At 38.7% G+C, this 55,000-nt stretch overlaps 1 protein-coding gene across 2 annotated transcripts; it reads right to left on the bottom strand.

Annotated features, from left to right (window-relative positions):
- Nucleotides 1-26,205: 26,205 nt before the first annotated feature.
- sp3a (sp3a transcription factor) lies at nucleotides 26,206-45,105 on the bottom strand. Of its 2 annotated transcripts, none has more exons than XM_084421821.1 (8): nucleotides 44,949-45,105; nucleotides 44,637-44,710; nucleotides 44,405-44,500; nucleotides 41,524-42,498; nucleotides 32,387-32,603; nucleotides 30,745-30,934; nucleotides 30,362-30,558; nucleotides 26,206-27,969 (listed from the first exon to the last, which is right to left on the bottom strand). In XM_084421821.1, exons 1-8 carry the CDS (start codon nucleotides 44,953-44,955, stop codon nucleotides 27,653-27,655), a joined length of 2,073 nt encoding a protein of 690 aa, XP_084277947.1. In that variant the 5' UTR covers nucleotides 44,956-45,105; the 3' UTR covers nucleotides 26,206-27,652. The 2 variants fall into 2 exon arrangements, with proteins under 2 accessions (XP_084277947.1, XP_084277948.1); XM_084421822.1 differs by having other exon boundaries at nucleotides 30,745-30,835.
- Nucleotides 45,106-55,000: the final 9,895 nt, after the last annotated feature.

Here is a 55,000-nt window from a genome sequence, read left to right as displayed (position 1 = left end):
ATCTATCTATCTATCTATCTATCTATCTATCTATCTATCATCTGTCTGTCTATCTATCTATCTGTCTGTCTGTATGTCTGTCTGTCTATCTATCTATCATCTGTCTGTCAGTCTGTCTGTCTGTGTCTATTTATCTATCTATCTATCATCTGTCTGTCTGTCTATCTATCTATCTATCTATCTGTCTGTCTGTCTATCATCTGTCTGTCTGTCTATCTATCTATCTATCTGTCTGTATGTCTATCTATCTATCTATCTATCTATCATCTGTCTGTCTATCTATCTATCTGTCTGTGTCTATTTATCTATCATCTGTCTGTCTGTCTATCTATCGTCTGTCTGTATGTATGTCTGTCTGTCTGTCTGTCTGTCTGTCTATCTATCTATCATCTGTCTGTCTATCTATCTATCTGTCTGTCTGTCTGTCTATCTATCTATCTATCATCTGTCTGTCTGTCTATCTATCTGTCTGTCTGTCTATCTACCTATCATCTACTTATCTACCTATCTACCTATCTATCTATCTATCTATCTATCTATCTATCTATCATCTGTCTGTCTGTCTGTCTATCATCTGTCTGTCTATCTATCTATCTGTCTGTCTGTGTCTATTTATCTATCATCTGTCTGTCTGTCTATCTATCGTCTGTCTGTATGTATGTCTGTCTGTCTGTCTATCTATCTATCATCTGTCTGTCTATCTATCTATCTGTCTGTCTGTCTATCTATCTATCTATCATCTGTCTGTCTGTCTATCTATCTGTCTGTCTGTCTATCTACCTATCATCTACTTATCTACCTATCTATCTATCTATCTATCTATCTACACAAATGAGATCAGTGGCGCCAAACCCAAACCTCCATGTTAATGTAGTCCATTGAGAACAGATGCTTCTGCATGTGGGTTAATTGATCGAGGCGCAGAGTCGCTGGCTGCGTCTCAAATCACGTACTCTCTTGAGTAGGTACTTATTTTGAATTAGTAATTACTTCACGACCACCAAAAAGTATGTTCTACTGTATAGTATGAGTGAGTGTAGTATGAATGTAATCCAGACGCACAACATCCTCCATGTTGTCATTATCATGTGACCAGCGTCAGTTGTGTCGCCTCACTGTCATTCACAAACCCTCTCCTGTCCATCATAAGCACACTTCAGGATCTCACTGGAAGTAGCAGCTCATCCGGGGACTTTTTGCCTCTTTTATGAGTACTGTGAATTCAGACATACTTCTTTTGTCACACACTGTTTTTCGCCTGCTATATAGTAGGGAAGTGTGCGATTTGGGATGCAGCCAATGTCTTCACTGAAGTGCTTTTAGAGCAACTAATAAAGATCAAGCACACTCTCATTGTAAAGGTCCATCAAATGTCATGCATGTTATGCTAGAAAAATTGCATTTCAGTCTGTTCAGAGACAGACGAGGTCTATTTTAACATAAAATGCAAAGCAATCATATGATAGTGGCACTGTAAATGAATACCTGTGTATGGAGTTCATATTAACTTGTCAGCTGCTCCACGAAGTCCGACAGAAGAGCACGAGAACTGCAGGCGATGTTATTACTGCCGGGAAAGTGTCTCAAGAAATGGCGACTTAAAACATGACTGAAAGTGGAAGAAAGAGTGCCAAGACTGGGTAATTGTGCATCAAAGACTTTAAAAGAAAAGTATTTTTCCTGCATATGATCACCTTTCTCATTCATACACATTTCCAAATCTGATTATTTGTGTTAAAGGATTAGTTCACTTCAGAATAAAAAATTCCTGATAATTTTCTCAGCTCCACGTCATCCAAGATGTTCATGTCTTTCTTTCTTCAGTTGAAAAGAAATTATGTTTTTTGAGGAAAATATTCCAGGATTTTTCTCCATATAGTGGACTTCAATGGGGTCCAACGGTTTGAAGGTCCAAATGTGAGTTTCAGTGCAGCTTCAAAGTCTCGACACGATCCCAGCTGGTTAAAAAGTATATACTGTATATTTGAGTTTTTTGGGAACATGACTGATTGTTTCACTAGATAAGACTCTTATTGCTCGGCTGGGATCGTGTCGAGACTGAAACTCACATTTGGACCTTCAACCCGTTGGACCCCATTGAAGTCACTATATGGAGAAAAATCCTGGAATGTTTTCCTCAAAAAACATAATTTCTTTTCGACTGAAGTAAGAAAGACATGAACATCTTGGATGACGTGGGTTGAGTAAATTATCAGGAATTTTTTATTCTGAAGTGAAGTAATCCTTTAATTGTTTGAATATTGCTGGCAACACTTGATCTTGAGCCGCACAGTGACACAGTGGATACAGTCGCTAAAATCAGCCACACTCCACACACACCAACACATACGTATATGATGGGGAGAAACACTGCGCTGCGCGTGTCGTCGTGTGTGTTTGTGGACATATGGACACTATGCAGTGTTTTCCCAGTGAGGGATGGTGGAATTTGCATGGTAAATTGTAAGTGGCAAAACAAATAATAACGAAAGGCATAAAATCTCACAAACACTGAATTGATCAAACAATTACAAACCATCTGGCTTGTTAAACTCAATCTGCCGGCCAAGTTCTCACACCAGCTCAATCTGCAGTTACTGACGCAAGACATCTCTGCATCTGGGGAACAACTACACACAGGTGAGTGAGGATGAGAATGGGTTGTGCCAAAACACACACACACGTGCACACACACACAGACACACACACAACACAGACATACACACACACACACAACACAGACGTACACACAGACACACACACACAACACACGCACACGCACACAGACACAGACACAGACACACACACACACACACACACACACAGACACACACACACACACACAACACAGACACACACACACACACACACACACACATACAAGTAAGAAAAAGGTACACACTCTCCACTGTAAGAAGAAGAGACAAATACTGCATTGTAAATGTGTGGGCAAGTGGTCACTTCAGTTATTTGTTATGAAATACAGTAGATTTAGACTCATTAATGATGTTTAAGGCTATGCAAATAATAACATGTAATGCATCAGACCACAACATACTGTGAAGACTCAAATCTGAAGTACACACTGATTGTCCAGTTCTGAGTCAATCAGGCTAATCATGAAAACATTAATTATACATGTTTACCACACGTGAAGTTCATTTACAAAAGCTATGAGAAAGTACCTTGAAGGTTCAGTAAAACTGCCCTCAGTTCCAACCACTACAGAGTCCAATGCAAATACCATATATATATATATACTTAAGTAATAATTATTAACTCCATGTACTTACTGTAAGGTTAAGGTTACGGTTAACCTTACCCACTTTTATCTATGCTTCTTAACACACTTAAGTACACACTTTGTAATAATGTCAAAGTTTTACTTCAAAATACATTTTAAATTATGTTTTAATAATCTTTTGTTGTTATTAAAAGGCCTGTGCACATTGGTACGGATAATCCGACACAATTGGCCGACAATGATGTCAATTATTTTCTCACTGTTTGTAATATAAGAACTTCGAGAGGGGGGGGATTTGTTTTTATTTTGTTTATACATTGTTTATATATTTTATTATTATTTATTTATTTTTCTCTGCTCAGTGGGTGGGCTGTGGGAAAGGGGGAAAATTGTAAAAACAAGGAGTATTGTTAACTCTTTCTGTATGTGATACGTCACTTTGTTCTTCCTTCAATAATATATATATCTACAGTGGGTACGGAAAGTATTCAGACCCCCATAAATGTTTCACTCTTTGTTATATTGCAGCCATTTGCTAAAATCATTTAAGTTCTTTTTTTTTTCTTTTCATTATTGTACACACAGCACCCCATATTGACAGAAAAACACAGAATTGTTGACATTTTTGCACATTTATTAAAAAAGAAACACTGAAATATCACCTGGTCCTAAGTATTCAGACCCTTTGCTCAGTATTTAGTAGAAGCACCCTTTTGATCTAATACAGCCATGAGTCTTTTGGGGAAAGATGCAACACGTTTTTCACACCTGGATTTGGGTATCCTCTGCCATTCCTCCTTGCAGATCCTCTCCAGTTCTGTCAGGTTGGATGGTAAACGTTGGTGGACAGCCATTTTCAGGTCTCTCCAGAGATGCTCAATTGGGTTTAAGTCAGGGCTCTGGCTGGGCCATTCAAGAACAGTCACGGAGTTGTTGTGAAGCCACTCCTTCGTTATTTTAGCTGTGTGCTTAGGGTCATTGTCTTGTTGGAAGGTGAACCTTCGGCCCAGTCTGAGGTCCAGAGCACTCTGGAGAAGGTTTTCGTCCAGGATATCCCTGTACTTGGCCGCATTCATCTTTCCCTCGATTGCAACCAGTCGTCCTGTCCCTGCAGCTGAAAAACACCCCCACAGCATGATGCTGCCACCACCATGCTTCACTGTTGAGACTGTATTGGACAGGTGATGAGCAGTGCCTGGTTTTCTCCACACATACCGCTTAGAATTAAGGCCAAAGAGTTCTGTCTTGGTCTCATCAGACCAGAGAATCTTATTTATCACCATCTTGGAGTCCTTCAGGTGTGCTTTCATGTGTCTTGCACTGAGGAGAGGCTTCCGTCGGGCCACTCTGCCATAAAGTCCTGACTGGTGGATGGCTGCAGTGATGGTTGACTTACTACAACTAACCGACTGCATCTCTGGAGCTCAGCCACAGTGATCTGTGGGTTCTTCTTTACCTCTCTCACCAAGGCTCTTCTCCCCCGATAGCTCAGTTTGGCCGGACGGCCAGCTCTAGGAAGGGTTCTGGTCGTCCCAAACGTCTTCCATTTAAGGATTATGGAGGCCACTGTGCTCTTAGGAACCTTAATTTTTTTGTAACCTTGGCCAGATCTGTGCCTTGCCACAATTCTGTCTCTGAGCTCTTCAGGCAGTTCCTTTGACCTCATGATTCTCATTTGCTCTGACATGCACTGTGAGCTGTAAGGTCTTATATAGACAGGTGTGTGGCTTTCCTAATCAAGTCCAATCAGTATAATCAAACACAGCTGGACTCAAATGAAGGTGTAGAACCATCTCAAGGATGATCAGAAGAAATGGACAGCACCTGAGTTAAATATATGAGTGTCACAGCAAAGGGTCTGAATACTTAGGACCATGTGATATTTCAGTTTTTCTTTTTTTAATAAATGTGCAAAAATGTCAACAATTCTGTGTTTTTCTGTCAATATGGGGTGCTGTGTGTACAATAATGAGGAAAAAAATTAACTTAAATGATTTTAGCAAATGGCTGCAATATAACAAAGAGTGAAAAATGTAAGGGGGTCTGAATACTTTCCGTACCCACTGTATATAAATATAATCTTTTGTTGTTTACACTTATTTTGATGTGCTGATTAACATACTACAGCACATGTAAAGTACTTGATAATAATTTTAATTGTAGTGTTATTTGATATTACATTTACAGTAAATATACTATTAAATTGCAACTTCGACATTACATTACATTAAGCTTCAATGTAAAAGACATTGGTCTATTTTAGCTTGACTGGCAGTACACTTTAACCATATTTCAATGACATTAAAAGTTATTAAATGACATATGCAAATGTACTTAAGTCCTATTTAAGTGGGTCAAAAACACTCTAAAGGTCAGTTAATTGCATTTAATATAAATGTAACCTTTAATACTATTTCATTTAAATTGCAATTAACATCAACTGTCTATTTACAAAATATTATTTCTGTTTTAAAAGAATGCTAAAATATACTTTTTCTCAAGGGTAATGCAAACTATGCACACACACACACACATCCTCAGTGTACGTACCGTTTCAATAAATGATAAACAGTAGATTGAAAACCATTCCACACAGACCCAGTGTCTTGAACTCTTCTGCAATTTGTCAAGGGCAAAATGCTGAAAACAACAAAGACAAAAATTAGACGGGTTATGATTGACACCTTCAGACAGATGATGGCAAAATGACATATGAAGATCGTTCAGATATGTTTCTATTCATAAGAGGGGAGAAACACAGAAGGTTATGAGAGCAAAATTGCAGCAGACACATTTAAGTGTTAAACGAACAGTGATCTGAATAGCAAGTGTGTGTGTGTGTGTGTGTGTGTGAGGTGCAGCTGTGGTGTTGTAATAGGTGGTGTAATTGTATGATGACAGTGTGTCTGTGTGTTCTGTGCTCTCCTGGGTATTGTGATCATCTTTGACAGGTGATGCTGCTCCTCCGGGAAACAGCTTCATCTTAGAGATGCGCTTTCTTCCCTCCACACACACACACACACACACACACACACACACACACACACACACACACACACACACACACACACGCTCTGTCACCAACTGAGCAATGCATTTGCACACAATGAAGATTTCAAGCAGAGAGTGATCTTCTAACATCAGCATTACTGCAAAAGAGGAGTCTAATGCAAACATGCTGTCACGGGGGAACGCCACAGGCACAAAATGCAGCTTTTTAGAGAGTCTTCATCTCAATGTACATCATTTTTCCAAAGTACTATTCATGTCTTTCTGTGAAAAACCTTTAACGAGGAGGAAATTACCGAGTACACCTACACAAGGCTGTAATTAGCCATTTTTCTGCTGACCTTCAACTTCATAAATTCAACCCAAAACATTTAACATAACATAACAGGGTTGAATGGCAGTTGCCGAGAGAGAGAGGGAGAGAGAGAGAGAGAGAGAGAGAGAGAGAGAGAGAGAGAGAGGGAGGGACAGAGAGAGAGGGAGAGAGAGAGAGGGAGAGAGAGAGACAGAGAGAGGGAGAGAGAGAGACAGAGAGAGGGAGAGAGAGGGGGGAGAGAGGGGGGGGGGGGAGAAGGAGAGAGAGAGAGAGAGGGAGAGAGAGAGAGAGAGAGAGAGAGGGAGAGAGAGAGAGAGAGAGGGAGAGAGAGAGAGGGAGAGAGAGGGAGAGAGAGAGAGAGAGGGAGAGAGAGGGGGGAGAGAGGGAGGGAGAGAGAAGGAGTGAGAGAGAGAGAGAGACTGAGAGACAGAGAGAGAGAGAGATTTGTTTGTTTTGAGAGAGAAATGTCATTATTTTTTCAATGATATTTGTTACTAGGCACAGTGAAACGGAGATACTGATTAAATGGCATGATGCACATTTGTTGTCCGCACCTATTCATTTATTACAAAAATAAAAACATTAAAAATGCACTTCATACACAAAACAATGACTTTTTTTGTGAGAAAAAAAAATGCTTCACTTTTGTCAAAGTCATGTGGAGGAAACAAAACAAACCATCTGATCATTTTACTCTTTAATGACAGGGTTAGTTCAAGATAAAATATCACACCCAAAAACATTATGACTTTTATTTATTGATTTTCGTATTTTATTTTTTGCAAGAAATGAATACATTTATTCAGCAACATTAACTTGATAATGTGAAAAGTGACAGTAAAGACGTCATGTTACAAAAGATTTCTGTTTCAAATAAATGCTGTTTTCTTTACTTTCTATTTATCAAAGAATATGACTGTTTCCAGCATTGATAATCAGAAATCAGTTTCTTGAGCAGCAAATCAGCATATCAGAATGATTTCTGGAGGATCATGTGACACTGAAGACTGGAGTAATGATGCTGAAAATTCAGCTTTGATCACAGGAATACATTTTAACAGTATATTCACATAAAAATGTCACAATATTATTGTTTTACTGTATTTTTTAATCAAATAATTGTAGCATTAGAAGAGGCTTCTTTCAGAAACAGAGAAAATCTTGTTTTTCATAAGGGTGTAGGGAAAATATATGATATAGTTAGACCGGTAACACTTTACAATAATGTGGTTCATTAGTTAACATTAGTTAACTGCCTTAGTTAACGTGAACTAAGAATGAACAATACTCCTACAACATTTATTAATCTTAGTTAATATTCATTTCAACATTACGTCATTAAAATCAAAGGTTGTATTGTTAACATTAGTCAATGAACTAACATGAACAAACAATGAACAGCTGGATTTTTATTAACTAACATTAACAAAGAATAATAAACACTGTAACAAATGTATTGATCATTGTTAGTTCATGTTAGTTAATACATTAACTAATGTTAGCAAATGAACCTTATTGTAAAGTGTTACCGGTTTTTATTGTCAACAAAGTGAAACTTTTCCTGAAAATGTAAGTTTTTCAAAACCAAATGAAACCAAAATATGACCAAATAACCACATGAAACCTGACATACGGTCACATCCTCAAACAGTCAAAGCAACTTAATAAAATGTATCCGCTACATACAAAAAGCGAACAGCAGCGCGAATAATAACCAAACTACGGCTCGTTCTGCTGGAGGATGAAAGTGCATTGTGCAGTTTTTCTCAGACTATATGTCATAAAACATGCGGTGTGCGGCTCGACATCCACTCCCATATCTGTGTATTACCACAGAAAGACTTTAAATGCTTTCTGCGCTCACGCGACGGGACACAATGCTACAAAACGAGAGAGGGGCCCAAATCTGATCGGATCTATTGAGAGCGGTTATTGAGAAGTGTCTGAGGAGGTGCTCATGCATATGTATGGGGGACGGGAGGATTTGCAAGTGAATGCGAAGGTGTGTGGATTAGCGGAGGAGGCCTGTACGCCAGTGTCCTGCTGTGGGTGTGCACTTTATCTGATCTCTCTCTGGGAGAGACACACACTACAGCCTTATCTTTACCCACACTCTCAGAGTTTACAATTTCTCGCTTCACTGGAGCTTGAGCAGGGCTTGTTAGAGCAACAAAGAGAGAGAGAGAGAGAAAGAGGTGTATGGCGAGCACAAAGCGGCACTCATCTCTCTCTGGACAGAGCGTTTCCGTTCCTGATAACGGCGAGGAATAACGCCGCAATAGTGACAGATCTCACGGAGCTACACCGACCCCGCTGGCTAATGATAGCAACCGGGCAGCCACATAATATCTGGGAAAATCTGTTAGCATTCCTTCGCTTGGATTGCACAGGAAGTGTGTGATTTAAAACACACCATCTTTTGCTCATGGACGCTCAAGTCGTCGGAAACGACTCTTTTGAACCAATCGCCTGAGCTGTAAATGTCATGTGACTAATCACTCTTGAGCCGGCATCATGGCATCACCGATTGGCCGATGAGTCTCAAAACCCTTTGGATCCACGTCACTCCAGCTTTTTAGAAATGTCTAAGTTTGTCACACTCACTTTTTGGGCATTAAACCCAACAACAGTAATCATTTTATATTATTATAAATCTTTTTTATTTAAAGGAATATATATATATATATGGAAATATTGTATTTAAAAATAATATGCTCATACTTCTCGTCACAAATGATACAGGCTATTTTCAATTAAAAATGGTCAAATTTTACAAAGAAAGTATAGTTTGCATCACTATATTACTCAGTCGTTAACTTTTTTTATTTTTTTATCACAAAACAGTTGTAAAATATGAAAAGCTAGCTTTTTACATCTAACCTTGCACTCTTTCACAGTTAAAACTAAAGCATGTGATTCAGTCTCAGCTTCTGTGAACAGTAAAGCCCATCTTCTTTGATTTGATTGGCCAACTCAATCTTTTTGACAAAGGGCTGCAGTGATGATGTATTTTTGAAGTTCGTATCACCCTTGCTTTTGGATTTTTTGCAGAAAATAATCTCTGTAACCAACAAAAGTTTATGATTCTTACACGTTTTTTCATCAAAATATTCTGAACACAACTTTTATGAATGTAAACACAATCGCTAGAAGTAAAAATCTAAACGTAGGCTATAAACGAACTACACCAAGATCACATGACTTCAACATCACCACCATTAAGATTCCGACAACTCTTTTAGCCTTTATTAAAAAACGTTTTCCCTGAAAGGTTTAGTTAGAATAGTTTGGAATGAACACAATGAGGTCGCAAAAATGGACTAGATGAGTTTATCTATATTCAATGACGTTTAGTGCATCCAATTTAGCTGCTGGTTAGCATCCGCCTTTTCCAAGACAAGCAAAAGTTTTAAAATCGCAAGATGTGTTTATGTCGTAGGATAAACGTGAAAACATCTTGAGCTTGTGTTAACCACAGACTGAATTTCAGACATTGAACCAAAATGTCTATGGATTCAGGACGATGAAACCAGAAGTGCTAAAATGCTGACTTGTTAACTAAATGCTAGCTAAAATGCTAATGTTTCTGGGTTTTTGTCTGCAAAAATTATGTCATCCATGCGCTGTTAGACTGTGAGGCAAACCACCCTAAAATTATTTTTAGCTCCCGGTTGCTTCTGGAGCCAAATGATCTTTTCAGCAAATCATCACAGCGCAAGTGCACTAAGGGCGTGTCTGAATCCACTTTTGCTAGTTTAACGACGGGCAAAATGGTCGGCGCTCCCGGCGCATGATCTAAAAGGGTTGTCTCTATTCTCTAAATGTGTAATGGGTGTGTTTTGGGCGTAATGTGAAATAAACCAACCAGAGTGTAATTTCCTATTCCCTTTAAAAGCCAGTTGTGCTCGCGCCATGGCGGATTCGCTATTTACATGACGGAATTTGCAGGCGGAAAGACTGAACGCTTCTCTAGCGAGGACACGGATCAGCTCGTGCGCGAGGTTAAAGCGCAGACCATCTACGGGACAAAGTGTACGCGTGTTGTGGACCCGCCCATAGGCTCATATTACCAACACGCTTTTTAAATAACAAAAAATATATACTGCGCCATTGACTTTAGACCAGGTTTCAGTTGGTCAATGGCTCAGTCTATTTCAGTTCCTCAAAATATAAACGCACCAACAATGCGCCAGAACACACCTGGTTTTCAGACCAGCCGCCCATGGGCGCACAAATGGGCGCAAATGCATTTGCTATTTAAACAACATGGCGCAGGACATGAAAATGATAACTGCGTTGGGCTGAAACTAGCAAAAAACACTTGTGTCGCGCCGGGCTCTGCATTGCACCAGTGTATGATAGGGCCCTTTATATGTTGATTGCAAACAAAATACAGAACAGCTTCTGAATGACCGTCAATAGATCAATTTTCTTTCTGCCCTCATAATGTTTAGCTGGGGCTCAATGGACTACGCTAACATGGAGACATGAGATTTCAGTCAGACATGAAAACACTTTTCCGGTGCTCTGAGGTCAGAAAGGTCAGAAAGGTGACCCTCTCGCCAGATCTAAAAGCCTGCTTGAAAAGATCAGGTCAAAGGTCATATTGCCACTGAATCAGTAGAAGATTGACAGAAAGGAGACGCGAAAAAACAGCAACATCATCTGGGCGCCGATTGAAAAATCATGACGTCAAGTGGATGAGCAATTCCCAATAATTCCCTGACCATCTGACGACAAGAAGCATCCATGGTGCAAACGCAGCAGCAGAAGGTTCGAGTTTTGAGCTGGTGAGGTAGGCAGAAATGTAGGAGGCTGTCTAAGATTGAGACATTCTCCCACTGTGAGTAAATAGTGACTGGGCCAATTTCATCAGACACAGAAATGCTCCCGGTGACAGCGCCTGCATTGTTTTCCTCCCAACTGCATGCTGCGAAATTCTATTTTCAGTTTTTCTTGCCGCAGTAATTATCTGCATTGTTGGCGAGCATAAAGAGAATAAAGGGCATGAATGTGTCCCGGTCAATCGGATTCTGTCAGTTCAGGCTGAATTGGGTACACACATGCGCGGCGCTTGCCAGATCGTAATAACGAAGCTGTTTGCATGGAGCGATTTCCCCTACGCAGCTCATCAGCGACAGAGAGAGTCTGTCAGAGCGTTCTCAGACTGACACGGCTTCCGCATCTGTGTCTGTTATTAGCCCGTCTCTTAAGACAAGCTCAATTATCTGACACTGCCCGTAATTTTCACCCCCTCTCCGGCACAATGTAAAGTTCCTCTGCTTTATTTCTCAAGCTGTTCATTTGGAGGAGAAAAACAAGGAGAGAGACGAGAGTGGGCGGAGGAGAAGACTTGACGAGATAAACTGAGGGAGGGGTGGGGGGAAAACAAGATGAGTCAAAAACTAATTTGATGCTTACTTTACAAGAATAAAGAGTTTCGGAAGACGCTTTATCAAATATATGTGGAGGATATCTGAACGATAACATGATTGATGTGTATCAGATAAAACAATGACTTTGCCGCTCTGATTTCTATGGGCCAATGTGCGGTTAAAATGTATTTTTGTTTTTGTTTTGTGTTGATTGTAGGTGCGTCATTCTTCTTTTTACTTGATGCTTTTATTTGAAGTACCTCAGAATAATTATTTAGTACAATGGTATATTTCAAAGTACTATTAGAAAGGATCCACTGTGTAATTACTTGTATATATATATATTTATTAATATTCGATTTTTGGACATAAAAATCCATCCATCATTCTGTAGGACCATTTAAATAAACTAGTGAAGACAAAAATGTACTAAATATGGTGGGATAACTTAGAAGAAATGCTGACAAGTTACAGGACCTAATCTATACAATTTAACTTTAAAGGTAGGGTAGGCAATTTCGGAGAGGCTAGCAATAGCGAGCTAGCATTGAAAGCATGAGATCCCACCCTCCCTGTCTCTAAAGACACTCCTTCTTCAAAACACATGAACACACACAGCAGAGTCTGCAAAGCACGATACGAGAGTTAAAACTACCTCATGTCCCAAAGCAGTTAACATTACAATAATAATGAACATAAACCACTTAAAGAGCTCTGTCCTGTACCACCTGACTGCTGCAGATTCATTTCACCGTTGATAGTGCTGATATAGAAACGCATAAATCCTAGTCTGAGGACGTGAATGGGTTTCCATCTCGTAATTACGGTTATGAAATGGCGTGAACGCTCCTTGGGGGGGGGGGGGGGGGGGGGGGGGTTCAGGAGGAATAGATATAGGAATATATATAGAATATATTCCACAGAAGATATATGTACATGTTTCAATATGTAGACCATTGCTATTATTCAACCAGAATAACAATAAGTGTTTATTAAACAAATTGCCTACCCTACCTTTAAAATCTTGATGTTGATCCATGAAAAAATTATGCGTCAACCACCAAAAAAACTTCTTGTTCACTCCTTTTTTGCTATGGTTTTTCATTTATCACGCTGCAGGTCCATTTCAATGAACTAATGAAGAACAAAAAACATTCATACCAGTAACAGAACCTAAAATATACTGATACATGGACAAATTATGCATCAATATTGTAGTATTTTTATAAATAAGGATCCACTGAGTTATTACCTCTCTTTATTACATTGCCCTGATTGGACAGTGCCATGATGGTATGAGTACTTGCCATGGTAGAAGAAAAATCATACAGCATCATGGTTAAAAAAGCATTAGAGCATTAAAAAAATGCCACGATTTTATCATCGGACACCATCCCTGTACAATAGAGCAGCAACACTTTTTGTAAGGGCTACTCATTTTAAACCTGTTAGACAACAGTATCTGCTATTTATACCCTTTTCTCTTAAAAAACTGCTAAGAAAAACAAGCATTCGCAAAACTTTAAATCAAAAACGTTAACCTCCACTCTTGACTTGCAATCGAATCTGTGCTTGAAAGGTCCTAACAGAAGGCAAGGCCCGAGAATATCCTGACAGCTTCACCTCACACCAAAGCGACACCTGCTAATGCGGCTCTGCTCGGCTGCTAGTTGCTGTGGGAACCGGCGGAAAGCAGCGGTAATGATGGCAGGCCTAACGCGGTTTAAGAGCAGTAACGCGTGTAAGAGAGGGCAATCATCTTGATCCCACTTCTCCCACGGGAACACGCTAATGTGCTAAGGAACGCGTGCTAATGCGCTATAGTCTGTCTGCTGAGCGGCAAGCGACTGTCAACAGTGAAATCTCGCCCATTTAGCGCCTGGCCTAATGTGAGAGATAAGCCGACAACAGCAGGAGGGAGTAGACGCAACATCTCGGAGAAAATAGATTCAGTCGATCTCGGGGGTTGCGTGTGCTTGAGACTAGGGAATTGTGTGCGAGACGGGGCTTTCAGAAGAAAAGTGTTCCTTCATGTAAAACACCTATTCTACCATCCACTTACTCGCTGGCATTTTCAGCGGCGCGCGAGCGCTAGCGGACCTTCGTTTGGGGTCAGTCCCTTAAAGAGGTCTGTTCATGTAATCACAGGTACTCTCCAGACGCACGTCTCAAAAGAAAGATGTTTTTTGAAGTTTCCTTGTTCTTTGTGCGTCCTGACGGATGAAAGGCAACGACCTTGGGAGCCGAACGAATCTGTGCGTGTCTGTCGTAGCGCCACCCATGTGTTGAGTCTCCTGTACAAATGGTATGGAGATTGTTCTGGCCCGTTGTAGCGGCTGATGGTGTTTCGGGAGCGCCGAGGAGGCCGTGCACTTTTTTCACCGTGTTTTCCTTTCGGTGGATGGACGACTGTAATCAAAGAGAGAAAGACTTCTGTCCAGATTACAGTCTTCAATCAGTCAGCCTGGTGGGAAATGATATGTACATCATTCTCCGTATGGACAGCGCTGCCTCTCACGCGTTACCTGTGTCAACCTTGCCAAAGACATGATGGGAGATATGAAGAGCCATCGGCCTCCTGCCAATCCAAAGGGAAGGGGTTAGTTTTCACTTCTCTCAATGAGTTTTCCCGACAACTGTCAGCACTGGGACCCCGTCCTGACCTCCTTCGATTCAGACGCTGACACCATTTGATGTACATTTCCACAAAACATTTCGGTGAAAGGCTAGCTACTACGCGTGGCAATTTCTCCGTGAGAGGGCACAGCAAAACTTCCGCTTTCAGAGTGACTAAATGGAAATATGGAAAATAACTTCATACATGAGCAGCACGTGTTAGGAAACATACTGATGTTGCGTCTTGAAGAAAACAGAAAGCTTTCTTGACTGTTTTAGACATTAAGAACCACAGGATATTCATGCACCTGATCTGACTGTTAATAGTCATACAAACTCAATTTCTCCCTAGAGAAATTGATTTTTAACGATAACTTATAAACCTTCAAAGACAGGCCTACTGTGAACGACGAGGATATTAATCGATGGTATTTGCTTCTTCTGAAGATGTCAGCCCGCATTATTTCAGCTTATTCTTAAAATAATTGAGTTTAACAGCAGAATTCCTGGTGAAAAACTACATTACCCATGATGCTGTACAGAAAATTACACCAATCAGAGAGTCGAAAAAATTGCTTTTTAGCTCCGCCCACTCCAATGAAGCACTGTCGATCTCTCCACGCTCTCAAAATACTAAAATGTTTATATATATATGTGCATATTTTGCAATTATCTTAAAATATATCGTTTTTATACATATAATCAAAGTAGTTTTATGTTTTCCATTGTTTTTAATTCAATTATGCTGTTGGCAATGCTTCATGGGATTGTAGTTCTTTGTAAACCAAAGAACTACAAAAAAGTAACTACAATAAATTTTTTTTAAAGATTGTAAATCACAGTTTGTATTGTTGTGATTCACCTCGTTGTTGATTGTCTTGGTTCATGGCTAATAACTCTTTAACAAAGACTGTTTTTAAATCCCTATGGGAAAAAAAATACTTCCGGAACCAGCGCCGCTGAAATCATGAGCGGTTATGAGTGGTTTTGGTGGTTGTCAAGGTGTGGCTATGCAGTTGCTAAGGTGTTTCTGAATGTTTTTTTTTTAGAAAGCTGTTGGGGCGTTGTTGTTTTTGGTTGTTGAGTGGTTTTAATGTTAGTCTGGACATTTTTTCCTCTGCTAGACAAAAATGAAAAGTTCTGATCACTTAGAAAAGTAATAGCACACCTCTAATCATCAAGCTGCACAATTTGAGATATTCACGTCCTTAGCACAAACAGTTACACAACGAAGTTTAATACTTAGAGTTAGAGGTTTGTTGTACCCTAAGATCAATAATAATAGTGATCAACTTAGTGAATACAACAACAAAAAAGAGAGCAAAAGACAAATTTCTGATTCTGATCCGGCCTGTATATATGCAACAACAAACAGAACACAATCTTACAAAACAAAGACTCAAGACTCAAGGCAAAGTATCGCTTAAACAACCCTTAAACAAACAATGATGACAAAGAATAAACTATTTAAATTTTCCTCCCTGGAAGAGTAGGGACATACAAAACCTGTAATTTCCTCTGAAACAAGAAAGCACCTAATTAGACCCTGTGAACAGAAACACACCTCTCGGCCAGAGCAAAACACATCAAGCAATTGCAGCCCGGGGTGTTTGTGTTCCTTCCCCCTCCTCCCCCCGTTTAAAATCCAGCATCTCTCAATCTCGCGCCGTCCCAAACACCTCAGTTTAATGCAGATTACAAATAATGGCAGGAAACTTTCAGGCAGAGACAATCCAGAGCAAAGCATTCTGGGACTGCAGGGGCATCGTTTGCATAATACCCACCTTGCCTCGGCTTATACAGTTTCACCACCACCTTGACACACACACACACACACACACACCCTTGAGCCCTGTTGGCACCATAGAGGGAGGTCACACAATTGTCTCTGTTAGGAAAAAAAGAAGGGAAAAAAAAAATCACTGACCTACTGCAAAATTGGCCATATTCAGCCGGGGAATATCAGGTTATTGAGTCGGTCCATGCTGAGTCTACTAGCCTGCGGGAAACGATCAGCTTGAGCGTACGGTTGCAGTTCTGCAGTTGATCAAGGACACACACGTGTGCGGTGAATGCAGAGAGATCTCGCTCCCTAAAGACACTTAGAGGAGAAACAACTCTCAAACTCTCAGACAAGCTTGACTCCGCCATCCAAAGTAACACAATGTCACTATATTCAAATCAGACGAACACTATACGGTGTAGATAGATTTAGGGAAACCCTTGTGAAAAGGGTTTAGCATACAATTAAAGAGCACGTATTACAGAAATATATACTTTAAAAGAATACTTAATGTAAAAAAAATTAAGATCAATAAGTTATGAATATTTATGTTTTAAAAACTCATCAAAATAAGTTAAGCAATTTTAAACTGTTTTAAGTTATACAAGATTCAAGTCGGTTTAATGTAATTTAATATGAAATGACTTAAACATCCAAGTTAATTGTACTTAAAAATTTAAGGCAACTATTTAAGTGAATGTAATGTTTTTGGAACTTAATTGCAATGCAACTGCATTATAATTTATATATATTAAATGCCATCAGATGACCTTTAGACTGTTTTTCGATATCTTGATATGTAATTTCAGAATCACTTCTAATATGATACACTCTCGAATACTGACAAGCACTTATGGTCAACTAAAATATATACTTCAATGCCATTTCAAATCCAACTTGTATGTGATGTACTTAAATATAGTTGTAATCACACATCTGATATTGCAATTTAGTATATTTAAAATATATTAACTTGTAATATGTAATATTGAATAACAGACTACAGTTATAGACAAGTGCTTAACGTGCTTTAGTATGTCAGTCAACGTACAAATAAGTGTACTTCTTTAAAGCATGACTATTATTAAAACAATACTTTAAAGTAAAACCTTTAATTTGACATTATTACAAAACGAAGCATTTATCAGTCATGAAAGTGCACTGTCTTTACCCTTAAATGGCCTTATATTTCATTAATATTACATTATCCACTAGTTTTAAAAAACTTTTGATTTGAAGTGAACATAACAAGTGCACATTCAGTACATTCAGGCACACTTCGTTTTACAGCATGCTGGAAAAGACTTTAATAGAGGCGTCTATATCGGCATAAATATAACGGTCTGTCGTTAATGAGGGTCCGTTTCAGATTTTTATGAAGATGATGTTGAAAAATGAAATTAAGGTGGGTCATAGCCAGAAATATGTGGTTAAAAATGTGTGAATTATATATTGCTATCTAATAACTATTTTAATATAACTATTTTATTGTCACTTTTTTTTTTTTTTTTACAGCATTTATTAACTTTATTAACGGTAGATAAAAATACAACTGTTTATTGTTAGTTCACGTTACATTAGGTCCATTATATAATATACATTACCAGATGCAACTTTTGATTTTAATAATGTATTAGTAAATGCTGAAATGAACATTAACTAAGTTTAATAAATGCTTTAGAAGTACTTTGCATGGTTAGTTATTGCTAACAAATGGAACTTTGTTGTATTGTTACCTACATTTTATTCAGTCCAAATGAACATGACTGAGAAAAGAAGAGCAAGTGCAACAAAAGACTCACCAACAAACCATAATTTGTTACTTGCTATTGTATTAAACAAAAATATGTTGAGCAATTAAGATTTGTGGTCCATTTTCCCAGAAGAATTAGACCGTATCCACTAAAAAGTCAGATTGGGAAACTTTTAGAAGTAGTATAAAACACCAATTTCATTGTATTGTATTGTTTCGCACACATATGCGTTACTATAAGCAGAGACGCTAGTGCAGTTTAACTTTACTTCCCTGTATTTATTTATATATATATCACCAATATAAGTGTAATATGAAGTTAAACGGCAGGTTTTTAGATATATCACACCAGGATGTGTTCATATCCGTGCATATGGCAGGGATTCTCACGTGTGAATATACATTAGACCTCCATGTCAACACATTTACCAGAGCTGAGAGACACCATGGGTAAAAAACGCATGTGAATAGCACAAAGTGGCTGAATGAAACACAGAGCACATGGCACATGAATGCAGCTCTCAGATCGATTCTTAAGACCTTCCTCGCAAAGTTGTTGCTCTTTCAATCTCATTGAATAGTGGCCATTTTGGGAAATTACTGCCTCATATTTAACCACCTCAAAAGCGACAGAAAGGAAGAGAGAGCGTGCGAGAGAGAGCAGCAGTTAGACTAAATGGGAGAGAACGAGATGAAACCTCAGGCTTTTTGAAATGTGCCATACATCCTGAGGTAAATATAATAAAATAAACCATTTCTACCAACTGTTCTCATTATGGTCCTGTTTCACAGGATCCCTTTCCCTCAGGAATATCAAATTGTGTCACAAATGCAGCTGAAAATGCCTTTATGTTATTTCTGTGCGGGCTTTCTGCCGGCCTGCCAAATCTTCAGTTATCTTATTTATATATTTTGCACATGAATTGAAATAAAAAAGTGTTAGACTGGGTCCAATTACTCTAATTCGAAGTGAGAGGGCCGGTCCGGGACCAGCACTTCACAGACAAAACCACAAACAGCTCCACAGATGAAAGAGAATACCTGAAATTACACTCAGCCTCTCGCGCTAAATTGCCACGTGAAATCCTCCATTGCTTTTACTTTCAAACCTATGCACTGTATCTTGCTACAGACAATTCCCCTGAGCTCTTTTACCCGAACACAGTATTATAGCAGCGGCATCTATACTTCAACAAGCCTTGAACACACACCACAAGGTTCAGTATATTATACGCATACGGCTTGCTTTCGGAAAAATTGTCCACTTTAACTTCACATTTTTAAATAACCATTTGGCATCTTTGGGGTAAATCTGCAGTCTGCCCTTTCAACTTAGATATTTTATAGTTCCCCATTTCATAAATATCACAAATAATATCCTTTCTTTTCTCTTGGTTCATTGCCTCTGGCTTTAAAAGACTATTTATATTTAGTAATATTATCGATTTAACTGCACTGACACGATCAGATGAGAACAAAATCTTAACTGAATTCAACTAATGAAGAATTAATTTCCTGTTTATTAATGTGAAGCTGCTTCGAAACAATCTGTGTTATACAAAAACACTGTATCAATAAAAGTGACTTGACTTTCTCAGCACTTCTGTTCCTTTTAAAGTGCCCCTGTGGTGAAAATCCAGCTTTTAATGTTGTTTATGTGTCTATGTGGTTTTTTTAATACGCTTTAAGACAAACCATGTGTAAATTCATAAGTCGACGACACCATTGCTGAGTGTTTTCTCCTTAAAACTGCAGTGAACCAAAGACAGTCTCAAACACACGCTTTGAAATCGCTGGTGTTTCTGACGTCACAAACTACCTTGTAACCAATCAGATCAACGTGTGATCGTCAACCAGTGGATCTCTGAGCTGCTGTGAGTGAGTGGAGGCGGGGCTCATTTGCATATCCATTGACCTCCTATTCTTAATGAGGGAAGGGTGTAGTTACATTCAAGCTATATCAAGGCATGAAGAACTTTTTTTCAAGGAAAACACTTTAAATATGTGATTTTGGTTAATTCAAAAATCAAAATCAAAATGGACAATTCTTATTTTTTTAAATAAGAAATATTATAGGTGATATATCTCTGCACTTCATTACTGTGTTAAATTCATGTGTCTTGTAATCTTGAATCAGAATATCTTCCCCTCCCTCTATCAGCTCATCTCTTCTCTGAGGACGAGGGCGGGGCAACCTGTCAATCACATGAGATCAGCCAATAGCAAACCACAACCATCCAATCAATTCCCCACGGACAAAATCAAGCCCCGCCCCACATTTGATCTCGTTCAAGAAGCCGTTTCCCTCAGATATACGTCACGAAATGGAAGTTGTGCTCGTCTTTTCTTTCCTATTATGTCAACTATAAGATATTGTTTTAGATGCAGTGTTTTGCCAGTGGACTGATACGGAAATTTCATAAAAGTATATTTTTCAAAATGTATCTCTAAATGTGGTTCATGTTTTGATCGTTATTATTGGTTCGGAAACCCTGTTTTAGAGCAATTCAAATCTTGAAATTTGCATATGACAATAGGCCAATAATACAACAACTAGGCCTCCAGAAAAAACAATGAGAGCTGGAGAGCTGCATCATCTCCTCATGCTCTTCCGAGTCTCCCTCCCCGTCCACATCCCGCTGGGAAACACGGGAGCTTTTATCTGTGCGGTCCAGCAGAAAGTGGCCCATCCACACTAGAGCGATTTCACTTATCAGAGCTGAAGCGTGGCCGGGGGTCCCATCGATCTCCTCGCTCGAATATATCACTTTCCACTCTCCTCTCCTTCTATCAGAGGAACCGGACATCACACAAGGTCAAAAAGCAGAAAGAAGTCATCCAAACAAAACTCACCTATCAGCTGGACGGCTGGTGCTTTTATCTGTCGGTATAAAGAGGGGTCCAGTCCGACTGGAAATGTGTGAGGATTCTGGGTAATCTGTGGAAATGGCTTGGAAAGGTGAGAAGGTTATGATTCATAGGCCCTGTTTCAATATGCCCCGCTCCCCACCTGACTTCAGACACGCACGCCGCTATTACAATATTCAGATTACCGTGCACTGGAAATTAATTGGACTAATTAACATACAAGTAAATGATGATACCGTTAACACATTTCATTAACTCAAACTGTCATTTCATGTTCACCGTGCTCTCTGTATTGCATTACAATGAATTGAATTCATTAAATTATGCAAATGAAAGGTGGCAAGCAACGGACGGCTCCATATGAACGTTAATAGACTGTTTTCTCTGAATCTCAAATTCATGAGCATGTGCTTTTTTCACTTTGATTTAACTGATAAAAGATTTCAGTGGACACACTTTTGATTATGTGTACCTGCAACCCATATATATATATATATATATATATATATATATATATATATATATGAAGAGTTCAGATGCAAAAGCCTCTAAGTACCATCTGAAAATTTCTTCTAGAATGGTCATTTTTATCAAGCTTGTATATTTAAGTTCAGTAATTTCACTTAAATGACAACTAATAGGTAATTTTCATTGCCATTAAAGAGAAATTACTGAACTTAAATATACGAGCTTGATAAAAATGACCATTCTAGAAGAAATTTTCAGATGGTACTTAGAGGCTTTTGCATCTGAACTTTTCATATATATATATAACATTTTCCAACTTTAAGAGAAAACACAACACAAAAAGTTCAACCACAATCAAGAAAGAAAGAAAAAATTAAATACGGTCATTAGAATATAACATATTAACATAAACGGCAATCAAGATAAATACATAAAAGGCAAATATAAGGCAAGGTAACACTTTATTTTAAGGTGACATATAGTTACACATTAAAACATGTAGGCTAACTACAGTGAATTATGCAGTATTACAAGTAACTACCCTAAACCCCAACCCTAACTGTAACTCCACAGCAAGTACGTGCAGTTGCTTTAAATTACTCAGTACTAATTTGAGTAAGTACAATGTAACCACCTTAAAATAAAGGTAATCAAGTAAAAGTAATTAAATAAATACGCTAAATATATAACTGCAGTGCATTACCAGTTTAAAACCATTACTCACTTGAGGCACATGAATGGGAAAACCTTCCTTAGAATAGTTGACAATTCAGTCCTTCAGTTATTGATATGAGGCTTCCAGCTGCAAGCATGATAAATGATGAGATAAAAATAGAGGAACTCCAGTCATGCTGTATGTGTTCAGCTGCCATTTAAGATGGCAAAACTTCAGTGGATAGTTAACATGGAAAGTCACGCCATGGGCCTAAATCATCTTATGGTATCTATTATTATGTTTTCTTTTATAATTATTGTAAGTGGAGTTTTCATAATTGTTTATTACATATTGCAAGTTACTAGTATGTAACCAAGTTTAATACATCACCAATCCTCCTACCAAAAGTATATATATATATATTTTTTTTCTCTCACCCCGATTCACTATGGCAAGCCTATTATTATAAGCGTTATATTTTAGGCCGGTGTGGTGAATAAATGAGTCCTACTCATAGACAATATATAGGTCCTACTCTACTGAAGAGATGAGTCCGAGCTTAGGACCCACCCAAGCAATCCGATTGGTTCAAAGCACGTTTTATGGGTAATCGCTTTAGTGCCTGGTTACAAATCATACAAAATCACTTTATTATAGAAGTAGTTTGTACTACGTTATAACAAGTCATTAATTTATCTTAACTTATATGTTTCATATACTAGTATTTAACCGAAGCTATAGATTGTGAAATTAAACATTTCTCGTTGTTAGTGTGTTATTGTAAATAAATAAACAACATATTTGAGCTTCAAACAACTACATTCTCGACTGAGAAACTCTTAAAACTACATTTCGTGACACAATAGCAGTCGTATTTTTAAATTTCGCGGTCTTTCTCCTCTGCTATTGACGCAGCTCGGACTCATCTCTTCAATAGGACTCATTTGTTCACCACACCGGATGGGATGGTTTTCGTGGGGAAATTGCGTTAATACGTCACTCACCGTGCGTTTCACACGTCATATCCGTAAATAAAGAAAAGTTTCTCCGGCTACTTTGACGCATGTATGGTGTGGGAGTGGCAGAGGTGTAGTTGTCATAAGTTGACACTGAGCAGTTAAATCTCTCAAACCTCCGGGGAATCATCCGTTTTAAACAAACACCGAACAGAAGAGCGAAAAGAGGACGAGACAGAGATCATAATAAAACCAGAATCAACTTTGCTCTTCAGAGAACCGGGATTTGAAATGTTGTAAAAGCAACGTGGATATGATGGCTTTTAATTTCCCAACAGGTGAGTCAGGTGTTTTATTGAACAGATAAACTGCCATATATAGCTCTTTAACAGTTAATCGTCACTATCGTGAAGTCTCATATTCATCCGCACAGTCACGCAGAGCCGAAGCACAACCAAAACAATGTTCTTCCGCAGTGTTAGTTTTTTAACCGCTGGAGGGCCAAACGTTACATATAATGTACATCTAAATGAAAGGATATGTGGAGTTTTTGTGTTTAAAAATAAAATAATTTTCACACACCACAAGGCTATATAAAGGGATAGTTCACCAAAAATAAAAATGCTGTCATCATTTACTCAAACACAAACCCATATTACTTTCTTTTGGGGAACATGACATGCTATTGTGAAATGTTATTTTGAAGAATGTTGGTAGCCAGAATCAGAAAGAGCTTTATTGCCAAGTCTTTGCACACACAAGGAATTTGTTTTGGTGAAAGAAGAAGAACCTTCACACACACACAAAGGTTACACTGACTTACATTGTATTTTTGGACGTAAATTGGAACCAAAACTGTTTGGTTGCCAAATTTCTTCAAAATATCTTTTATGTTCTTCAGGAGGAAAAAAAAACTGCTTACAGGTTTTGAATGACGTGAGGGTGAGTGAACGATGACAGAATTATTATTTTTGGTTGAAATATCCTTTCAAGTGAATGGCAAAAAAAATGTGAATATATTTATAGGCCTATATTTCTTGGTCACAAGCATCTAAAATATAATTTTTTTCCTTATACATGACTGTAATTTTGAACCTAACACCTTAATGTAAAAAAAAACTAAAAACAAATCAATTTCCACACCGCTGGATTTAGTATTCACATAAAAACAATATAAAACAGAGTTTGATCATGAAAAATGATGTGGTTTTAATATATAAGCCCCTCTAAGAGGAAATTGCTGGAAGTGTATTTCTGAAGTGAAAATGAAAAACGCATGAAGGGGAATTTTGTTTACACTTGAGCAAGTTCAGAAATAAAATAACATATTTCACATGCAATTTAAGGGGGTAAAGCTGTGGGTGGATGCTGTTCATGCCAGCGCTTTTATACATATTTTATCAGAGGCGCTTCTAAACGCATTTGAGGTGAGGAATATATCAGAGGACCGAGAGGTCGAGATTCAGCTGCACTGTTGCTGCACTGACATCTACTGGACTTCACACACACAAAGGTTACACACACACACACAAAGCGGGTTTTGACATAATGGGGGAGAACATTTCAATCACAAACAAGTAGTAAGAGATGCTTTTGCCGGTTCAATCTGATGTTTATAGTTTTACATATATGACATTATCGTTTTATGACCCATATCAATATACAGAACTTTATTTTTTTATTTTTTTAAAGGCAAAAGAGGGAAAACGTAAAGTAAATGGTGACTAAAGACACTACAGCTCAAGTGTTTTTGAAGTTTTTTTTTTTATGTTCACCAAGGTTGCATTTATTTGATCAAAAATACAGTAAACAGTAATATTGCAAAATGTTACAAATTAACATAATTGTCCACTTTACTTTAATTATTGCCGAAGCTGAATTTTCAGCATCATCACTCCAGTCTTCAGTGTCACATGATCCTTCAAGAACTCATACTATGATGATCTGATGCTCACAAAACCATTTATTATGTTGAAAACTACATTGTGCTGCTTAAGTCTTTTTGTGGAAACTATGATACGTTTTCAGGATTTCCTTGATGAATAGAAGTGTATAAAGATATAAATGTATCATAGTAATGTCTTTACTGTCCCTTTTGATCAATGTAATGTGTCCCCGCTGAATAAAATTAATAAAAAAATTAAAAAAACATCAATCTTACTGCCCCCAAACTTTTGAACGGTATGTAATTTAGAAAAAAAAAAGAAAAAGAAAAGAAAATGTGTAAATGGATTTTATGTCAACTAATCATTTAAAGTTTTGTACTGTATGTAAGAGTGCGCATCAGTGTTCTGCGAGAATAAGACAACTGACAAGCACAGGATTATGTTTAGTCATTTTAGTGTGAAATAAACAGCTGCCCTCAAAAGTGGGCATTGTACAATAGTCCGAAGATTTCTTGAAAAAAACGACCAAATAAAAAATAATAATAAAAGTGACACGTTAAGATGCTATTTATAATGAACAAAATCAAATTTAGACTTCACAAACTAAACGACCCAAAAAAAAAATGCAATTCTGGATCACTGTGACAGAAGAACAACCCTCATCAACGCAGAAAACCAAATAGTGTTTCATGATCTGCCATTAACCCCCACTGGACCCGTTCAATCAAACTCGCGTGGGACATTTCTGATCGTTACAAACTTGGCTACGGGAGGTTTTAAAATCCCCCCCCAACACAAAAATTGGCAATGGTACTCAAAGAGTCGGTAGATAAAGAGACAATTATAATTAGTTGAAGGAATAAAAAAAAAACATAAGCCGAGAATAACTGTACAGTACCACGTGGAAACAAAGCCATACTTGTACAGAGCAAACGAGTGTGTCGTGACTGATGGCCTGCAGTGTGTTTAACTAAATCCGTACAAAAAAATGATCATTAGCAAACTCTTATGAGCACGATCTGAAAGACTTTCGGCTACAGAGGGAGTTCAAAACCTACGTGAACATATCGCCTTCTTCATCGTCATCACAGTTAGGTAGTGATGTGACGGATGTTGTCCCACAAAGCGTTAGGTTGTTTCACATTGGTTTGCACGTCCCTATAGGCTGTCCTTTCGACACAGCGTTGCTCTTTTGGTCCTGAAACACAGTTGTACACATTAACGCTGCAAAACCACCAGAAAAAAAAAAAAAAAAAGAAAAGAAAAGAAAAAAGAACAGTTTTTCTCTCGATTTTATCAAAGAGTGCGAATTCAGTTTGGCAAACTACAAACCGATTCAAGTTCATACAAACGATTCTTGATGCTGATTACAGTCCAGTCTTTAAAAAAAGTAAAGCCGAAGGGAGTTTTTTTTTTCCTTTAGAAAAGCAGTTGTGGACACCACAAATCCAGATTACAATGTATATAAATATCTTTTTGCTCAAAAAGACTTCATTCGCAACAAATTCATATTGAAAGATCTGATCAACTCGAAGAGGTTTGAGAATTATGGTACATAAAATGCTTTTAATTACATGATTGTTTCATATTTGCCCCATTCGTTGGGCCTGGTTTACCTACAAAAAAACAAAAAAAAAACACATAAAATAAATCATAAGACATTTTAAAGACACTATTGGACACCTTCATGACTCCCGACAGCAACTGGCAGGCAAGGTCTTTTGTTTTACATCGTTCTCCTTGTGTGGAGAACTTACACCACGAATATCACTTACAACCTAGAATTACAATGAAAGAAAGAGCGAAGCCACAAAGGGAAAATTCTGCCATTACTTACTCCCCCCACTTCCCGAAAAAGCAGTTCAAGCCTACGACGCTGCATTCCCAATCTTCTGGAACTTTTTGTTGTTGTGAGGAACAGATTTGTAACTTCCCATCCACCCAAAGCTCACGACTACGTAAAAAAAAATCAAATCGAGTCTCAACATTACTGGCATCAGGTTCTCACATAGTCACTAAACGTTACAGGGCAAATGGTGAACAAGCTGCGGCCAGATGGGATGTTCACCCAATAACAACTTCACTTCTGGGCCATTTCTCACACATTATGATTTCAGATTACTTTAAATAAGGTGCTGGAGTCATAAACTGGCTGTTTATGGCCCTTGTTGTTGCGCGTAATTCTTCAAAAACCAAACATGGGGGAAGAAATAATGAGAGATTTCTCACTCTTTGGCTAAACCGGTCCTTCAACATCATCATCATCAGCCACCCGTTTGTCACCAGCGCTGCTTTCTTTATACAACACGATTAAACCCATTCCAACAAGTACACACTGAAACAGATGCTTGACACCCATGAGCGACTCGGCCTTTGTACACGACAGCTTATAATACAATATAAGGCATTTCAGTGTTGTATGTGAAAACAAGAAATAATGTTTCCCCCATAAAAAGATGAACAAATCCCCCAATAATTCTATATTTGTAAAATATATATATTTATATATATATGTGTGTGTGTGTGTGTGTGTATATATGCATTCACGTAAATGTACATATTTACGTAAAGGAGGGTAAATATGTAAAGGTATAAAAGCAAGGTATATGCGCGAGCGTGGAATCGATCGATGTAGTCAAAATGGAGTCTGAGGTTTGCGGGAGAAGAGGATGTGATGTCGTACAGGAAGAGGCGGGACCTCTCCTGTAGGACTCGTCACACGATCACTCGACCCCGTCCCCGGTGGACACGGACACTAACTGCAGAGGGATCTCGGCCGTGCTCAGCTGGTCCTGCGAGCTGGAGGTGTTGACGGTGGCGTTGACGGTGGCGAGGCCCTGCATGGAGCCGGGCTGGATGTTGGTGAGGATGAGTGTGGTGCCGCCCGCCGTGATGATGCTGTCCGAGGACATGGCTCCGCCCACACTGGACACCACGGCTCCGCCTCCCTTCTTGTTCTGGTGCGTCTTTATGTGCTTGGCCAGGTGATCGCTGCGCATGAATCTCTTCGAACACTCTGAACACACGAACTTCTTCTCTCCTGATGACGGCGGAAGAATGAATGACATGAAAAATTAGGAAAAGAGAAAAGCGGTTACAAAGCATAGTGAGCTCCCAGCATGAAGCCTGCTTAAAAAGCTCATTTATCTATAAAAAAAACAAAAAAATATGTTGAGCCCAATTCTAAGGCATGCCTCCATTGCAAAGGAACCAATCCTAAAATGCACTGTAAAGACACAGAATACACTGTAAAAAAAATGCTGGGTTGTTTTAACCCAATTTTGGGTCAAATACGGAGAAACCCAAAGGTTGGGTTAAAAAATGTAATTTAAAAATTTAACCCAGCGGCTGGGTTTGTCCATATTTGACCCAAAATTGGGTTGAAACAACCCAGCTTTTTTAGTGTACCGTAAAACATGCTGTTTTATAGCTACACTACTGTTCAAACATTTGAGTCCGGTATGATTTTTGTAATGTTTTTGAACAAGTCTTATGATCAGCAAGGCTGCATGTATTTGATCAAAAACATAGTATATAAAAATATTGTGAAACATTAATCAAAATATAACTTATTCCTGTGATCAAAGCTGAATTTTCAGCATCATTACTCCAGTCTTCAGTGTCACATGATCCTTCAGAAATCATTCTGATATGATGATTTATGAATGTTTAAGTACAATTTTTGTGACATTTTATATTAGGTGTCTTAAACTACTATAAACTGTTAGGTACAGTGTACTTATTGTGTTCATATTGTATTGTAAAACATTTGTGCTGCTATTGAGGAGGATATGTGTAAGGGAAGGTCAACAGTGTAATAATTACAGATGTAGTTACCAGGGTTCCCACTCTTTCATGAACACCAGATTCAAGGACTTTCATGGACTTTTTAAAGCATCTTTTATTTTATATCAAGCACAATAAAGGTGTGTTTGTTACTACCAATCTGGAGTGGACAGTATCAAAGACCCACTGTACCTGTGTGTATCATTACGGCAATAATGTTAAAGCATATACGGACAACTAAAATCTAATTTAAGAATTTAAAATTCAGCGAGGGCTGGTACAGTGTGTGTGTGTGTGTGTGTGTGTGTGTGTGTGAGTGAGTCACAGATTGCAGCTTTCTTATTCCTTCTTTAAACATTTATTATTTCACACTGGTTTTAGTTTTCTTTTTTATGAACAATTTCTTGATTAAAACATTAAAATATAGAGAATACCATATATGAATTTTGCAATTAAATTAAATATGAATAAGGTACCTTCAAGCACATTAGCTTCTTATCACTCCACCGTTTAACCGTTATGCCAACGCTTGTAAGCGGTGTAAAAATATGGGTCGCATTGTTCAGAACAAAACCGGCAGAGGAGTTGAATGAAAATGCAAACCATGCTACTCTAACAAAATATAGTTCACCAGTGTTTAGGACCTGTGTTTGTTTTCACATACTGTCTGAATTTTAAGTACTTTCAAGAAGCGTGGGAATTAATTACAGCTATATTTACATGCACGTATTTTTTTTATGGAGTGTCTGTTTACAATGTGCAAATATCCCGCCTTGTTGGCAGAGGTTATTTGCACTAACTCCGCCCACTGAATCCGCCTTTTTCCGAACTCGCTCTACCTCCTTTTCCCGTTACATCAGATCGGAAAGGCATTTATTTTCAATAAAAATGAAGAAAATATTTCGAAAATTGAAAATAAATGGTCTAACGTGTGTTTATCAATAAAGTGTTTATTGGTAAGGGTTAGGTGCCTTATTTGTCCCTAAATTGTGTTGTGGCAGTATCCATTTAATATTTTTTTAATAAATATAATAATTTACACTATGTAATTATTGCATATCGTTTTAATGTACAACAAAACTGAGGTGCAAATAGTATCTGCCGCTATTTATAAGTACAAATAGCATCTAACAACTATTTACACTTATTGCAGAGAAAATACTGCTATTTTTACATAGTGTAAATATAATCTATTGATGAAGAGTGAAAACGGCCACTGCCATTTGTATCAAATGATTCATTTAAATGTTACTACATAGTAGTTAAAGAGGCTTGATTTAAAGTGGGATCCTGGAAGATACATTATTTAAAGACATTATTCAGCAATAACTTTGAACCTGAACAATTTACAGGTGATGTTTGAAGAAAGTTGGGGAGAAATGAGAATACTGAAAAGCATTAACACACATTATTGTGTTTTATATGTGTAGCCTATGTTTGCCTCAAATGCTTTAGCTGCACTGTTGTACTGTTATGCTAACATTAAACTCCAAATCAGTCACTAATGAGACTCTATACAGGTCAGGATGGTGCCTTAGACACTAGCAAGGAGGCTCACAAGGTTTTGGGGACCGAGGTAGTCACAGACGTGTGTGTGTGTGTGTGTGTGTGTGTGTGTGTGTGTGTGTGTGAGAGAGGAAGAGTACCAGTGTGCGTTCTCCTGTGTCGCTGCAATTCATCACTGCGCGTGAACCTCTTCCCACAAAACATCCAGGTGCAGACAAAGGGTCTCTCTCCCGAGTGCCAGCGCAGGTGAGCTCGCAAGTGAGACGTCTTCCCGTATACCTTCCCGCAGCCAGCTATATGGCACACGTGCTGTTTCTTCTTGCCCATGTTAGATCCCCTACAACATATAATTACAAATGTACAGTCAGAATGGAAATATATCACACACATCCAGCAATGAAGACATGTAGTCAAACACACACCATAGGGTGTCTGTGTTACACATGAATATGAATTTCACTGCGTCTCAAAACAAAATGAGCTGCTAAAGGAAACAGCAGTGCTTTCGGCAGTGTGATCTCACCTCCCACCTCCCTCTTTGCAGTTGGGGCAGGTGCATGCGACCCTGCGCAGACGTTTGCCCTCCTGGTTCAATCCCTCCATCTCCTCCTCCACTAAACGAACACGAAGGTGAGAGAGGTCATTGGCATTCAGCGTAGAGCTACTGTCCAGAGGCCACTCCTCCGAATCAGGCTCCTCCTTAATCTGAATATCTATAGAGTATAGTATGATCAGCGTTACACTAACAGCACTGCAGAATTACGGCTACACACATCCTCTGTAACGGCACTCTAAATGATTTGATCTTGCCTGCATTATCTTGTTTACTCAATAGAGGCCTGAAGATTTCCACAAAAGCACAGATTCCAAAGGAATTCACAGGATGACGTGGAATGTCACGAAATTTGGCAAACATTTGAAGAATAAATTAAAAGTGGGGTTATAAAACTGCATTATGGACAAGTGTGAATAAAAATAAAAAAAAACACAAAAAGACGGCTATTTACAGGCATAGCGGAGGATTTTCTTTTTCCGGGTGGATCATCAAGACTATTGGTCCTCCTAAGTGTCAATCATTCTGGTGATATGTTTACGTAAGGCCGTCGTACGTGCTCGTGCACACGATTCACACGATGGCGTGCGCTCAAAACACAGGTTGGGCTTTCCACTGATGCCTCAGTCGCGAAGTTTCTACTTGACAGGTAAAGTTTGGCATGCTATTTGGAGAAATCCATTTAAAAATCACTGCTAGTAAAAGTTAATGTAAGCTATGATTAGCTCGTGCACACGTTTAATAGGCATTCCCTCTCGGGAGCAGGTAGAGTGTTGCGCATGTGCATTTTTTCAAAAAGTGGAGAGGGCGGTTCTTTTCTAAAATTCAGGAAAATCCTCCGCTATACCTTTAAATATGAAGTCTGCTTGTGTGAATGAGTCTAATACACAAATACTGAAGCGCTTGAGGTGTTTTCAGTTTTATGAGCATTTTACCATTTCATTTGATAAAACTAACAGATACACACACTATGATTTAACTGAAAGAAATCATGACAGAAATATATTACTATTGTACACTAAAATGTACGTACATAACAATAAGAGTTTAAAACGTTTAAGGAATACCACAAAATATCAAACCATTTTAAACTTAATCAGTAAGCCTCTGTTGTGCAGCACTTTGTTTGCCATAATATGAAAGGAATTTTTCACATTTTAAAAGATGTTTTATGCAATTAATGGATCATTTAAAACAGATGACAGAATTGCTGAAGAAAATTGCTTCATAGATGACCACTATTATTGTTCAAATTGTAATACATTAAATTAAGTTTTCTTAATTAGACCAATCTTAATAATCAAATAGACTAATTAAACCATTAAAACAGAATCCAGACTGAACACATAATTTAGAAAAGATTTTCATAGGGCCCTGCATCTATCCACCATGTTTTTCCCCCCCCATAAATCAGTGGTTCTCAACCCTGGTCCTGGTCATATCTCCCTAATCAAACACACCTGATTCAACGCATCAGCTCATTAGTAAAGACTCAAAGATCTCAAACGAGTGTGCCAGAAAAGAGAGACATCAAAACTGAGCAGTGTTGGGGTACTCCAGGACCAGGATTGGGAACCCACGTCCCGAGGGAAAGAAGCACCCGCTGCTGTACCTCCAGTGCTGTCGGTGTCCTCGGACTGCTGGAACTGAATGCCTGCCTGGCCCATGGTGTTGACCGTCACCGACTGCAGGTTAGGCATCTGTCCCGAGCTCAGGCTGACCTGTGTGCCGGCCTGGCCCAGAGACAGCGTCTGCACCGGGGCGAGAGTAATCTGCTGAGCGGGAGCCGTCTGGAGCTGGAGGTTCTGGAGGTTCTGGACTCCTTGGACCTGCGGGGACAGATTGGGACAGAAGAATGGGTAAAGGTAACACACGAAAATTAAAAGTCTGTCATTATTTACTCACCCTCACGTTGTTCCAAACTAGGGATGCTAACGATTAATCGACAATGGATTAATTGTCCATAATAATTACTAATAATAAATGACCAATCCAAGCACGCTCCAGTTGTAAAACCGTGTGCGATTGGTCTCTAGACATCGTCCCTACACACTGAACCCAAGATCCAGTTTCCAGTGGTTGAACTTTCAAAAAAAAAAAAAAAGTGTCATGATCACAACGCTTTAGCCAAGCAGCATGTCAATGTCACTCTGTCATCTACGCATTGTCTTATGTTGTGTTTGGGCTCATTCGAGACAACCTGCTCTAAATAAAGATATGCAATCTACTATGGATTACTAATGTTTGACGAGGTTACAAACCAAAACGTGGCGCAAAAGCATCATGTGTATGCAGTTTACATGTCCGTCAGCTACTTCTTTTTTTTCTTTTTTTTAATACAAATATTTGGTATAGTTTGGTCTCTAAATGTGCTTTTATTCTGCTAGTTGAGACCTTTTCAACAATATATGATGATATAGTCCCTCTGTTATGTACGATGATTTTACTGATCACATTTTCATGTCAAACATTTTTCATGCTATGAAAAGATCGCACATCTAATTTAAAAGCACTTGTTAGGTGATGGTCATATTCCCTAAATTCACTATAAAGTCAATCTTATACGCTTTAAAATAACACCTATGTGTATGTTAAGCAAGTGGTTAAGTAAAGTGATAACTTATTAGCGCCCCCATTTTGGATTTAAGAGGTTAATTGTAGGGACGGGCATTTCAAGCAAAAATATTATTCGAAGATCACTGGGTATTATTCGATAAAATAAAAATAAAAACACACCCTTCCCCACATGCATGTGTAGGCTACACACCAGAGCATGCGAGCGAAGCCGTGTGACGCTTAAATACAACTTAAAACACACGTTTCATATTTATGTTTAAATAATATAATGTTCTTTTTAAATTTTGTTGATTATGTGAAAAGGGAGATGAGATGAGTGAGATAGGATCATAAAGATGCCCAATATATCGACATATGGAGTGGGTCAAACATGATTTTGACCACTTCATTAAGTTTTGTTTTGTAGAAAGCCTTTCTTTAAAGTGAATTTCGTTTTGTATAAATTGTATCTTAATTTTAATCAATGTTTCATCAACCAATTGCCTGGATTTAATAAATAAGAAGCAAATATAACAGACAATATAATCAGGACACGGAGGCGCCGACGTGATCACTAGCATTGCATGTGAACTGGAGCTCGTCTCATAAATGCAGGGTTCCTGCAGGTTTCAGTTAGTCAAATTTAAGACCTTTTTAAGACATTTTAAGACCATAAAGATTGAAATTTAAGACCTACACGACGCATTGCCAAAAAAATATTAAAATCAAAGAATACATTTTATTTCAATGAATTCAGTAATTGAAAAAGCATTAACTTAATTTACAGATAAAGCAATCACATTAGTAACCTTCCAGACCCAACAACGCGTCAGAGAAAAGAACAGAATCAGATATAATTTTTTATAGAAAATTGTACTTTGCATATTATAGGCCTACTGTAAAAACACATAATTATTAGTTGATTTTAGTTGATCATAACTAGAGATGAAATGGCATGAACATTTCATTTAATTATTATAGTGCCAAAAATGATCAGTTATCACAGAATCCTGTTCAAAAGTACTAATACTACACAATGAAATCAATTCACCAAGTTTTATGTCGAAAAACAGCAAATAACAAATAAAATTAGCATCAATATGCACTAACATAAACATTAAAATAATACGATTAAAAATGATAGCCAGATTTTAAAAGTGTCTTGCAACATGTTATATACTAAAGTTCAAATAAAGTTGACAAAAAAGTTTTTTATAAAAAGATAAACCTCACATATTTCAGACTTTAATTTATCTTTTTTGCTCATTCTTTTTATAAAAAAATGATTTAGTGACATTTACAATACAGTTTAGCTTATCTTTTATTATAAATAGTAAAATTCGGTCCGATTTTCCCGTGGCGTCTGTCGTTGCTATGCAACCATGCACTGCTCTCCACAATGACAAAAAAGTTTTAGTGGCTAATGGATTTCCACCGCCGAAAAACACTTGCTGTAGCTCTGTTACAAGATTTATTTACGGAGAGGAGAGAACAACACCCGTAGTGTTTGGGTGCACCCGCATCCTTCATGTCTTTTGTCATGTTGCTGCGCCTGGAAAAAAACGAGTGCGTCGCTTCTATTATAAGCGCGCTTACCGCGCCGTCCGCGCGCCTACATTTGAATGAACTTGAGCGCGAAAAAGACGCGATATGTGAACTGCCTCTTGGGGAGCGACTTCGATACTTTTTTGCTACTTTGTAATAACTTTCTGCGGCCAGCGTTTCTGGAAATGAACGAGGGTAAAATCTTTTTTAAGACCTGACTAAACGAAATTTAAGACCGCGGATGAAAATCTGGCTGTTTTTAAGACGTTTTAAGGCCTTAAATTTAAAGTTCAGAATTTAAGACATTTTAAGACTTTTTAAGACCCCGCGGGAACCCTGAAATGAATCGAAACTCAGCGTATAGGCTATACTTGCCTCAGAGAAAGCTTGAAATGTCTACTTTTAAACAAAACAATTCAAAACAGAAGGAAATGGGCTACTCTCTGCTTATGTAGGCTATGAAGTGTGCATTTCTCTCTATAGGCACGTTCACTAATTAAGTCTTCGTCGTCGGTTAGGAACCTGGGTGTGCTCTTTGATACCAATCTTTCATTTGAAAGTCACGTGTCTAGTATCTGTAAAACCGCATTTTTCCATCTTAAAAATATATCTAAATTACGTCATATGCTCTCATTGACAAATGCGGAACAATTAGTCCATGCGTTCATGACCTCAAGGCTAGATTATTGTAATGCTCTACTGGGTGGTTGCCCTGCACGCTTAATAAACAAACTACAGCTGGTCCAAAACGCAGCAGCTCGAGTTCTTACCAGAACCAGGAAGTATGACCATATTAGCCCGGTTCTGTCAAAACTGCACTGGCTCCCTATTAAACATCGCATCAATTTTAAAATATTGCTGATTACTTACAAAGCACTAAATGGTTTAGCTCCGCAGTACTTGAGCGAGCTCTTAACGCATTATACTCCTTCACGTCTATTGCGATCTCAAAATTCCGGCCAGTTGATAATACCTAGAATATCTAAATCAACTGCTGGCGGTAGATCCTTTTCCTATTTAGCACCAAAACTTTGGAACAGCCTTCCTACCATTGTCCGGGAAGCAGACACACTCTGTCAGTTCAAATCTAGATTAAAGACACATCTCTTTGACATAGCGTTCACATAATACATTATAGACTTCTATAATTCAATATTAGGCTGCATAGATTAGGTCAGCTGGAACCGGGAACACTTCCCATAAATCCTGATGTACTTGTTACATCATGAGAAGAATGGCATCTACGCTAATTTTAGTGTCTTTGTTTATCCCAAGGTTTTCCCGCAGCCTGCCGGATCCAGGCCGTTTCCAGATCTGATGAAGGACCTTCGCCTGGACCCGATGTCAATGCAGTGCTGAAGGGCCAACTAGTCTCTCCCTATGGAGGATCCCTTTCCCACTCTACAGATAACGCGTCGTCGGGAAAACTCAATTTGCGTATCTACCCCGAATTGATAAAATAAAATAAAATTCTGAATCAAAACTATAAGGAAACACCAGTAATTTGTTTAGGTTTGGTTTGTAGGGAATTCCAAACCTGCACACATATATTCAAACGCACATAACTATAGAACTCGTTCTTAATGTGCATCTGAACGCCATCAGCGTTTCTCACAGGTTCGCGTTTAAAGTCTGTGTAGAGAGAATGGTGTCTTCTTGGCGGCCCTAATTTAAAAACAAATGATCGTTGCGACGGAAGCGAATCAATCAAAACTAACTTTAGCTGGAAAATAACTTTATTAAAGAACCGCTATAAAGCCAAAACAATCTTACGTTATATTATACATTTATCTCTGTGAAGCTGCTTTGAGACAATCTACATTGTTAAAAGCGCTATATAAATGAAGATGACTTGACTTGACTAATGCGAAGATGGCGAGTGAGCATCGTCAACCTCATCTTTGCAGCCGACACTGACACAGAAAACACTAGTTTATTAATAAACAATTCAAATGTGTCATGCATAATCATTCCTTTTGCATTAATCATTACTTTTTGGAGGAAATATTACCACTCCGCTCACATGCTCTGGTGTGAGACAATGTGTAGGCCTATCATCTTCTGTTTTCTGAGAGTTGATTGACATCTTTTAGATGCGTTATTGGCATCGCCAGCCTCTGGTTACATGAACATGTCACCACCGCATCAGAACCGAAAACATGGGATTTTTTTAAAGACAATAAAATCGCACAACCTATTTGATTCGATTCTATAATAAAATCAACTAATCTAATATTCGAAAATCGACTCATCCCTAGTTAATTGATCGTTAATTTAGACAATGATTGTTTATGGGAACCATATTCTTAGTAAATTAAGATATTTTTAATGAAAGGTACTTGTCCCTTCAAAAGTTATAACGGCGTTGTAATACGAATCGAGCGGTTTATTCAAAGTCTTGTGAAGAGATACGATCGCTTAGTTTACATGAACATTTAATTTAGGCTTTTTGTTACATCTAAAAAAAAACAATCAACACACTAGGCTTGGGCGGTATTCGAATTTTGAAACCGTCAAACCGCCTCCCTATTTTACCGGGGTATATGGTATTACCGTGACTAATTAAAAATTATGACATAATGGGCTCAGACGGCGTCACCAAACTGTTGGCTTGTGCCTACACCGTTCAGAAACTGAATGCCAGATCAGGCAAAAAAACAAAAGAAAAAAAAAATCAAGCCCAACCCGTGCACGTTGTGTCTGAGTCAGGCCGACGGCATTAACTGTTATTATGAGCCGGAGCCCACCATTATTCAACATAATATCTGTGTGCGTGCAACAAGCAAGAAGTGCCTTTGTAATCCGGTGACGCGTGTCCACTAATTTTTATTAATAAAACTTTTCTGCAAAGATGGAAGTTGACGATGGCCATCTCTGTAGTGAACGCTATAGAGAGAAATGCACATCATTACACAATCAGAGAGTGGCCTTTTTCTTTTCGTTTTGAATTGTTTCGTTTAAAGAAATTGACGATCGGCATCTGAACGCTATAGAGAGACATGCACATCATGGGTTACAGAGAGTAGGCTAGTCTATTTATTTTCGTTTTGAATGGTTTCGTTTACTGAAATTGACGATCGCATCTCCGTATGAACGCGCCTAGAGAGAAATGCGAACCATTGATTAATCAGACTATATTTATTTTCGTTTTGAATGGTTTTTACTGAAATTGACGATCGCATCTCCGTATGAACGCTATAGAGAGAAATGCCCATCGTGGATTACTTAGCCTAATCAGAGAGTGGCCTTTTTCTTTTCGTTTTGAATTGTTTCGTTTAAAGAAATTGACGATCGGCATCTGAACGCTATAGAGAGACATGCACATCATGGATTACAGAGAGTAGGCTAGTCTATTTATTTTCGTTTTGAATGGTTTCGTTTACTGAAATTGACGATCGCATCTCCGTATGAACGCGCCTAGAGAGAAATGCACATCGTGGATTACTTAGCCTAATCAGTGAGTAGCCTATTTCTTTCGTTTTGAATTGTTTCGTTTAAAGAAATTGATGATCGCCATCTCTGTAGTGAACGCTATAGAGAGAAATGCACACCATTGATTAATCAGACTATATTTCTTTTCGTTTTGAATTGTTTCGTTTAATGAAATTGACGATCACATCTCTGTATGAACGAGAGAAATGCACATAATGGATTACTTAGCCTAATCAGTGAGTTGTATATTTCTTTCGTTTTTAATTGTTTCGTTTAAAGAAATTTCAAGCTTTATTTATTTGTCATGTCTGTGAGGCATAGCCTTTTTTATGAGATTTCAATGCAAGTGACCGCGGCATGCCCATCATGTCATGATTATATGAAATCCAGGCATTTGGTTGATGAAAATTTTATAAAAATTTAGATACAATTTATACAAAACCAAATTCGTTTTAAAGAGGCCTTTTACAAAACTAAATTTATTGAAGTGGTCAAATCGTCTGACTCCCGATGCATCCCATCTTATTTGAGCTGTTCACTTTTCATAATCAACAAAGATGGAAAAAATAACATTATAATATTTGTACTGAAATTGACGATCGCATCTCCGTATGAACGCGCCTAGAGAGAAATGCGAACCATTGATTAATCAGACTATATTTATTTTCGTTTTGAATGGTTTTTACTGAAATTGACGATCGCATCTCCGTATGAACGCGCCTAGAGAGAAATGCGAACCATTGATTAATCAGACTATATTTATTTTCGTTTTGAATGGTTTTTACTGAAATTGACGATCGCATCTCCGTATGAACGCTATAGAGAGAAATGCCCATCGTGGATTACTTAGCCTAATCAGAGAGTGGCCTTTTTCTTTTCGTTTTGAATTGTTTCGTTTAAAGAAATTGACGATCGGCATCTGAACGCTATAGAGAGACATGCACATCATGGATTACAGAGAGTAGGCTAGTCTATTTATTTTCGTTTTGAATGGTTGAAATCCAGGCATTTGGTTGATGAAAATTTTATAAAAATTTAGATACAATTTATACAAAACGAAATTCGTTTTAAAGAGGCCTTTTACAAAACTAAATTTATTGAAGTGGTCAAATCGTCTGACTCCCGATGCATCCCATCTTATTTGAGCTGTTCACTTTTCATAATCAACAAAGATGGAAAAAATAACATTATAATATTTTAACAAATACGAAACTTAATGCGCATATGCATCCTGGCAGCAGTGAGTGGGCGGTTGTTTCGGAGATGCGACATTAGAGGTGTTTACATCTCTCGCGGTCACCTTTTTATTGCACAATTTACAAATTGCCTCGTCAGTATTTACCGGCTCTCCCTTCTCATTCGGTTGGAACCAGAAATATTGCCAAACTGCAACCACACATAAGCATTTTTTAGGCAATAAATAAATTATATATATTAGGGCTGCACGATTAATCGCAATAAAACCGCACGCGATTTGGCAAAGGCTGCGATTATTTTAAGCGCAGCTTGTCAGTGGAGTGCGGCTGATCGGTAGTAAACACTGGCCCATTTGAACACCAGAGGGCGCTCTCACGCAAACACGCTAAATATGCCCCGCCGCAGAAGTACAATAACGGCGCATCATTCCAGGAAATCCCTGTCGCTGTAGCTGAATAGTCAGAAGATTGAAACGCTTTGATTAAACATGACTTATAAATGCACGACTGCCTTATTCTGTGTCAGAAGCTCATCATCTCACAGAAGGAGGAGCTCAACTGTCCTTATGAAGTGAGTTTGGAGTAAATGCATGTTATTAAATGTTGCATGTTATTAAAACGAGGTTCATAAATGATTCTCGTGTTTGGAAAGATATTTGACTCGTGTTGTTTTTTTCAAATGCACGTTGTAAGTGACTCAAACTCACAGTGCTTTCAGACGGAGCAGCGTTTACAGAGCCGTACATCAGTGACAAACTGCGCATAAAAAAATAATCGCAGCCTTTGCGATTTTAAAATCGCGATAAGCGATCTCGATTTAAGTGCGATTACATGGAAATTGCGATTAATCGTGCAGCCCTAATATATATTATAGGCTATATAAGTGCCGGTAATGACGGTATTGAAACTGATACCGGTGCTATTTTAAGATCCCGCGGTATCCGATATTACCGTAATACCGCCCAACCCTACAACACACATTCATACACAATATGGTAAACATGGAAGCTCGTGGTACATGCAAGAACAAACCTCATTGGTTTTTGTGCAGGTTTGTTCTAGCGCGTGTTGCACACACAACCTTCCGTGTTTACCATGTGATGTGCTCTATGTATGTCTTTATATGTGATTGAAAGCCTAAATTGAATCGGTTCATCATATAAAGCGATCATATCTCTTCAGAAGATGGATTAAAACGCTCAATTCATGTGGATTTGTTTTATAACCTATTTGGATCTTTTAAGTTTTGATTACCTGGACTTTCAATGGAGGGACAGAAAACTTTAAGGTTTCATAAAAAATATATCTTAATTTGGGTTTCGAAGATAACCAGTCTTATGGGTTCGGAATGACATGAGTGTGAGTAATGATGACACCTATTTTAATTTTTGGGTGAACTAACCCTCCAAGCATGATCAAGACTTATCAGTTTTTATGATAAATCACTGCCTATTTGTGACTGGGTGGTGGGTTGCTGGTCAAACAATATGTTTGTTGTCATATGCAAGGCCACTAATGAATAATGGTGCAGGAATCACTGTTTTACTAGCGTACACTGTCTGCATCATTACAAAAGATACTAATAAAAAAAAAAAAGGTTCTTAATCCCCAACCCTAAAACTGTAATTTAATTTAATTTATTTTTATAACCACATACCTGGAAGGTTTGCCAACTCATTCATTTGGTGAGGAACATAACGTTTTGAGCAGCATTTTTACACCGTGTCATGCTGTTAAGCCACTGCAGTAAACGCATATTGCAGTATTAAAGCTAACGATTAATTGATCGTTAATTTAAACGACGATTGATCATGGGAATTTGTGAAAATTGACATCCCTAATAACCACACACCTGGAAGGTCTGCCACTGTATTTGTTTTCTTTGGTGTATTGATGGTTTTTTACAAATTTTTCTTAAATGTGTATATTATCTTAAGTGTGTTTATTTAGATATCTTGTACAGCACTTTTGGTCAGTCTTGTGGCTGTTTTTTTATTAAACTTAAACTATAACCCCATACCTGGAAGGTCTGCCACTGTATCTGTCCTGACGGTGAGACGGTCTGGGCCTGGATGAGGAATGTTCCTGGGTTGATGAGCTGGATGTTCTGCATGTTCTGCTGGGCCTGGCCGTCAGCGGTCTGCAAGGGCAGCTGCTGTAACTGGATGACCTGCTGCCCCCCGGACACATGCACCGTGCCCTGACTGAGGTATCCCGACCCGTCTCCCTGCTCTCCCGCCACAGGCTGCGTCAACACGCCCGTGCCGTCTATCGTGCTGGCCTGCTGCTGCTGCGAGGACGAGGAGGATGAAGATGTGGTAGGCACAAACATGTCTGCATTCGAGTTGAGTGTCTGGTGCTGTTCGCCTGCTTTCTCCGAGCCGTCTGAGTTCTCCACGCTCTGATTGGTCATGATCAGCTGTCCGTCAGCCGTGACGCCGGTGGCTATCGCCTGGGCCCCCGAGAGCCCGAGAGAGTCCAGATCCACGCTGTTTATGGGCACAAAGGTAATGTTACCGGGCAAACCCAGAGGCACGTTAGTGACCATCTGACCCTGACTGTTGAAGGCAGAGCTTCCCAGAGACACGTGGTGCACTTGGCCAGACTGGGTCATGAGGTTCTGAGTGTTGCGGATCACATCGGCTGCCGTCGTGCCCGTGACGCTGATGGTCTGGGTGCCGTCCGGGAGGATCTGGATCTGCCCTGAGGCGTCCTGCGCCATTGAAGCCCCCTCGAAACCCAGCTGCCCGTCGGCCGTCTGCACCTGAGGGATGACCTGGTATTGGATGTTAGGCACTGCGCCGGCAGACGTGTCGGTCCCTGACGTGAGTAAGATGGGCTGGCTCTGGAGACCCTGGAGGCTCTGGAGAGGAAGAACATACTGTCCGTTGGACGTGACGATACCCGTGCCGGGAAGATGCAGGACACCCGAGTCGTCCTTTACCGCCTCCCACCTTTCAGACGACCCTGTTAACTGCACTGAGAGGTCTGCGTTCTGGGGAGGAAATCACAAGAGTTTCACACAAGAAAGAAAGTGATGCCACAACAGTGCATGTACACAGTCAAAGCTCTTGCTGTTAATATGCTGACTGATGCAAAACATAGACAAACCCATCCTATAATTTGGTCTGACATGCTGAAAGGTAACAAGGATCAATTTTCCACTAATATAGCAATAATTAATTAAATAGCAAGAAAAAAATTCAATGAAATGAGGAAAAGGCTCAGTAAGTTTCAAAATCAAATCAAATGGAGTTGAATTTGTGAATATGGATTTATTATGGACATTTTTCCTCACTGGATTAAGTCTCTTATCAATGGAAAACAACATTTGGTTGTGCTAATATCTGCATTTGCAATATTCTAGCTTCTCTACGTCGCCAGACATCTATTAGTCCCGGTCCATTCATTGGCCACCTGAAAATGACATCAGCATATGTTTGCATTCTAGAGAAAAGAACTAATCAAATGTATGAAAGTCAAAGTTCTGCTTTGTCTGTAAAATAATCAGTACTTATTACTTCTGGAGGGACGAAGATAAACCCAGCAATTTCCACAGTTTTCTGTACTGCTGTGCAACTGCCATTAGACAAGGTACACGCTAGATTTCATTTTTCACAAGTGAAAATAAGGCTGAGATATAGATTTGTTTGTCACTAGAATTGTATTTACCATGGCTGCATTGGTTTGATCAAAATACTGTAAAAACAGTAATACTGTGAAATATTACAATTTAAAATAAACTGTTTTCTATGTGAACATATAGTCAAATGTAATTTATTCCTGTGATCAAAGCTGAATTTTCAGCATCATTACTCCAGTCTTCAGTGTCACATGATCCTTCAGAAATCATTCTAATGTGATGATATTTTTAATGTTTAAAACAGTTGTGCTGCTTAATATTTTCATAATCTGTGATACTTTTTTCAGGATTCATTGGTGAATAAAAAGTTTGAAAGAACAGCATTTATTTAAAATAGAACTCTAGAAATATTTTTGAACAAAATAAATCTTTACTATCATTTTTTATGAATTTAACACATAAAATAAAAGTATTAATTTCTTTCAACAAAAAAGAAAAGAAAAGAAAAAGAGACCCCAAACTTTTGAATGATAGTATATATTATTACGAAAGATTTCTATTTTAAATTAATGCTGTTATTTTTAAACTTTTTACTCAAAGAATCCTGAAAATGGATTACAGGTTATAAAAAAATATAAATATATTAAGCAGCACAACTGTTTCCAACACTGATAATAAATCATCATATTAAAATGACATCTGAGTGATCATGTGACACGTAATGATGCTGAAAATTCAGCTTTGCATCAGAAATAAATTATATTTTAAAATATATTCAAATAGAAAACCTTTATTATAAACTGTAACAATTTTACTGTTTTTTTTTTACCAAATAAATGCAGTCTTGATGAGCATTAGAGACTTTCAAAAACAAAGTAAAAAATTGTAACGTTTCCAAATTTTTGATACTGATATATATTTTTCCATGCAACTGACTGAAAAGACTGTCCCTCACAGTTTCGCTCTCAGGGAAGATTAAACATGACATGGTCCATTATTTGACTTTCCCAAATATAGCAAAAATTATAGTTCATTTACTCGCTGTCATGTTGATCCAAACCTGTATGGGTCAATGGGTGCTCCACAACTGTTTGGTTACTCTTCACAATATCTTCTTGTGTTCAGCAGAGGAAAGAAATGCATACAGGTTTGGAACAACTTGAGGGTGAGTAGATGATGACAGAATTTTAATTTTTTGGTGAACTACGCATTTAAGTCTGGGGAGTAAACACGCACTCAAAGCAAACAAGCCCTATAGCTCACACTCAAACCACGGTATGGTACAATAAAGGTGATTTATCAGTAGTTGCAGACTTACCACCCCAGCAACACCATTATTCGTGTTTGCCCCGTTCTCTGCTCCGAGGCCGGTGCAAGTGGCGGCGAGCAGGGCGAGCGGCGAGGGCTGTCCGTCCTGACGATGGGCGGGTTTAATACATGAAAGGGGGTGGCCACACAGGAAGTACCAGTGTTTTAACAGAACAAAGTGAAAACTTCACCAAAGCACATGCATTAGAGAATAAGAGAAGAGAGGATTTGATGTGATTTACCTGATCCGCGCCGCCGCCGTCCTGCGCGCTGCTGCTGTCCGCCATGACTCCCGCTTTCACTGGCCCTTCAGGCGCTTAAACACACAAACACACAATACAACATAGCCGTTAGAACCACACATCGCGCGATTGCTGGACAGACGCCATCATACGCGGCTGTTTTAATGGATCATTTGAGCACTGTATTTATTCCCTCCGCGGATCTTAAACTCTCAGATTCACCCGCCTGCTAACATTAGCCTAGCTTAGCATAAACATAGCCTGCACAAAGATTCAAAGCGAGCATTCTCACGCTCTTCAAATCCTACGTACCGGTCATTACGTGAGTTCTTTAAAGAAGACTGATGTCTGCGTTTAATTACACTCCGAGCATGGCTATATTAATCGGTGCCTGCGCTCGCTTTAGTCCAGTTTGTTTTTTTTCCTAATTTGATTGACGGCGGGGCTTCCACTTCGCCAACTGCGTCACCGACAGGAAGTCCCGCCCTTCGTCTCTCATCTCATTGGAGGCTGGGTTGGAGAAGTCGCCTTTTGATTGGACGAGCGGGATGTCTGTCATTTAGAACGGGCTGCTTCCTATGTTTCGTTGTCCGTCAAGTTTTGTCCGTGAAGATGAACAGTTTCCGTCAGTATGGTGAAGGGTTTGTTTTGTTATTGTTTCGACGCGTGTTTGTCTTTTTAGTTTATCATCACGAAAGTTTTACTCTTTTCCTTCACATATTTTGCAAGAATACTAAGTCTCTATTCAAACTAGCAGGGGAACTGATGATACATACTTTTTTTTCATAGTCTTATAATCAGCAATTAAGAGGTTTGTGGTTTAATGTAAGAGGCCACTTGAGCTAAGTCAAGTGTTTCTCCAGTAACACGAGTAGTGATTAATGATAATCAGTGATTTCTGCAGCTCATCCTAAATGCAGAAGGGAGCAGCATCTTTTCACAAAGATGTGTCATGATGGAATGAATAACCTCTCACATACTCCATATCCCAAGGAGAAACATAACAAAAAGTACTGGTGCTAAAAGAGAATGCACCAACATTATATACAAACACAGACATATAGATATACAATAATGTAGAATGCACATAAAATCTCTTAACCATGAAAGAGTTTGGGGAGGTTTTCTAGTGCAACATAATCTGTCAATTGTGAATATGTACAAGTAAAAAAATCTGCTTCAGCACAACAGGGGGAAAGTACCAATCAAGGGCCAGTGCTCTAAAGAAACCGTAGAAGCGCACAATTTGGCATCTAAAAAATTTACCAATAATCACAATTTTTGTGGACACAGCTTACTTCATAAAATGGACAAAGAGAGGGGGGGGGGAAACACTGAAATTGAACACAGTTCTGTTAAACTAAACTTTGCCTTGAGCTGATGAAAGCTTTGTAAAGCTGTCATGTTAATGTCAATCATCCACACTTAAAAAAAAAAAAAGTATATCATTATATAGGCTAATAACAATTTACAGCTGATTGATATTAAATGTGCCATTCAAACATCAGAAATGCATTTTTTCTTTTACTGAATACAAACAGCCTATGATAATTGTACAATCTAAACAGGTTTGTTTGTTTTTTACAAATGAAAATTGTTAGATATGTGGTATAATTTTGTCAGTAACTAAGTAACTACATATTTATTACATAACTACTAGACAAAACGTTCAATAATTGTGGTTGTTGGTTATGCTAAAGCTACGAAGGAAGTTGTTACGATACACTTTTCATTGACTTCTATTCATGCAAATGCAGGAGACGGGAAACATAATCTTTTGCGAGTTTCTCTGGTTCCAAAGTTCAAGTTTGGTGAACTCTGCCCTGCGAAATCATGTGACCAATACAAGATTGATTTGTCATGGCGTGACATTATGGTTGAATTATGTTTTTTAAAAAGATGCCACACAGTGTGCCGTCATATTATCCGTTATAGTGTTTGTACAAATTTGGTTTGCTCAAAGTCTGACCAACACACAATTTCATGGCAATTAGTAACTGTTTTATGTTTTGGCGATTTGGTGGCTAATTTGTATGAATTTGTACGATGACCTTTGTAAGTTCTGAATGATCTGCTTACGCACCAGTGAGGTTAAAGGGTGAATCTTCACGCTTACTTATTTTCTAATAAACACGTCTTTGTACAATTCACACTGTACAAATTTATGCAAAAAGCATAACATAGTTAAATTTTTCTGTGAGATCAGGTTGAATATTGCACATCATTTTATCACAACCCAGTTAACCTCAAACCTGAGATTTTACTGGCCATGTCGATCACAGCTCTGACTGCCTACACGAAACTGAAACAAATACTAACCACTAACCCTAAACTTAGTATAGTCTTGGTAGCACATCCGTATAGATAGCATTACTGTTTGTCGCAATTGGAACCATTCATTATTATTCTGGACTCTAAACTTGAACCAGAACTTTTCTGATTGTGCAACTGATCAGCTGTTTTGGGGGCAGGGCTTAACATGAACTTTTTTGTTCTCCAGCCACTGTGTCTAGTGGTTTTACAGTTACTAGCCACTCAGCATTTTCACTGGCCACAATTTTGGCATCGATACCAAAAGGAAAAACTGCAATATAGATATTTTTTATATTATCTCTAATGTGGCAGCAGGATTATTAGGCTGCTGTCACTTTAAGACCTGACGCACGGATCTATTATACTGTAAAACATGCGTTTTCTTTCTCAACTGTTTATGTTCACCTACATAACTGAGTAAGTGACTGACTCACTGTTTACGTGAATACTTGCCAAGACCGGCATTTTGACATTATGATTGTTTAAGAAGCAGCAAAAAATAACTCAATTTAGTACTGAGAGGCGGCGCAAAATCTGCGGGAATGAGTAAAGTTATGTGCGATACACACAATCCAACACCGAAATTCAAGTCCTGTAACACCAACAATATTAATCCGGATCAAATGAAACGAGTGAGGAGAGGCGGGTTTGTGTGTAGCTCGCTGTCAGATAGGTGTCGTGTATCTATTCTGTGGAAAATGAAAGCGTTTCAGATATTTGAGTATCGATATGTAGCAATTTTTTTTTTTTTTTTAAATATTTTTGACAACACTACTTTTAAAAGACTACAATGGAAAAATGTATATAATATAGATCAAATTCAACCCTCCAAAGTGTAGTGACTGCGTTACACGGCGCTGCTGAAATCCACCCACATTTGGTGGGTTGGAAGATGTTAATGTCAAGTATGTACGAATTCTTTGTATAGACAATTTAAAACAAAAAAAAGGGGATAATACCGTTTTTAATTTTTAGACAACTGATGTACCTATGCCTCCCTGAATCATAGTGCGTCAAGGGAGTTCAACAGCACAGAATGAGGAAATTAACTAGGAAATTAGACTGTCTTGGGGGCAAATTTGGCAGATTGTTTTGTTATTCACCAGAGAGCATGAGTGGGAGAAAAACTGGGTGGAATTGATCTCAACAGGATCATATAGAAAAAAAAAAAATCACTTTGTATCGTCCTACTCGTCCAGAAGGAGAAAAGAGTCTGAGAAGTTTGATCGTGGCAGTGGTGTTGCTTTTATAAACGGCAAAAGATTAGCACGATTGCATTGAGATAACAGCCCGGAGACATTCTGCACTCTCAGCTGCGTTCCTGATCTAAGACTCTGTTCGCTGCATCGTTTCCACTGTGTCAGCTCCTCCCCGAGAGTGACCAGAGAGCAGCGTTTTCCTTCAACCTTCAATTCAAACTTGGGCCATTACAGCCAGACTACAAAAGCACTTTCCCTGCACTCAGGGGCTCGCACCAGTGAGTGGGGGATATTTCCAATCACTCCGCTGTCAATCTGAGTGTCAGGTAAACACAGGCTGGCAGACAGAGCCTTTAGAAAGGCCCCGCATCTGTGGCTCTCGCTCTCCTACCTTACCTTGCGCTGGCTTATCCACAATCTAACGCACAAAGACACCCACACTCAAATGGAAAGGCAAAACGCAGCTGTTGTACAATGGTGGCGGTATCTTATCTCATATCTTTAGACTGAAGTACTACACAATAAGTTAATTGCTTTGATGTTTTGTCTGAAAGGATGTGATTTCAGGCAAGGTGACAAATTGGCTTGCAAACCAGGAACCAGGAACGCACTCTTTGATCGTTGAACAAGCCGAGCTGAAATACAGAACACCAGTGTTATTGATTGATTTGGTCCCAGGAGGCTCGGGAATTATGGGATCTGTGGGAGATGGTTTGGGTTCGCTTCACAAACGAACAGAACTTTTATGAATCCAGAAAGAAATCGGCTATAAACGAGCTACACCACGGTCACATGACTTTAATGTCACCACCATTAAAGGCAGGGTAGGTGATTTGTTCCAGAGACATTTTTTGTTATGCTGGTTGAAAGTCTCTTCACATCCTGATAGCAATCACTAAGTTAAGTGCTCTAAATGTACTTATATGTATATATGGAAGGTGTAGAACCATAAAATGTTCGTCCAATCGTTGCATTCGGTCTGATATGATGTCATACCTGATGTCTTTTCATACCAGACATCACACGTCATCAAAGCGTTTCATGCTATGCAGAGTTAGACAGACGTCAGTCACCGAGAGCCACAAACGAAACCGCAGCCGTCTTTTACAGTTCCTCCTGAACCAAAACAACCAGCTTATGCTGCGTTCACATCATAACTACTGTAATCTGGAAGAGATGGAAACCCCTGATGTTAAACTCGGAGCGGTTTGTGACTCAAATTTATGCGTTTCAATGGCAACACTATCAACAGCGAAATGAATCTACAGCAGTCAGGTGGTACAAGAGCTCTTTAAGTTGTTTATGTTCATTATTATTGTAATGTTATGAGCTTTGAGACATGAGGTAACGCCGTCTTTTGTTTGCTCCTGCTGTACGTGTTCATGTGTTTAAAAGGAGGCGTGGCTTTGGAGACGCTCTGAAGGGAGGGTGGGATCTTATGCTTTCAAAGCTAGCTTGCTATCGCTAGCCGCACCAAAAATTGCCTCTCTTCCTTTAAAGTTGTGAGAACTCTTTAGTCGAGCTGGAATAGGCTACAGAACATGGAGTATCTGTGTTATTGATTGATTTGGTCCCAAGCAGCTTGAGAATGACAGGATCTGTGGGAGTTAGTTTGGTTTCACTTCATGGCAAATCATGTGACGACCCAATGCTCAACTTGACCTAGCATAGTGTAGTTCACGGTTTTTGAGGATAAGAACACGGCAAGCAACACATCTCGCTATCCTCTACCAAGTGACGGATAAAAATGCACCAAAATATGTTAACAAAACTTGTATTCGAATGCTTCTTTTGTACATGCATTAATGCTTTTCAAAACTTCAAAGCCGAGAAGTATATAAAGTATGTAATTTATGACCTTTCAGAAATCTGCATGCTTAGTTCGGAGCGAAAAAATCTGTCATTTTCTGGTATTTTGTAAAGCACAGAGGTGAAACGTGTTCTTCGTCTACTGGGGTGAAAATAGCTGGGGCCTGCTTACCGCATGAATATGAGTTGTTTCTGAAAGCGTCGTATTAGCATATTGGCGGAGGCGCTCGCTGGGGCCGATCTGCAGTGGAAGGGACCGCGTGGAGAGAGTCCGCCCGGCTGGAGGCTCCCGGTGGCCAGGGTAAATGGATCCTCAATGGGGAAGCTTCAAAATGGCACCACAGGAAATACTGCGGCCAGAATATCAAATGTTTCTCAATGACACATGAGAGAAGGGACCTCCATTCGGACACCACTGAGGTGGAGACAGAGGCGCAGGGGAGAGGGCTTTACTGCACTGGAAGCTTAGGCTCATGTTTAAAGAAAAATATCTCCATTAGGGTAAAATGTTGCTCTTTTCAAGACTCTCTCTAAACGCCTGCCCGTGCAGGAAAAAACAGCTCCCACAGATGTAGTTATGATAAAGGAGGAAGCATTCACATGAATGTTCCCTGCATTCATTATCTTCAGTACAGTACATCGGTGAGCTGAGCTGCTGGTTTCTTTTGGATAAACTGACGCATGCCTGCTAGTTTGATTCGGTCTGATTATTTTCTCAAATCTTTATAGCTGATGAGTTGAACTGCCATTTGTCTATATGCAGGATATCATGTAGAGATGTTTAAGGGCCGTGACACACCAAGCCGTCGGCCAACTTTGGTGAAAAAATGGGTGTGAGATTATAATATGCTTTCCCCTCACAGATAAAATGTTTCAGATGAAAATTGTACAAAAAAACCAATACAATTATCATCAATGGACATGAAATGTACCCTAAATTGTAGAATGATTCATCTTGGATGTGACATTGTTGAAATTAACAACTGCCGTTGCACAACTTAAGCATGAAATAAGCAGTCACTGCCCATTTTACGTCAGTTAATACAATGTAAAGGGGGAATTTTATCCTCTAATAATTGGATTGTTGATCGTGGACTCTATATACGTATGGGTCTACGTGGTTGAATGCATGAAAAATAAGATGAATTCATGTGAATTCATTCAAAAAGGAAAATCATATCAGTGGTGGTTTTTGATGATTTAATATGTTTGATAAATCAATTAATGATTTAAAATGTGAAAGATTGCAATGGCAAATAGCTGGAATAATGTGCAGCAATTATAAGACTAAACATCTATTAAAGTCAGCATGAACGGAAGTTGCAATCATCTTTTCTTCCTTATTGTAATGTATCTGAGTGAAACGGCTTCTGGTACAAGAATTAGGACGGGGCTTCGTCTAAGTTCGGCTCGATTTTGGAATTGATTGGATGTTTGTGGTTTGCTATTTTTTTAATAATGATAATGATGTGACCTATAAGTGACCTGTATCGCTTCACCTCCATTCACAGATCCTCTCCCGTGGCATCATGGGATAGAAAAGTGTCCATCTTATGCAAGCTTCAGAATCTCAGCGGAAGTAGATCATCCAGGGACTTTCTGCCTATAGTTTTATGAGTATGTATGCAGTTTTGGATGCAGCCTTTGTCCATGTTGTGCCGTCCAATATGGCAGTCAGACTTATACTGACATCTACAGGTGTGGATGGACCATCATGCTATTACAGACAATTAGAGCGCTGTGAAGACGTATTTTTAGGCGAAAGTAAAAAAAAGAAAAAAAAAATTGTTTCCTTTTGGTTTATTGCGGTGAATAAGCTCTGTGACCAACAAAAGTGTGTGATTCTTACATGTTTTGTCCATCATTATAATCTTCACAAATGAACACATCTTTTAAGTTTGCGACAACTCTTTCAGTTTCTTTTCAGTTTTTTTTGCCGACAGCAACATAGTGTCGGCCCAGAATCCACGTGTGCCAGATGTGGGCCGGATCTGGGCCGACACTATGTTGCTGTCAAAAAAAAAAAAAACCAACACAAAGTACCGATAAGAATACCGTTAAAGTACCAGACCGATAAGCAGTATCGGTAAGAGTAGTAATACCGTTAAAAACTTAACGATACCCATCCCTAGCCGACACTATGTTGCTCTCTGGGTTTTCAGCTGATGACGTTTAATGTCCCAGGCAACCTCTCATTTAGCCACTTGTTAGTAACCACCTTTTTCAAGACAAGTAAAAGCTTTCAAAAAACCCATTGATTTTGGTACGATTAGAACCAGAAGTGTTAAAATGCAAACTAGTTTCTGGGTTTTGGTCTACAAAAACACGTCATCTCTGCAGCACTAGCTCTAATCACAGTTTCTAATCACTATTCTGTGAGCAGAAGTCTCCAATAATGGGGGATTACAGAGATAAAGTGAGTGGCTGGTCATGTGATCGCAATATGTCGGCCCCCCATGAGGCGACCCACTCCATATAAAATAAAACATGTTTTTTAGGCTACAACACATGACTGGAGTCATCATTTCATGTAAGTGACCATAATTTTAACCCTCCAGTGCTCTTCGGTCATTTCTGACTGAAAACTTTTACGTTTTGTTTGGAATGGTCCGAAACTTGGTAACGGTTTTGGCACTTGCCATGTGAACACAAAAAATAAAAATCATGGACATGATTCCAAAAGGTTAAATGGTCCTGTTAAAAATAGTCAAACTTGGAAATTTGGAACAAAACTTGTTCAACTAGCAGTTTTAGGCCCCGTTTACACGTACATGGTTATTTTGAAAAACTGAGACATTTCCCTTCGGCTGTGCCCCTCGTTTACACGCAAACGGAGAATTCGCCTCTGAAACCGATTCTTTCTAAAAACTCCGACCAGAGTGGAGATTTTGGAAAACTCTCCAAAGTTTTAGGCAGTCGACGTCAAAGTATGTGACAGAACTTGCACTGCGTCAAAGGTGCGACCTATATTTTCGGGATTCTGATTGGCTAACATGGGTTTGAGCTTCTCGTTACACTGCCACCTACAGGTTTGGCATGCTTGACAGCATATACACGGGTTTGTGTAAACGAACACTCTTCTGAAAACGGAGAGGGTGAAATGTCCGTTTATGAAAATAACCGGCAACGTGTAAACGTAGCCTTAGAGTAAAACGTGATTTGGAAAATATATATACAATATATTCACATAAAAATAGAAAATAGTATTTTTGTGCATTTTTCATTACAATACACGAAAATTCTGTTACTTTAAGTTCACTTTTTTAAACTGCCAAGTGTCGTCTTTAAAAAGAGATCAAACTTAAGTCTGTGCTCTAAAGCATTTTAAGATTTACGACAGTTTAGGTTAAAGTTAAATTTAATTTTCAGGTCTATGCTCAAAAAGTGAATAAAAGGAATATAAATACAGCAAATATAATTTAGTATAAATTTTTTTTTTATATATAAAAATATAAAAAAGTACAAAATATTAAATAAAAAAACATTATCAAACTAAAATATAGTACATTCATTTCATTGACAAAAAAAATAAATAAAAATTCGGTCATTTTTCACAGACACGCAAAGAGCACCATATTTTTCAAAAGCGCTATTCATTTATGTCACAGCCATAGTCACTGCAACAGTGACCCAAATTTCCATAGTGTCCTGTCAAAATAAAAGCAAAAATGCACCTTTAATTAAATGTATTTTTCCAAATGGCCTCATTCTTAGTTATTGCTTGTGCTTAGAATTGCCACGTTAATTTATGTGTTTATTCCTCTCCGTTTAATGTACCAACATAAAACAGCATTTAATGTAGGAGATTGTTTGTATTTTCCCTGCGCTGGTATGATTTACAGCAGCGGGATTCGGTCTTTCATGGGTGCAGTCCTTTATTCTGTCTGTCTTTCTCGCTGTGGTGCCATTGTGGTTTCTGCCTCCGGGCGGAGTGGCACCAGCTGATGGATGACTATGACAACATTTGTAGCGCAGACACCAAAAAAAAACCAGCCACTAATCGCTCTATGATATCTTCTAATCCTTCCTCTTCATTTCACAAATCTGTTACAATTAAATCAAATGAAAGCAGCCCAGAGTGGAGAACACAACTGGAGTCTCTCTGATGTCTATTTCATCCACCAAAGCCAATTGAGTTCTCCTCATTGCCCGTCCATTCCCGACATCTTTGCGCAATGACGTGTTGACACGCGAGAGCAGTTTATTATGAACTACATATGCGCCGTTCGAAATAACTTTATTACCGTTCCAGAAATGTTAGTGTCACTGTATTTGCAAAACAAAACATTGCAGCCAAGCCACAGAAAACAACTTGTCGTTCCTCGCTCATTTAGGTCTGCCGAACAGGCCTCAATAATGGGTTTCAGCTTTGGCTATAGCACAGCCCTGGGAGTGAGAGAAGAAACCCAACCTCTACTTATCTCCCTGTGAACTTCTCAATGCGAGAAACCTCAGTGGCCGCTGGAAATGCTGCAGAGAGACCAGTCCAAAAAGAGTGAAAATGTTCCCCGCTCTCCGCTGACCCATTTTCTCGAGAGCTGGAAACATGGCATGTGATTGTGCAAAACTTGGACTTGGATTAAAAAATAAAAAGCAGTCTGGCACCCGTCAATCATATATCTAAAATCACCTCTCCCTTAAGAAAAAAAAAAAACAGGGATTATACAATAAATTGCTGAAATCACAAAGAGATGCATGTGTGTATGTTTTTACGGGATGGAAATCAGGCGCTGAAATCAGTATGCATGGTTTCCCTGTGTTCCCGTGGAGCGAGCCAAAATATCCCTCTCTATGACCTACAATCAAAACATGTAAAGTACTACAATTTAAAATGTTCTGTCATCTCTCTCTCTCTCTTTTTATCATACACATCTTCTATTCAATCTCCTCCTGAAGTACAGAGACAGTAATACAGAAACGGTTTTGTTTTCCCATATCTGAGAGTGCAATTTCAGCCGGGAACACTATACTACACTGCATCAGCGGCGCAGACTTTCTCTCGTAAATATGAGGAAGATGACAATTTATGCAGTCTCTCTGTGG

Source organism: Rutilus rutilus (genome assembly GCF_951802725.1).
Source record: "Rutilus rutilus genome assembly, chromosome: 10".
Taxonomy (NCBI): domain Eukaryota; kingdom Metazoa; phylum Chordata; class Actinopteri; order Cypriniformes; family Leuciscidae; genus Rutilus; species Rutilus rutilus.
This window is presented reverse-complemented; position numbering and strand designations above follow the sequence as displayed.

Bases quoted from the DNA above. Each gene is read 5' to 3' on its own strand.
- sp3a (XM_084421821.1), bottom strand. The intron at 44,501-44,636 runs GTAAATCACATC...GCCCATCGTCAG, and splicing joins ACGGCGGCGGCGCGGATCAG to GACGGACAGCCCTCGCCGCT. The intron at 27,970-30,361 runs GTACTCTTCCTC...CGCCGTCATCAG, and splicing joins ACACAGGAGAACGCACACTG to GAGAGAAGAAGTTCGTGTGT.